The sequence below is a fragment of the Dasypus novemcinctus genome, chromosome 6 (genome assembly GCF_030445035.2).
Source record: "Dasypus novemcinctus isolate mDasNov1 chromosome 6, mDasNov1.1.hap2, whole genome shotgun sequence".
Lineage (NCBI taxonomy): Eukaryota > Metazoa > Chordata > Mammalia > Cingulata > Dasypodidae > Dasypus > Dasypus novemcinctus.
Window position 1 is genome coordinate 96,612,852 of NC_080678.1, and position 72,089 is coordinate 96,684,940.

At 43.3% G+C, this 72,089-nt stretch overlaps 3 long non-coding RNA genes across 3 annotated transcripts in view; all 3 read left to right on the plus strand.

The window, feature by feature from the left end:
* Positions 1-41,972: 41,972 nt before the first annotated feature.
* Positions 41,973-43,229, plus strand: LOC131278988 (uncharacterized). Its single transcript, XR_009186336.1, has 3 exons — positions 41,973-42,008; positions 43,022-43,101; positions 43,179-43,229. It is a non-coding gene; the product is annotated as an uncharacterized lncRNA (long non-coding RNA).
* Positions 43,230-43,618: 389 nt separating this feature from the next.
* Positions 43,619-51,971, plus strand: LOC131278891 (uncharacterized). The gene is made up of 3 exons (XR_011648951.1): positions 43,619-43,661; positions 43,780-43,840; positions 51,879-51,971. It is a non-coding gene; the product is annotated as an uncharacterized lncRNA (long non-coding RNA).
* Positions 51,972-72,046: 20,075 nt separating this feature from the next.
* LOC139439119 (uncharacterized) overlaps positions 72,047-72,089 on the plus strand; it is a 1,791-nt gene continuing 1,748 nt past the window's right edge. The window contains exon 1 of the long non-coding RNA XR_011648952.1: positions 72,047-72,089. This exon is cut by the window's right edge and continues 29 nt beyond it. This is a non-coding gene — a long non-coding RNA (uncharacterized lncRNA).

Below are 72,089 nucleotides of genomic sequence, written 5' to 3' on the forward strand. Positions count from 1 at the left end.
AGGCACACACTGGCAAAACTGAAGGGAGAAATAGATGTTTCTACCATCATAGTTGGAGATTTAATACACCACTCTCAGTATTGGATAGAACATCTGGACAGAGGATAAATAAAGAAACAGAGAACCTGAATAATATGATAAAGGAACAAGATAGAATAGACAGCCATAGAGCATTGTACCCCCAAACAGCAGAATGCACATTCATTCAAGAGCTAATGGATCTTTCTCCAAGATACACCATATGTTGGTCATAATACAAGACAATAAATTTAAAAAGATTGAAATTATATGAAACACTTTCTCTGATGATAATAGAATGAAGCTGGAAACCAATAAATATATAAACATAAATATATAAACAACAACTCTTAAATAATCAGTGAGTCAAAGAAGGAACTAGAAAAAGAGCAGCGACCTAATCTCAAACTAAGCCAAAGGAAAGAAATAGTAAAGATCAGAGCAGAAATAAATGTAATTGAGGACAAAAAAAAAAAAATAGAGAGAATCAATCAAACCAAACATTGGTTCTTTAAGAAGATTGACAAAATCAACAAACACTTAGCTGGACTGACAAAGAATAAAAGAGAGAAGGCACAAATAAATAAATGAGATGGGAGCATTACTACAGACCCTGCAGAAATAACTGAGATCATGGGAGAATACTATGAACAGCTGTAGGCAAAAAAACCTAGAAAATGTAGATGAGATGGACAAATTCCTAGAAACACATGAACCACCTACATTGACCCTAGAAGAAATAGAAGACCTCAACAAACTAATCACAAATGAAGAGATTGAAACAGACATCAAAAGCTTCCCAAAAATGAAAAGCCCAGGACCAAATGGCTTCACAGGTGAATTCTAGCAATCATTCAAAGATGATATAATATCAATCTTGCTCAAGTTCTTCCAAAATATTGAACAGAAGAGAATACTGCCAAACTCATTCTATGAAGCCAACATCATCCTAGTACCAAAACAGGTAAAAATTCTACAAAACAAGAAAATTATAGACCAATATCTTTAATGAATATGGTTACAAAAATCCTCAACCAAGTATTGCAAATCTAATAAAAAACACATTAAAAGAATTATACACTGTGGTCAAGTGGGTTTTACATCAGGTATGCAAGGGTGGTTCAACACAAGAAAATCAAATAGTATAATAAACCACTTTGATAAATTGAAGAAGAAAAATCACATGATCTCGATTGATGCAAAAAAAGCATTTGAGAAAATACAGCACGTATTCTTCATAAAAAATACTCCAAAAGATAGGAATAGAAGGAAACTTTTTCAATATGGTAAAATGCATTTACAAAAAACCTACAGTTAGCATTGTACTCAGTGGTGAAAGACTGAAAATTTTTCCACTGATATCCGGAACAAGACAAGGATGCCTAGTGTCACCATTGTTATTCAATATTGTGCTAGAAGTTCTATCTAGACCAATTAGGCTAGATAATGAAAAAGAAAGGCACTGAAATAGGAAAGGAAGAAATGAAACTTGCACTATTCACTGATGATATGATCCTCTATTTAGAATCTCCTGAAAAAAATCTACAACAAAGCTACTAGAATAGACGAATTCAGCAACATGGCAAGATACAAGATTAACACACAAAAATCAGCAGCACTTCTTTTTTTTTTAAGATTTATTTTATTTATTATTTCTCTCTCCTTCCCCACCCTGGTTGTCTGTTCTCTGTGTCCGTTTGCTGCATGTTCTTTTGTCCTCTTCTGTTGTTGTCAGCAGCATGGGAACCTGTGTCTCTTTTTGTTACATCATCTTCCTGAGTCAGCTCTCCATGTGTGTGGTCCCATTCCTGGGCAGGCTAAAATTTCTTTCACACTGGATGGCTCTCCTTACGGGGTGCACTCCTTGCACGTGGGGCTCCCCTATGTGGGGGACAACCCTGCATGGCGTGGCACTTCTTGAGGGCATCAGCACTGCACATGGGCCAGCTCCACATGTGTCAAGGATGCCCAGAGTTTGAACCACGGACCTCCCATGTGGTAGACAGATGCCCTATCCACTGGGCCAAGTCTGCTTCCCATATAGCATTTCTAAGCACTACTGATGTGCAATCTGAGTAGGAAATCAGAAAAAATCCCATTTATAATAGCAACTGAAACAATTTAATATTAGGAATAAACTTAACCAAGGTGTGTTAGTCAGCCAAAGAGGTGTTAAGGCAAAATACCCATAATCTGTTGACTTTTATAAAAGGTATTTATTTAGGGTTAAAAGTTTACAGTTACAGGGCCCTGAAGTGTCCAACTCAAGGTACCATAAGAGGTACTTTCTCACCCAAGTCGGTTGCCACATGTTGAAGCAAGGTGGCAGGCAGTCTCCACCTAGTTTCTCCTTAACTTTTCCTCTTATCACTCTGTGGGCCCAGCTTCTTCTAATCTCAGATGTTGACTGGCATAGGACTCATCTCTCAGGGCTTCTCAGCTGCTTTGGTCTTTTCACAAGGTCAGCTATAAACTATCAGGCAAATGGCTCATCTCTCCCCAGTGCTCAAGGATCACAACTGACAAAGCTCTCTGTTCTTCTGTGAGTCTTCTTGAGTGAGCATTGGTTTACACAGCCTACCAAGAGGGCTGGAACTCAACCCTGAGTCAAGCACCACTGACATGGTTGAATCAAAGCCCTAATCTTAACATAATTTAATGAAAGACATCCCAACTGAATCTAATACAATTGAAGGGTATCACATCCAGAGGAACAGATCAGTTTACAAATATAATCCATATCTTGTTTTGGAATACATAAATAATATCAAACTGCTGCTCAAGGACATCAAGGACCTGCATTCAGGAAACTACAAAGCATTCTAAAAGAAACCAAAGAAGACTTAAATAAATGGAAAGACATTCTCATGTTCATGGCCTAGAAGACTAAATATCTTTAAGATGTCAACTCTACCCAAACTGATTTAAAGATACAGTGTAATTCCAATAAAAATCCCAACAGCCTTTTTTTGAGAAATGGATAAACCAATTACCAAATTTATTTGAATGGGTGAGAGGCCCTGAATAACCAAAAATGCATTAAAAAAAGAACAAAGTTGGAGGATTCTCACTTCCTGACTTTAAAGCATATTACTTAGTGACAATGGTAAAAATATCATGGTGCTGGCATAAATGTGGACAGACTGACCATAGCAACTAAATCAAGAACTCAGAAATAGACCTTTACATATCTACGGTCAAGTGATTTTTGAAAAGACTGCTTTCCCAACTGGGCTAGAATGGTCTAAACAAATGGTGCTGGACAAACTGGATATCTATATTTAAAAGAAAGAAAGAGGACCCTTATCTCACACCTTATACAAAAATTAACTAAAAAGGAACCAAGGCACAACATATCAAAACTTATGGGATGCAGCAAAAGCTGTACTGAGAGGGAAATTCATAGCCATAAATTCATACATCAAAAAAGCAGAAAGAGCTAAAATTGAAGAAATAACTCACAATTGGAGGAATTAGTAAAAACAAACAAACATCAAATTAACCACAAATAAAGAGGAAAGAAATAACAAATATCAGAGCAGAACTAAATGAAATAGAAAATAAGAAAGCATTCAAAAAATAAACAAAACGAAGAACTGGTTCTTTGAGAAGATCAATAAAATTGACAAACCCTTAGCTAGACTAACAGAGGAAAAAAGAGAGAAGATGCAAATGTAAAAAATATGAAATGAGAAAGGGGATATCACCACTGACCTCACTGAAATAAAGACTATCATAGGACTCTGGCAGTCCACACCCCAGACTCACACCTCTTGAGTCTTCAGTGTCTCAGACTTTCCACCCCTGAATCCATCACGCCCTGGGGTCTACCTGGGGTCCTTGAGTGCCCTGGACCTTAACGTTTGCATTTTATCTTTATTGGTTCATATTGTTTTGTTTTTATTTTCACTTTATCTTATTTTTTACTCTTTTTGATGCCCTGATTGCTAATATTGCATTATCCCCTAGTCTTTTCTCCTTGCGTGTCCCCCAAAGTCCTTTTTTTTATACAGTTATTTAGGGTTTTTTTTCGTTGTTGTTTTAGATAGTGTTGCAATTGTGACACGTGTATACCTGTATCTCTCTTCCCCCTATCTGTTCCCCACCGTTTGCCCATCCTCTTTTTCTTTCTTCCTTTCTTCTTGTCTTTCTTTTTTCTTTATTATAATTAGTTTTTCTTTTTTGGTTTTCTCTTTCCCTCTTGTCCCTCATTTTCCACTTATTTTATTTTAATTCAAGTATACAATAGGTGCTACAGGGAACACCTCACATTTGCTGGGTTTTCCCATCCTCCACTGCCTCATTTCTGTGTGAACTGATTTAGGCTACCTACACTATCCCCCTTCCCCTGCATCTTGATATCCACTATCATCTACTGTCTCTCCTATATTCCACCCCCCACCTCCCGTTCTTTGATCCACAAAGTGTCTAACTCTTAATTTCTAATACCTTTGTTCTGTTTTCTGTCTGGTATCCACTCTTGAAACTATTACCTTTCTTTTCTTTTTCCCTCTCTCATGAAAACAATAGCTTTGTAGTTCATACCCTATTCCTCCCATATTCAGTCATCTACCTCATAAAAGGTACTCTACCTACAGCTATAACTCTACACAATCTACATGAATCTAACCTCTATCCTCCCAGATTTCATATTCTTGCTTTGTTAACATATATCACCAATACAATTCTACACTTTTTCCTTGCTTACACAATTGCCTTTCCCTGGCACTAATACTTTCCTTTAAAGTGAACTTAACCAGCAACAAGAAATTAGAATAAGAAGAACAAAGTGACAAAAAGAAGATATAACACTTACACAAAAATAACAGCTAATTAATCTCCAAGACTAGACAAAGAAGCTAAGGAACTGATTAAACCCATCAAGATAAAAGGATGACCAGAAAGCAACAAAAATTGATAAACCAAATCAGTAATCAGGAAAACATGGCTGAATCCAATCAACAAACTAAAAATCAGGAAGGGGAGCAGAACTTCGCACAAGCAATGAAAGATCTCACAACATTTATCACCAACAAATTTGATGAAGTAATGAAAGAGGTTAACAACATGAAGAAAACACTGGGAGGGGAAATTGCAGACATACGCAAAAACATAACAGACATGATGGGAATGAACACCACAGTTCAAGAAATCAAAAATACACTTGCAGCAAATATCAACAGACTAGAAGAGGCAGAGCAGAGAATTAGTGATGTGGAAGACAGTACATCAGAAATCAAACAGATAGTAGAAGGGGTCGATAAAAAGATAGAAAAAATCCAGCTAGGATTTAGGGACCTGAATGACAATGCAAAATGCTCAAATATACGTATTATAGGTATTCCAGAAGGAGAAGAGAAGGGAAAGGGGTCAGAAGGAGTGTTGCAGGAAATAATGGCTGAAAACTTCCCAAATCTACTGAAAGAGACAGACGTACATATCCAAGAAGCACAGCGCACTCCACTGGTCATAAACCCCAAAAGGCCCACCCCAAGACATATACTCGTCAAATTATCCAATGCTCAACACAAAGAGAAAATCCTAAAAGCAGCAAGAGAAAAGAAAACCATCACATACAAGGGAAGCTCCATAAGATTAAGTGCTGATTTCTCTTCTGAAACCATGGAGGCAAGGAGGCAGTGGTATGATATAGTCAAGGTACTAAAGGAAAAAAATTTCCAACCAAGAATACTCTATCCAGCTAAACTAGCATTCAAACATGATGGAGAGTTCAAAATATTTGCAGACAAACAGAAATTGAAAGAGTATACCAACAAGAAACCTCCCCTTCAAGAAATTCTAAAGGGAGTTCTGCAGGAAGAAAGGAAAAAACAGGAAAGGCAGAGTTGGAGGAGAGTATAAGACCAACAACAACAACAAAAAAGACAAAAAAATATATATACAAACAAAATATGACAAACACAAATCCAATCAAAATATAGCTAACACAAATAATTCCTTGATAGTAATAACACTGAATGTCAACGGATTAAACTCACCTATCAAAAGATTCAGACTGGGACATTGGATAAGGAAATATGACCCATCTGTATGCTGTCTACAAGAGACACATCTTAGACCCAGAGACGCATGGAGATTGAAAGTGAATGGCTGGAAAACAATCATACAAGCTAACAATAACCAAAAAAAGGCAGAAGTAGCTATATTAATATCAGACAAAATAGACTTTAAATGTGAAACAATTGTGAGAGACAAAGAAGGATACTACATTTTAGTGAAAGGGAAAATCTGTCAAGAAGATCAAACAATCATAAATATTTATGCTCCTAACAAGGGTGCCTCTAAATACATGAGGCAAATGCTGGAAAAACTAAGTGAAACAATAGATACATCTACAATTATAGTGGGGGATTTTAATACACCACTATCAACTCTGGACAGAACATCTCAAAAGAGAATCACTAAAGAAACAAAACATTTGAACAGTATATTAGAGGAGCTGGATCTAATAGATATATATAGATTGCTACACCCAAACACAACAGGATATACATTTTTCTCAAGCGCACATGGATCATTCTCCAAGATAGATCATATGCTAGGCCACAAAGAAAGGCTGAACAAATTCAGAAAGATTGAAATCATACAAAATATTATATCTGACCACAGTGGAGTCAAGCTGGAGATTTGCAAGGGACAGAAGCCCAGATTTCACACCACGATTTGGAAATTAAACAGCACACTCTTAGAAAAACATTGGGTCAAAGAGGAAATCTCAAAAGAAATCAATGACTACCTTGAAACAAATGATAATGATAACACAACATACCAAAATTTATGGGATGCAGCAAAAGCAGTACTGAGAGGGAAGTTTATAGCCATAAATTCATATATCAAAAAAGAAGAAAGAGCAAAAAGGGAAGAACTAACAGCACATTTGAAGGAATTAGAAAAACAACAATAAAGTAACCCAACAGGAAGAAGAAGGAAGGAAATAACAAAGATAAGAGCAGAACTAAATGAAATAGAAAATAAGAAAGCACTTGAACAGATAAACAAGACCAAGAGCTGGTTTTTTGAGAAGATTAACAAAATTGACAAACCTTTAGCGACACTAACAAAGAAAAAAAGAGAGAAGATGCAAATACACAAAATAAGAAATGAGAAAGGCGATATCACCACTGACCCCACAGAAATAAAGACTATCATAAGAGGATATTTTGAAAAACTATATTCCAACAAAAATGACAATCTAGAGGAAATGGACAAATTCCTAGAAACACATAAGCAGCCCATATTGACGAAAGAAGAAATTGATGATCTTAACAAACCAATCACAAGCAGAGAGATAGAATCAGTTATTAAAAATCTCCCAACTAAGAAGAGCCCAGGGCCAGATGGCTTCACAGGTGAATTCTACAAAACATTCCGGAAAGAACTGACACCAATCCTGCTGAAACTATTCCAAAAAATCAAAACAGAAAGAACATTACCTAACTCCTTCTATGATGCCAACATTACCCTAGTACCAAAGCCAAACAAAGACATCACAAGAAAGGAAAATTACAGACCAATTTCTCTAATGAACCTAGACGCAAAAATACTTAACAAAATACTTGCTAATCATATTCAACAACACATTAAATGAATTATACACCACGACCAAGTGGGATTCATCCCAGGTATGCAAGGATGGTTCAACATAAGAAAATCAATCAACGTAATACACCATATAAACAGATTGAAGGAAAAAAATCACATGATTATATCAATTGATGCAGAAAAAGCATTTGACAAAATACAGCACCCTTTCTTGATAAAAACACTCCAAAAGATTGGAATACAAGGAAATTTTTTGAACATGATAAAGAGTATATATGAAAAACCTAAAGCCAATATTGTGTACAATGGAGAAATTCTAGACTCCTTCCCTCTAAACTCAGGAACAAGACAAGGATGCCCACTGTCTCCACTCCTATTTAACATTGTCTTAGAAGTACTTGCTCGAGCACTGAGGCAAGAGCCAGAAATAAAAGGCATTCAAATTGGAAAGGAAGAAGTCAAAACGTCATTATTTGCAGATGACATGATCCTATACAGAGAAAACCCTGAGAGATCTACAACCAAGATTCTAGAACTCATAAATGAGTTTAGTAAAGTAGCAGGTTATAAGATCAATGCGCAAAAATCAGTAGCATTTCTGTACACCAATAATGAGCAAGACCAGGAGGAAATCAAGAAACAAATACCATTCACAATAGTAAATAAAAAAATCAAATAAATAGGAATAAATTTAACTAAAGAAGTAAAGAACTTATACACCGAGAACTATACAAGATTGTTCAAGGAAATCAAAGAAGACCTAAATAAATGGAAGACTATTCCTTGTTCATGGATAGGAAGACTGAACATTATTAAGATGTCTATCCTACCAAACTGATCTACACATTCAATGCAATCCCAATAAAAATCAACACAGCCTTCTTTAAGGAACTAGAAAAACTAACTATGAAATTTATTTGGAAAGGAAAGAGACCCCGAATAGCCAAAGACATACTGAAAAAGAAAAACGAAATTGGAGGAATCACACTACCTGACTTCAAAACATACTACAAAGCTATGGTGGTGAAAACAGCATGGTATTGGCATAAGGAGAGACACATAGACCAATGGAATCGAATTGAAAGCTCTGATATAGAACCTCACATATATAGCCACATAATATTCGATAAAGCCACCAAACCCTCTCAACTGGGAGAGAGTGGCCTATTCAACAAATGGTGTCTGGAGAACTGGATAGCCATATGTAGAGGAATGAAAGAGGATTACCATCTCACACCTTATACAAAGATCAACTCAAGATGGATCAAAGACCTAAATATAAGAGCCAAGACCATAAAACCCTTAGAAAGCAGTGTAGGGAAACATCTACAGGACCTTGTAATAGGTAATGGATTTATGAATATCTCACCAAAAGCATGAGCAGCAAAAGAACTGATAGATAAATGGGACTTCCTCAAAATTAAAGCCTTTTGCACCTCAAAGGAATTTGTCAAGAAAGTAAAAAGGGAGCCCACACAGTGGGAGAAAATATTTGGCAACCATATATCTGATAAGAAACTTATAACTTGCATATATAAAGAACTCCTATATCTTGAAAATAAAAAGATAAACAACCCATTTAAAGAATGGGAAAAAGACTTAAACAGACACTTCTCCAAAGAAGAAATACAAATGGCAAAAAAGCACATGAAAAAATGTTCCAAATCTCTAGCTATCAGGGAAATGCAAATCAAAACCACAATGAGATACCATCTTACACCCATAAGATTGGCAGCTATGAAAAAAACCGAAGAATACAAGTGTTGGAGAGGATGTGAAGAAAGGGGAACACTCATCCACTGCTGGTGGGAATGCAGAAGGATCCAACCATTCTGGAGGACAGTATGGTGGTTTCTCAAAAAACTAGCCATAGATTTGCCATATGACCCAGCAATACCACTGCTGGGTATATACCCAGCAGAACTGAAAACAAGGATGCAAACCGATATATGTACACCAATGTTCATAGCAGCATTGTTCACTATTGCCAAAAGTTGGAATCAACCCAAATGCCCATCAACAGATGAGTGGATCAATAAAATGTGGTATATACACACAATGGAATACTACTCAGCTGTAAGAACAAACACACTACAAACACACGTGATAACATGGATGAATCTTGAGAACCTTATGTTGAGTGAAGCAACCCAGACATTAAAGGACAAATACTACATGACCTCAATGATTTGAAATAACCAAGCTGCCCTAGATAGCAAGAGACTGAACGATAGGCTTACAGGAAATCGGAGGGTGGAGGAAGGATGTGAGCCGATGTCTGCAGGGGTGGAATTTAAGACGAGATGGTGGTAAGTATGAACACAAAGAAGAGATAAAAGGGGGGCAGGGGTTGCCTTTGGTTGGGGCTTTGCGGGTTTGAGGGAGGCTGGGGATGGGCGGATGGGTAACATTGCCCAAAAGTGGGGGGAGGGAGGGGTAGCATACGAACACAGGAGAGGGTCAGGTGTTGGTGGAAAGTAAAATGCCGAGAAAATCATATCAAAATATAATAAAGAGGGTTACCTGTTTAGAATGCTCGGAGGGGAGGGTCTGATGCAGGACGGGCTCCTGGGGAATGTCTAAATGCTCATTCTGCCAGAGTGGGTGACACCATGGGGTAGAAACCCAAGTAGTGAGAGTGGGGGTGGACCCACATCCTGGGGAGGACTAATGCCATCAAATAGAGGGAACTGTATCCCTCGAGAGAAAGGGTGGCTCCCAGGGCATTGGGGCAGTTGAGCAAGTTAGACCCTGAACACTATTCCATCTATATCTGGAAGTGGCTCCTTGGGAAACGGAGGCTGGCTGTCACTGTGGGCACCAAGGTGGAAGGGAAAATGGACGTTAAATGTGTGTAACCAAGGTAAATGGGGGGTAAGAGAGGAGTTTCGTGAGAGTACACAAGGATGGATATAAAACATGTAATATTACAGCATAACATATAGGAGATGACAGACTGATAATGTAAACCATAATGTAAAACATAGGATAACTAAGAATGTAAAAAACTGTGTATCCTAAAGTATGCACCACAATGTAAGCACAAATGTCACCTTGTTTGAAAGCTATTGTCTCAGACTCTGTACATTACGTTAAGTAAATATGATGTGAATAGGGTGTAAGAGTATCGCTGTGGAAGGGAAAGGTTTTGTGGTGGATGTATGGGAGTGCTGTATACTATATATATGCTTTGCTGTGGTCTAGGGCTCCTGTGAAGAGAAGCTCAATAATTGGGGGGGGGGGAGATAGGATGTAGAATTTTTTCCAAGTCAACACGTATTCTTTATATAACCTTTAAACCCATAGCTATATGCCATTTCCTAGTAAGGGACCCTGACATTATATTGGGCTTCAAATTTCAGGGAGTTCTGGACCACAGAGTGGTTCAACAAAGGCAATGGAGGAATTCTGGTATGGGATACCATTGACAGGGGATATATGGCTGACAGGGAGCTGTACAGAACATATGTCCAGGGTGCATGGCAAAGTTTGGATATACTCATAATGGCAACAATTAAAAACCACAGCAGGGGGGGGTACTGGGTTCCTGGCCAGTGGTGCTCTGTTGTGGTCCCTAGGGGAGCAGCAGCAGACTCCCAGGTGCAGCGGCGGGGACCGGGAGGGAGTGAGGGTTCAACAGTGAGCCCATAACGCTAATGACTATGCTTGGGAGCTGATAAGCCTAAAATAAGAACAAGGCCTAGAGCAGCATTGTGCCTGGGAATTTCCTCCTGTCAGCCTTCATGTTATTCAAATGTGGCCAGTCTCGAAGCCAAACTCAGCATGTAAATGCAATGCCTTCCCCCCAGCGTGGGACATGACACCCGGGGATGAGTCTCCCTGGCACCGAGGGACCACTATCAACTACCAACTGATGATGCAACTGGAAAATGACCTCATACAGAAGGTTCAACGCGGATCAGTGGAATATCCCTGTCTACATAAAATAACATGACTTTAAAATGCTGTTTGACCTAATGTAAGGGGGAAATGGAAAGGAGAAATGAGTTTATATGGCTACGAGTCTCTAAAAAAGAGTCTGGAGGCTGTCAGAAGGATTGCCCTTATGCACAACTGAGCAGAGTCAGAGAGACAGATAAAGCAGATACAACCCCCAGATATCGGTTCCTTCGAGGGCTAAAGAGTCCTATGGGAGTTATGGTCATGGCCGATGGGGTTAACTACCAGGTCAGATGGCCCCTCTTTGGAACTGGTGTTTATGTGTGACAAATCTGGACTCAGATGGGATCTCTCTTCATAAGACTTTCATGCTAATGTGCTGGAGGTACAGTTAGTGTCGGGGTTTAAGATATATTTAGGGGATTTGAATCTCTGGACTGACAATGTGATAGCCAGGTCCTGAGCCTCAACAGACTCCAGCACCTACAATCTGACTTATTGGGCTCACCACACTCAGCTAAGATGGAGTTGAAGAAGGACAACCACCACACCATGGAGCCTAGAGTGATTACAACTGAAAGTGGGAGGATTGCATCCAGCATCCAGGTGGAATCTGAGCCTCCTCTTGACATAGAGGTGCAATGGACACAACCAATCCAATGTCCACATAGAAAAGGTGGCATTGGATTGAGAAAAGTGGACATCATGGCTGATGGGTATGGGGAAAGGCAGGAAGAGATGAAAGGTGGAGGCGTCTTTGGGACATGGAGCTGCCCTGGATGGTGCTTCAGGGGCAATCACCGGACATTGTAAATCCTCACAGGGCCCACTGGATGGAATGGGGGAGAGTGTGGGCCATGGTGTGAACCATTGACCATGGGGTGCGGTGGTGCCCAGAGATATACTTGCCAAATGCAATGGCTGTGTCATGATGATGGGAGGGAGTGTTGCTGAGGGGGGGGAGAAGTGGGGTGGGGGAGGTAGGGTTCAATGGGACCTCATATATATATATTTTTTAATGTAATATTATTACAAAGTAAATAAAATAAAATAAAATAAAAAAAGACTATCATAAAAGGGTGTTTTGAAAAACTATATTCCAACAAGACAGACAATTTAGAGCAAATGGACAAATTCCTAGAAACACATAAGCAGCCTACATTGATGAAAGAAGAAATCATGACCTCAACAAACCAATCACAAGTAAAGAGAATCAGTCATTAAAAACTTCCCAACTAAGAAGAGCCCCGGGCCAGATGGCTACACAGGTGAATTCAACCACACATTCTGGAAAGGACTAACACCAATCTTCTTAAACTCTTCCAAAAAATTGAAATAGAAGGAACATTGCCTATCTCATTTTATGATGCCAACATTACCCTAATACCAAAGCTGAACAAAGACACCACAAGAAAAGAAAATTACAGACCAAAGTCTCTAATGAATCTAGATACAAAAATCCTCAATAAAATACTTGCTAATTGTATTCAAAAACACATTAAATGAATTATATACCACAAAAAACAGGTTTCATTCCTGGTATGCAAGGATAATTCAAAAGAAAATCAATTAATGTAATACACCACATAAACAGATTGAAGGGAAAAAAATCACATGATCATTATCTATAGATGCAGTAAAAGCATTTGACAAAACACAGCATGGTTTCTTGATAAAAACACTGCAAAAGATAGGAATAGAAGGACATTTTCTGAACATGAGAAAGAGTATATATAAAAAACCCACAGCTAATATCATTTACAATGGTGAAACCCTAAAATCTTTCCCTCTAAGATCAGGAATAAGACAAGGATGCCCACTATCACCCCTTCTATTTAACATTGTGTTAGAAGTACTTGCTCAAACACTGAGACAAGGACCAGACATAAAATGCACCCAGATTGAAAAGGAAGAAGTCAAAATTTCATTATTTGCAGATGACATGATCCTATACATAGAAAGCATTGAGAAGACTACAACAAAGCTTCTAGAACTTGCGGTCACCCCTCGGGCTGAAGTGTGGTTTGCTGGCCTGGCAGGGGAGCGGCCGCGGTAGGCCTAATTCCGCTGCCCCCATAATAGGGTGGTTGGTTGGGCCCACTGCCACCCCTGAAGGAAGCTCGGCATGGGCGCAGAGTGCCCTCGGGTCTCCCCTTCTTGGCAGCCAAGCTTCCGCGGCCACCCCTCCTCCCAGATGGTGCCACCCGATGCCTTGTGGGGCGGCACCCTTCTTCTTCCTTCTCCCTGTGCAGGCGCAGGGCAGAAAATTCCAGTCTGCCCTTTTCCCCTCCCCCGACAGCAGCAACAGCCAGGTGTGGGCGGAAAAATCCAGCCCGCCCTTTTCCCTTCCCCCGACAGCAGCAACAGCCAGGCGTGGGCGGGAAACTCAAGTCTGCCCTCCACCCCAGCAACAGCAGCCACCAATCCCTAAACCGTGCCCCTTCCCCCAGGAACAGCGACAGCCAATCCCTAACCACCACCCCTCCCCCGTCCAGTACCGCCCACTGACCTTTTGCCGGCAACCAATCAGAACAGGGCGTGGCTTCGACCAATCAGCCTTCCCCAGCCCCTATAAAACTGTTGCCTCTCCCTCAGTAAAGTGGACTTGCGTGTTTACCTTGTCTCCGCGGTAGTTCTTCTGCCGTGCGCCCTCCAGTCCTGAGAGCCCCCGACAAGGGCCTGGCCTCCCTTGTCCCCAGTTCGTCGCCTGCTTCTCCGGTCGACCCCTTCGTCGCCTGCTTCTCCAGGCGACCCCTTCGTTGCCGGCTTAGCCGGGCGACCCCTTCGTCGTCGGCTTCGCCGGGCGACCCCGTCAGCCGAACCGCGCAACCCCTTGTGAGACCGATCCCTCGTCTGCTGCCGGACCGACCCCTCGTCCCAGGTGGGACCGACCCCTCATCCCAAGCGGGACCAACCCCTCATCCAGAGCTGGACCGACCCCTCGTCCGCAGCCAGACCCCACCTCTACCGACCGAGCAAGCCGCCGCAAGAACTTATAAATGCCTTCAGAAAAGTCGCAGGGTATAAGATCAATGCACAAAAATCAGGAGCATTTTTGTACACTGATAATGAGCAATCTGAGGAGGAAATCAAGAAACAAATACCATTTACAATAGTAAATAAAAAAATCAAATACCTAGGAATAAATTTAGCTAAAGATGTAAAAGACTTATACACAGAAAACTACACAACACTGTTCAAGGAAATCAAAGAAGACCTAAATAAATGGAAGACTATTCCCTGTTCATGGATAGGAAGACTATAATATTATTAAGATATCTATGATACAAAAACTGATCTACACATTCAATGCATTCCCAATAAAAATCAACACAGCATTTTTTAATGAACTAGAAAAACTAACTATGAAATTTATTTGGAAAGGAAAGAGACCCTGAATAGTCAAAGACATACTGTAAAAGGAAAATTAAATTGGAGGAATCACATTACATGACTTCAAAACATGCCACAAAGCTACAGTAGTGAAAACACCATGGTATTGGCACAAAGATAGACATACAAACCAATAGAACTGAGCTGAGAGTTCTGATATAGATCCTCATATATACAGTCATCTGATATTCAACAAGGCCACCAAGCCCACACAGCTGGTAGAGAATGGCCTCTTCAACAAATGGTGCCTGGAGAATGGGTATCCATATGCAAAAGAAGGGAAGAGGATTACCATCTCACACCTTATACAAAAATCAATCCAAGATGGATCAAAGACCTAAATGTAAGAGCCAAGACTATTAATACCTTGGAAAACAATGTTGGGAAGCATCTACAGGACCTTGTAATAGGAAATGGCTTCATGAACTTCACACCCAAAGCATGAGCAGCAAAAGAACAAATAGATAAATGGGACTTCCTCCAAATTAAAGCTTTTGCATCTCAAAGAAATTTGTCAAGAAAGTGAAAAGAGAGCCTACATAATGGTAGAAAATATTTGGTAACCACATATTTGATAGGAGCCTTATATACTGCATGTATAAAGAACTCCTATATCTCAAAAATAAAAAGACAACCCATTTAAAAAATGGGAAAAAGATTTGAACAGATGCTTCTCCACAAAGAAACACAAATGCTTAAAAAGCACATGAAAAAATGCTCAAAATCACTAGTTATTAGGAAAATGCAAATCAAAACTACAATGTGATACCATCTTACTCCCATAAGACTGGCAGCTATCAAAAAAAACAAAAGACTACAAGTGCTGGAGAGAATGTGGAGGAATGGGAACATTCAACCACTGCTGGGGGAAATGGAGAAGGATCCAGCCATTTTGGAGGAGTTTGGCAGTTTCTCAAAAAGTTAGCTATAGATTTGCCCTATGACCCAGCAATTCCACTGGTAGGCATATACCCAGAAGAAGTGAAAATAAGGACACAAAAGGATATATGCACACCAATGTTCAAAGCAGCATTATTCACTATTGCTAAAAGTAATCAACCAAAATGCCCATCAACAGATGAATGGATAAATAAAATGTGGAATATACATGCAATGAGATATTAGTCATAAGGAGGAATACAGTACAAGAACATGTGATAACATGGATGAATCTTGAGGACCTTATGTTGAGTGAAGCAAGCCGGAAATTGAAGGAAAAATACTACATGAACTCTCTGATATGAAACAAGCAGACCAAGCTGTTTCAGAGAGCTAGAGACTGGAAGATAGGCTTAAAGGAATTTGCAGGGGAGGGGATGTTTGCAAGCTTATGCCTACATGGGTGAAGTCTATGAGAAGCTGGAGGCAAGTATTTATAGAGGGAAGGGATAAGATAGGGGTATAGGGATACATTTGGGTGGGGCTTTGTGGGCTTGAGGCAGACTAGGGTTGGGAGGATGGGTCAGATGGCCCAAGGAATTGGGGGGAGGATTGGAGGGAGCAGTTTAATATGGGAGATTATCAGGTAAATGTTTGAAGCTATAATGTTGAGAAAACTCTTCAGAAAATATAATAAGAATTACATGTTTAAGGTCCTTAAGGGGGATCTTCTGGTACAGGGGCAAGCTTCTAGGGAGCGTGTGGGTCTCATTTTGTCATAGTGTGTTATATCATTGGGTGGAGACCCATACAATGAGTGTAAAAGTGTACCCACATCCTGGGGAGACCTGATGTTCCCAAGTAGAGGGAATTGTGTCTCTTGAGAGAATTGGTGGCTCCCAATTAGTTAGGGCAGTCTACTATGCCAAGCCCTCAGCATTGTTGCAGTATCTGTAAATCTGGTCCCTCAAGTAGTGAAGATTAATTGTGACTGTGGGCCCTGAGGGGAGGGGGAGAGAGGTATAGAATAGAAGGAAGCAGGGCAACTGGGGGGCAATGGAAGTGCTCCACAAGATTATGCAATGATGGGTATAGGACATTTAACTTACACCAAAAGTGTATAAAAGTCTATAAACTAAAATGTAAACCATAATGTAAACCAAAATGGAACCAAGTTTGAAAGCTATATTTCAATATCTGTACATCAGCTGCAGCAAATATAACATGAACATGTAAAAAGATCATTGCTGGGGGAAGGGGAAAAGGGTTTGATGTTGGGTATATGGGAGTTCCCTATATTGTGTATGTGAGTTACTGTTATCTAAAACATTTTCTAAAAATTAGAAAAATAAAGGATATAGACACTGAGGAAGAAATGAAAGAAAGTGCCTTGCCACTGTACATACAGAGCAACACCTATTACAATAATAAAAGACAAAATGTTTGAAACAAAGTTTTATAATATTTTACATTTTAATACACCAATTCATTTTTACTTTAGTATTTCTAAATTATTATGTATTCTATTTCTAAGCTTTAAACCCATCACTGTATTTCAATTTCCTATTAATTGAATTTGGCAATATATTAGGTTTCATTGCTGAAGAAAATTTGGACCACAGAGAGATTCAACTATCGCAGTGGAGGAACACTGGTGTGGGATGTTATTGATGGGGGGCACATGAGTGAGGGGGAGTTCTCCAGGGCATGTATATAGGGGACATAAAAATGTTCTGATACATGTTGGATATTTTTATAGTAGTTACAGTTACAAACATCAACAGAAGGAGTGCTGAGTTCCTACCCAGGGGAGCTCTGTCACATTCCCCAATGGAACAGCAACAATCCCTCAAGTGCAACGGCAAAGACCAACAAGGAAGGATGGTCCAATAATGAGCCCTTTCTACTGATGACTATGCTTATGAACCTGTGTGCCTGAAATATGAACTGGCTTAGAGCTGCAGGGTACCTAAGAGTTACCTCATGAAAGCCTCGATGCTGTGTAAATGTGGCCACTCTCTAAGCCAAACACAGCATGTAAATGCATTACCTTCCCCCCAGTATGGGACATGACTCCTGGGAATGAGCCTCCCTGGCCCCAAGGGATTACAGACAATCACTAACTGCTGATGCAACTAGAAAGAGACCTTGAATAAAAGGGTCAACTCAGACCAGCAGAATATCTCAGCCTATATGTATGATCAAGTGTTAAAAATGACTTTTTGACCATGAATAAAAGTAGGAATTGGCAAACACAAATGAGTTTATATGGCTAAGAGTCTTCAAAAACGAGTTGGGAGGTCATCAGAAGGGTCACACTTATGCACACCTCAGCAGGACCCCAGAGAGAGCCAAAGTAGATGCAACCCTAGGTGCTGGTTCTGAAGGCTATGGAGATCCACAGGGTATATGGCCATGGCAGGTTGATCTGGAGTTCTGTTCCATGTCAGAGGGCCCTACTTTGGACTTTGTGCTCCTGCGTGTGATAGAGCTGGACTCAGATGTGACCTTCCTACATATGCCTCTTCTTTCACTTTTACTGAACCTGTGGTTGGTGCTAGGGATGGTGCATGCTTAGGGGTCTGGACTGCCCATGTGCCAGCTGGACCTTGAGCCTCAGTAGAGTTGGGACTGCTACTCTTTGGTTCTTTGGACTTAGCCAGGCCAGCTAACAGAGAGGTGAAGATGGTAAACTCCACACCAGGGAATCAAAAGTGCCAACAACTGCAAGCAGAGGAATTGCATTCATCATCCATGGAACCTAAGCACCCTTTTGATCTAGAGGTGGAATGGACATCACCATACCAGGGTCCACAGGATGGAGGAATAAAATATGGATTAGAGTGGGCTTACTGACATTTTACTATAAAACTATTGTGACTAGTAATAGAAGAACTTGGAGCATTGAGGTGGAGAATGTGACCACAGTAGTTGCTGAGGGCAGTGAGAGGGAAGAAAGGATGTGATGTGGGGGCATTTTGGGGACTTTGAGTTGTCCTAAATGATACTGCAGGATCAGATGCTGGACTTTATATATCCTCCCATAACCTACTGAATGTATGGGGGGAGAGTGTGAACTACACGTAAACTATTATGTATGTGGTGCAGCAGTGCTCCAAAATGTGTTCACCAAGTGCGATGAGTATGCCACAATGATGGAGGAGGTTGTTGGAGTGGGAGGAGTGGGGTGCGGGAGTTGGGGGTATATGGGAACCTCTTATATTTTTTAATGTAACTTTATTTTGTGTGATGTATATATCTTCAAAAATATACAATTTACAAAAATTATGGGGTGGGGGTGGGGAGTGGGCTATATGGGAACCTCATGTTTTTTAAAATATTTTTTAATGTAGTGTTCTTTGTAATCTATTAACTTTAATTTAAAAAGTGTAAAAATAAAACCAAATGGATCAAGAACCTAAATATAAAAGAGACAACTATAAAGCTCCTAGAAGAAAATGTTGAGAAACATCTTTAAGATCTTGTGGTAGGTAATACTTTCTTCATCTTATACCGAAAGCATGAACAATGAAAGAGAAAATTGATAAATGGGACCTCCTCAAAATTAAACACTTTGTCCTTATAGGACTTTGTCAAAAGGGTAAAAAGGCAGCTGAATCAATGGGAGTAAATATTTGGCAATCACATATCTGATAAGGGTTTAATATCCATGATATATAGAGATCATACAAGTCAACAATAAAAAGTCAAACTGCCTGATTAAAAAATGGGCAAAAGAATTCAAAAGACAATTGTCCAAAGAAGAAATACAAATGGTGAAGAAACACATGAAAAATGTTCAACATCACTAGCAATTAGGGAAATGCAAATCAAAACTATGAGATATTATTTCACACCTATTAGACTGGCCACTAGTAAAAGTTGGAAAACTGTAAGTGTTGGAAGTAGGAACACTTATTCACTGCTGGTTAGAATGTAGAATGGCACAGCCACTGTGGAGGACAGGTGGGCAATTTCTAAGGATGTCGAATATAGGCTTACCATGTGACCTGGAAATACCATTACTAGGTATATACCCAGAAGAACTGAGAGCAGTGTAATGAACAGACTTCTGCACACCCATGTTTATAGCATCATTATTCACGATTGTTAAAAGCTGGAAACAACCCAGGTATCCAGCAACTGATGCATGGGTAAACCAATTGTGGTGTATTCTCCCAATGGAATAGTATGCAACCATAAGAAGAAATGTGGAAACATGACAACATGGATGAACCTGGAGGACATTATGTTGAGTGAAGCAAGCCAGATACAAAAGAACAAATACTGTATGATTGTGCTATTATGAACTAAATATATAATGTAAAATTATAGAGTGACGCCTTCTCCCAGGGGCTCCAGGCACACTCTGCCTGCCCCTTCTCCCCCAGCAGCTGGGATCCTAGGCCCTCCCTTCAACAACACGTGCTCGCACCCGGAGCCCCTGCGGGCCGGCTTTGCGCTCCCTCCCTCAGCAAACACTTCAGCCCTGGATGAACCCCACGTTCCTCCGGGAAGCTGCGTGGAGGAGAAAGGCCCCAAAGGACCAGCGGGCCCCGCGGGGCGGCCCCACCACCGACTCCACGAGGCCTAGCGCCGCTGGCATCCGACTCCACGGTGTGGGCACGGCTGGTCCTGGGGCCCAAGGCTCCTGGTCTGATAAGGGCTGAGCGCGGGGCTCCCCTCCTCCGCGCACAGGGCACTTCCCCGCCCCCTGCAGCCAGAGCAGGTGGTGATCGCAGTGCTGAGCGCGCGGATGTGAAAGAAGAGCCCGTGCCCTGTCACTGCACCCCCAGCCCAGAGCCAGCTCCAGGCCAGTGGACTCAGAGGGACCCCGACCCCCCTCCCTGCCGTCTTGGACCGCGGCGTGGCCCCGCGGCCCTGTCAGCGCCTGGCCCTGGCCCGGGGGCGCTGAGCAGGCGGGTCCCCCCAGCTCTGCCTCCAAGGCAGGGGAGTCTCGGCTGGACCCCCGGGTCGGGGGCTGGGCCAGCCCGGGCGGGACTTTCTCTCCAGGAGAAAGGGCCCCTCAGGACAGACAGGGGCTTCCTGGGCCCCTCCCACTCCCCCAGCCGGCTTTCCTTCCCCACCGCTCCAGAGGCAGCCCCAAGGGAGAGTCCGGAGACCCTCGGAGCCTGTGGCTGGTCCCGCCTCCCCCACTGCCTGCTGCAGGCCCTCGGCGCTGGCCCCTCTTGCAGGGCCTCGGTTTCCCCCTGGAGCTGTTCAGGGGAGGACCGCCTCCTGCTGGGTGAGGAGAGGGAGGCGACCTCAGCCTGCGAGCACCCTCTGGGTTCCACTTGCGTTCCCCGCAGGATTGACAGTAACTGAGGACCAGAGAGATGCCTGAGCCCAGCCTCTGCCTCCAGGCTCTGCTCCCAGGCCGTGGGGAGAGCGGGTGGGGGGCGAGGGAGTGCCGGGTCCTCATCCGCAAACACCCAGACCCTTCTGGTAACATGCTATTAAGCAAATACGCAGCGATTTTGAGGGTCCTAGAGGCCCCCTGTGAGGGTCTGGGGGAAAGGGGCACCTCTTTAGCCCCCTCCCACCCCGCACAGATCCTGTGACTCCCCCTTGCAGTTGTGAACAGCCCTGCAGTGCTGCAGGTCATAAAGTGGCCACGTCAGCCTCATGGCTGTCATAATAACGGGCCCCGGGGCGGCGGAAGGGGGCGAGCAGGCAGTTGCGGCTGGTGCCCAGAGCCAGCCGCTGTCTTGCTTGGCGCTCTGCGCGGGTGCGTGGCGAGGTCGTGCGGGTCTAGGTTAGAGGCGCGGGCCAGCGGCCGCTGAGCACGCGCGGAGGCGGAGGTAGCGCCTGGAAGAGACTTTGGTGGACTTGCTGGGCCTGACTCCAGGCTTCCAGAGCGACCAGACGGATGGGGAGCCGCGCGCCCTGGGCGCCCGGGCCAGCGCCCTTATGGCTGCTGCTGCTGCTCCTGCAGCTGCAGGTGTTGAGCTTGGGGGGCAGACCCCATCACGTTCGGAGCGGGAGGGGCGCGTGGCTCCAGAATTCAGGGGATTTGGGAACGTGCCAGCCCTCCTTGGATCTCTATTTCGTCCTGGACAAGTAAGTTGCTGGGGGCGCCTGGTGCACTTGAGGGGGGGCGGGGGGGAGGGTTGTTGGAGCAGGTCCAGGCTCCACAGGAGGGTTCTGCCTGGGTCCAGGGCCTGGGGAGCCCCTGCTTTGTGGGCGCTGCGGGAGGCCCAGGGGTGAGTCGCAAGAGAGGTGGCTCTGGGAACGCCTCGTTTCCCGAGGCAGAAGGATGCTCCAGGCTTTTGTGTCCAGATACTTTTCCTTTGGAGGTTTCTACTGAGAAATAGACTAAGCTGCAAGGCAACCAAGATGTTCATCTGGGGTCCTGAATGGCAATTCGGGGAGCAGAGATTCAGGGAGCACCCCAAGTAGTGTTGTGTTGTGGCATTTCCAAGCAAGAGATTTCAAAGAAAAAGACGAGCACAAAATTTGACTCTGGTTGGAGGATGGTTGGGGTTATGTTAGGAGTTAGCTGAGTCCTTTCACTGCGCTTTGCTTTTTGGTGTGGGGATGTCCCTGAGGTTTTGAGGAGCCTGTGCCTGAGGCTTTGCAGACTCGAGTGGTTTGTGACACCTGAGACCTGCCTAAGAGTCACCTCTGTGTGGCCTCCTGACTCCATTTGAAATCTCTTGGCTGTCAAACTCTGTTTTCTTTGAGTTCTTTATAAGGAACGGAACATAAGCCACCACAATGTTTCTGAAGCTTCTGTCCCTCCTTTTAAGTGGCCTTCAAGTGGGCTGATCTTTAGTCTAGAAGACTTCTGTCTCTACAGGGTCCCAAAGAAGCAGGTTCGTGGCTTTCTTTGGGTATTTTAAGTGTCGCTGGTGCTTGGAAAATCCTTTGCTTTGCTTCTTCTGGTGGCTTTGCTTCCTTCTTCACAGTCACTTTCAGGAGCAGCTGGCGTGTCTGCTTGTGGCCTTGGCCCCTGGGCAGTGGCTCAGGTGCCTCCTGGCCCCTGTGAGGTTGTCCTTCCAAAGAAGGAAAGGGAGGTGCAGGGTCAGCCTTGGAGAGATTGTCTTGCTTCTACCTTCAGCTCCTCCTGTTGGGTTGACAGTGAACTTTGCATTCATTGAAGAGTAATGGAAGCGCAACCAATGGTAATTCTGCTGGAGCACTTTACGGTTTCACCGTGGTTGTCTTCTTTCATCCTCCAAACAGCCCTGGAATGGACAGGAGCAAAGGGGGGTGTCCATCCAATTCCGTGTGGGAGGGGTGAGGCCCTAGGGATGAGTGAGGGACCCAGGGTCAAGCGATGGAGGCAGATCTTGGAAGAGAATCCCTTCCTCTGCCTAGTGGGGGGACTTCTGACACACCCTGGACAGGTCTTGCCTGGTTGACATCCCCTTGGAGAGTGGTTCAGGTTTGAAGGACAGCTGGATCTGGAGGGGATGACAGCCTCTCTAGTTTAGTCTTTCTGGAAAGGGCAGTGAGGCCAGAGAGCCCCCCACTGCTGGGCAGCCATCCTACTGCTCTCCCAGGCTCTGCTGTTTGGCCCAGTGGGGGCACAGCCCAGCCAGGGTTGGAGGAGGAGCTCTGGCACCAGGGGTGTGTGAAATCACATTAACTGAGCACTTACTACATGCTGGACACTTTAGTCCCTGATAACTGAGGGAGTGTGTTCAATTCCCCTCTTTTAGGATGATGCAACTGAGGCTTGGAGGGGCTAAGTGGGTTGGTCAAGGCCACATAAACCTAGTATGCATTTATATTTCCTTACTGGCTAATGATGTAGATGCTCTTTTCATATGCTTATTTTTCATTTGTGCATCTTCTTTGGTATGTTCAAGCTTTTGCCTTTTGTTTGACTGAGTTTTTTATACTTCTCTTGTTGCATTGTAAAAATTTCTGTATATTTTAGACATTAAACCTTTATTAGTCTATGATTTGCCACTATTCTCCCATTTTGCAAAATATTTTCAGTTTTTTTAATACTGCCTTAATGAATTAGTTTTAATTGTCATGAAATGGAACTTACATACTGTTTCTTTTGTTGTTCATACTTTGGCATCATATCTATGACTCCATAGCCAAACAGTATATCATAAAGATTGTTTTCTTCAAGGAGCTTTGCATTTTTAGCCATTATAATTAGGACCTTCATCCAATTTGAGTCAATTTTTATATATGATATGAGGTAGGAGTCTACCCTCATTCCTTTGCAAGGGGATATCCAGGTTTTAATGATGTCATTTGTTAGAATCTAATCTTTCACATATGTGTGTTACTTACATTTTTGTACAAAATCAATTGTCCTTATATGTTTGGGCTTATTTCTGTACTTTCAATTTTATTCCAATGGTCCAACTATGCATTATCTTTAGGCCAGTTCCACACTGTTTTGATTACTGTAACTTTGTAGTGTATTTTGAAATTGGAAAACGGTATGCTTTCAACCTAATTCTTCTCTTTCAAAATTGTTTTGTTATCTGAGGCTCCTTGCAGTTCTATGTGAATTTGAGGATCAGCTTTTCCATTTCTGCAAAAATGGCTGCTGTAATTTGACAGTGATTGTGTTGGATCCATATATCATATTGGGCAGAATTGACATTTTGGCAATATTAACTCTTTCAATCCATGGACATGGGCTTTGTCATTCCACACATTTATGCCTTCTTTAATATCTTTCAATGGTCTTTTGTAATTTTCACTATAAAAGTTTATTACATTCTTGCTTAAATTTATTCCTAGATATTATTCATTTATATGCTGTCATAACTGGAATTGTTTTCCTATTTTTGTGTTTAGATTGTGCATTGTTAGTATATAGAAACATAATTGATTTTTAATGTGCTAAACATGTACCCAGTTGCTTTGCTGAATTTGTTAATTCTAGTAGTTTTCTTATGGATTCCCTTGGCTTTTCTAATTAAAAGACAACATCATTTGCAAAATAGATAGTTCTATTTCTTGATTCCAATTTGGATACAGTTTATTTCTTCTTCCTTCTTAATTGTTCTGGCTAGAACTTCTAGTACAATATTGAATATTGAATAGCATGATTAAAATGGGCATTCTTATCTTGTTTCTGATTTTAAGGGGAAAGCTTTCAGTTTTCATCATTGAGCAAGATGTTAGATGTGAGATTTTCTTTTTTCTTTTTTGTCTTTATATTTTTTAATGTTACATTCAAAAAATATGAGGCCCCATATAACCCCCACCCCCTCACCCCACTCCTCCCCACATAACAACAACCTCCTCTATCATCATGAGACATTCATTGCACTTGGTGAATACATCTCTGAGCACGACTGCACCTCATGGTCAATGATCCACACCATAGCCCACACTCTCTCACAGTCCACCCAGTGGGCCATGGGATGACAAACAATGTCTGGTAACTGTCCTTGCAGCACCACCCAGGACAACTCCAAGTACCGAAAATGCCCCCACATCACATCTCTTCCTCCCACTCCCTACCCCCAGCAGCCACCATGGCCACTTTCTCCACACCAATGCCACATTTTCTTTGATTACTAATTACAATAGTTCATGAATAGAATATCAGTAATTCCACTCTAATCCATACTCTATCCCTCCATCCTGTCGACCTTAGAATGGTTGTTTCCACTCCACATCTCTATCAAGAGGGCGCTTAGATTCCACATGCATGCTGGATGCAATTCTCCTGCTTTCAGTTGTAGGCACTCTTGTCTACTTGGTGTGGTGGTTTACCTTCTTCACCTCCTTGTTGGCTGAGTGGGTAAGTCCAATAAACCAGAGTGTAGGAGTTGCAAGTCTGTTGAGGCTCACAGCCTGGCTATCACATGGTCAGTCCAGAGATTCAGGTCCCCTGGGTATACATTAAACCCCAGCACCAACTACAGTTCCGGTAAAAGTAACAGGAGAGACTTGTGGACAAAGATCACATCTGAGTCCAGCTCCATCACACGGAAACACAAACTCCAAAGTAGGGCCAACTGACATGGCACTGAACTCCATCTGCCATGACCATAGAACCTGTGGGTGTCTGTAGCCCTCAGAAGAACCAGTACCTGGGATTGTATCTACTTTATCTGTCTCTGGGACTCTGCTGAGGTGTGCATAAGGGCAACACCTCTGATAACCTCCTGGCTCTTTTTGGAGACTCATAGCCATATAAACTCATTTGTCCTTTCCATTTCTCCCTTTTATTCAGATGAAAAAGCATTTTTAACTCCTGCTATTATATGTAGACTGAGATATTCTGCTGGCCTGAGTTGACCCTTTTATTTAAGGTCATTTTCTAGTAATTGACCTTTATCATAAAGAAAAAGTTCCCTTCTAATTCTCGAATTCTAAGTGTTTTTATCAAGAAAGGGTGCTGGTTTTTTTTCCAAGTGTGTTTTCTCCATCCATTTAGATGATCATGTGTTTTTGTTTCCTTCATTCTATTCATGGATTGATTTTCATATATTGAACCAGTCTTGAATTTTGGGATCTATACCACTTGGTCATGGGTACAATCTTTTGTCACATGCTGTTGGATTCAGTTTGCTAGCATTTTGTTAAGGTTTTTGGCATCAGTATTCACAAGGGAACTTGCTCTGTAATTTTCTTTCCATATCAACCTTTGGTATCCAGGTAATGATGGCCTTATAGAATAAATTATAAAGTGTTCCTTCTTTTTGAATGCTTTGGAAGGATCAGGGAAGGATTGGTGTTATTTTGTGCTTGAAGTATTGCTAGAATTAAATATTGAAATCATCTATTCAGACCTGGACTTTTGGTGGATGGTTCTGTTTATTCAGTGTCTTTATTTGTTATAGATTTGTAGAGATTTTCTCTTTTTTCTTGAGTCAGTTTAGGTAGTTGATGTGTTTTTAAGACTTTTTCTAATTGACCTTGGCCCTCTAATTTGTTGGTATAAAATTGTTTAGAGTATTCTTTTATAATTCTTTTTATTTCTATAAAGTCAGTAATGACATCACTATTTTATTTTGATTTTAGTTATTTGTATACTTTTTCTTGACACTGTAGGTAAAATACAGTCCTTATTGTCAAATTATCATAAACCCAAGTTTATTTGTGTTGATTGCCTCAAATGGTTTTCCATTCTCCATTTCATTAATCTGTGGTCTAATATAGAAATTATTTCCTTCCTTCTGGTAACACTGAATTTATTTTGCTCTCACTGGTTCATCAGGATGTGAAGTCAAGTTATTGATTTGAGATTTTTCTCTTCTTTTTCATGTAGGAATTCATAGCTATAAATTTCCTTTTCAGCACTGCATTCATTCTATCCCATGAATTTTGGTATGTTGGCTTTAAAAAATCTTTCTAAGTATTTTCTCTTTTTTTTCTTCCCTTTTAATTAAAAAAAAGTTACATTAAAGGAATATGAGGTCTCCATATATCCCCTACCCCCCTCACCCCACTCCTCCCACATCAACAACTTCTTTCATCATCGTGGCACATTCATTGCATTTGGTGAATACATTTTGCAGCCCTGCTGCACCACATGGATAATGGTTTACACTCTAGTTTACACTCTCCCCCAGTCCACCCCGTGGGCCATGGCAGGACATGCAATGTCCAACATCTGTCCCTGCAGTTCCACCCAGGACAACTCCAAGTCCTGAAAATGCCCCTGCATCAGATCTCTTCTTAATTTACTCTGTGATTTCTTTTTCAACCCACTGGTTTTGAAGAGTTTGTAGTTTCATTTCCACATATTTATAATTTTTCCAGTGATCCTTCTGGTATTGATTTCTAGCTTCATTCCATTGTGCTCCAAGAAGTTACTTTGTATGATTTTCATTTTTCAAAATTTACAAGTCTTATGCCCTAACATATGGTCTTCCTATGGAATGATCCATGTGCACTTGAAGGATGTATGTGTTCTGTGTCATTGGGTAAATTGCCCTATATGTGTCTCTTTGTTCTAAGTGGTATATGGTGCTATTTCAATTTTCTATTTCTATGCTGATTTTCTGTCTCAATGTTTTATCTACTATGGAAAATGGTGTGTTGAAACTATTATTATAGAACTGTCTATTTCTCCTTTCAGCTCTTTCTACTTTTTCTTCATGTATTTGGGCCCTGTTGTTATGTGCATATATGTTTTATAATTGTTACATCTTCTTTTTTAGTTGACTCTTTTATCAATATATAATAACCATCTTTGTTTCTTGTAAGAGTGTTTGCTTACCATATATTTTTTATGATATGGAAGTATTCAGATATCCATCTTAGCTCTCTTTGGGTTATAATTTGCTTGGGGCATTCTTTTTCATTTTTTCACTTTCAACCTATTTGTGTCTTTGGAATAAAAATGAGTCTCTTGTAAATGCATATAGTTGGATCATGCTTCTTTATTCTTTCTGCCAATCTCTACCTTTATATTTGAGAGTTTAATTCATTTACACTAAGGTATTTATTGAAAAGGCAAGACTTCTAACATTTTGCTACTTGCTTTTTGTATGTCTCATACATTTTTTGTCCCTCCTTTGCTCCATTGTTATCTACGTTTTTTGCTAAGGTGATCCTTTATCATGACCCATTTTGAATCACTTCTCATTTCCATTTGTGTAGATAATTTGGACATTTTTGTGATTAACATATGGATCACATTTGACATAATAGATCCTTTATAGTTTATTTTCAATAGTTTACACATAATCTTTTCCTATTTCTCTCCTTCCCTATGTTACTTTTATTGAAAGGTACTTCTTACATGTGTGCTCTATAATGTATCATTATGGTTGGCTTTATGCATTTGAACTTTAAGCCATATAATAAATAAAAGATGGTTTTACAAATGACACATGCAGTAATATTGACATTTACATTTAGCCATATATGTACCTAAACCACAGGTCTTTATTTTTCAAACAGCTTGGAGTTGATGTCTAGTGTTCTTTCCTTTCAATGGGAAGGAGTTCCTTTAACATCTTTATAAGGCATGTCTATTTGTAATGAACTTCCTCAGTTTGTGTTTATTTGGAAATATCACAGTTTCTCCCTCATATTTGAGGAGCACTTTTATAGATATATTAGTTTCGTTTGACAGTCATTTGTTTCTTTCAACTCTTTAAATATTTCATGCCATTGCCTTCTGTCTTCCATATATTTGAATTAACAACCAAATGTTAATCTTACTAAGCATCCCTTTTACAAGATGTATCACTTCATTCCTGCTGTTTTCAAGATTCTCTTTTTATCTCTGGGCTTTGCCATTTCCACTAAAATGTGTCTTAATGTAGATCTCTTTGAATTTATCTTTCATGAAGTTGATTGAGCTTTTTGGATTAGTTTATTTCTATCTTTGATCATATTTGTGACATTTTTGGCAATTATCTCTTTTAGCATTCTTTCTACCCCTTTTTCTCTTCTACCTCTGGGATTCCTATGACATATGAATTGGTACACTTGATATTGTCCTACCATTTCCTTATACTGTCTTCACTTTTTCATTCTTTTTTCTTTCTGCTTCTCAACTTGCATAATTTCAATGGTCTTATCTTTTCATTTGCTGATCCTTTCTTCTTGTTTCAGTCTGTTCATGCTATTGAATTTTCCTCATGTTAGAATAATTTTAGTTCAAGAATTTCTATTTGATTCCTCTTTATAATTTCTGTCTCATGATTGAAATAATAATTTTGTTAATACATTGTTTTCCTGGTTTCCTTTAGTTCATTTGTCCTGTTAAGAGAATTGGTCTATGATCTTTGATTAATAATCCAAGTGACTGGGTTCCTCTGTTAAAAGATTCTTTTGAATGCATTTTTCCTGCAAGTGAGTCATACTTTCCTCTCTCCTTGCATTTTTGTAATTTTTGGTTGAGAATTGGACATTTTGAGTTTTGAGTATTGTGGTCACTCTGCAGGCTAGCTATTGCCTTCCTCAGTCTGCCTGATCAAATACAAGACAAAAAAGTGATGGGGTAGAATAATAAGGAAAAAAAACATACCCCCACCCCTTCCAAAAATGTCTGCCACCCCTTAATTCTCTAAGTAGATGCCAGTGGAAAGCTGGAAGCTATTGTTGCCAGGAAAGCCAAAATCAAGGCTTGTGTCTCTGCAGGTCCTTCATGACCCATCCACCAGCAAATACACACAAAAAGAGAAATGAAACTGTGTTAGTCAGGGTTCTCGAGAGAAACAAAATCAATAGTAGATATCTGTCAATAGTATGCAATTTTATAAGAGTCTCTTACATCACCGTGGGGTTGCACACGTCCAGCTTCCAAAGGCAGGCTGCAATGCATGGCTCTGATGAACGTCCAATGAAGGTCCTTTATGAGTTTCTGGGAGATGTTGGCTGTCCAAAGACGAGATGGGAAATTCTCTCTGAGTGCTGAATCACTTCCCCTTTTAAGGCTTTCAACTGATTGGATAAAATGTCACTCATTGCTGACAGAACCTCCCTGACTGATGTAGATGTAATCAGCTATCTATGCAGTAAAGTCAGTGGTGACTAAAGTCCATAAATACCCTTTTACTACAGTTAGCCCAGTGCTTGCTTGACCAAACAACTGGGTACGATTACCAGGCTGAGTTGACACATTAGCCTAACCATCACAGATACCCACCAAATATAAAGATGCTTGGATCTTTACCTCCAGCAGATGCTGTTTGAGACCAGAACCCCCTTCTGCTGAGTGGGACCAGACTGAGCTTAGCATGTGTGCTTGTGTCTCAGGATTTCCCAAACTGACCTTGATCTCCAGCCAGACTTTGAAGGCTGATGTTTCCTCTGCCCACAGTGACTACAGCCAGCTACTCCTAGAATCTATGACATGTTTCCACAGCTGTGCCACCTCCACTGCCAGCACTGCAGGTCTCATGGTTTCTAGTCTTCATTACAAAAACTGAATTCTTGGCAGTCTTTCCTTATATCCTGAACTCCCATGGTTGTTCTGAATGTCCGATCTGGTTTTGGGGTTACACCCTAGTTAATTACACTCTCTTTTTCTAGCTTTTTTTTTTTGAGGTGGAGGGAAGATGCTTTAATACTTCCTGTTTTATCATTTTGCTCCTAATAGCTCTCATTTGGCTTCTTAAAAGAGGGGAGGAAGCCTAGGTATCCTTGAAGGGCAGGGGACAGGGTGAGCAACTCAAGTTGCCTATGGCCCAGATCAGACCCTAGGATTGATGATGCTCTACACGGTCCCTTCCTCAAACCCAGTCTATACATTTGCCAGTCCACGATGCTACTGGATTATGAAAATGGAGTGTATGCTGACCTTGCCAAAGAAATCGCCCTTGTATACACATTGCATATCCTTAGGCTGGCATGTGGCCAGAGGTGGGTGCAGAAGTCTTATCAGGACCACAGTGGACTTCTTAACCCCGGGGAACTAATGTGCCCTATTTCCTGAGCCCGGCGTGCATTCACATGGGGGTTGGAGAAGATGATGGGGAGGATATAGGTTGGTGGAGAATATGGTAATTGGCCACATTCCAAACCCACATTGAAAGCAGAGGCCATGACATTTTTGACAGTTTGAGTGGGGAAGTTGAGTTGTGGCCTGGACTGGGGTAAGTGTAAGGAGGAAGTGAAAGCCCCTGACTGAGTGTCTGACAACACTGTGGGTAAATGGCATTACCCTTACTTTGTAGAGAATGAGAGGAGGAGGCTCATGGACTGAAAGTGATCTGTTGACACTTCTAGAAGGAAGACATGGAGACAGAAACGAAACTCTGGAGTGTGCAACTCCAGGACCCAGTCCTAAACCAATGGCTGGGGTCCCTGGGAGCTGCTGATGTGGTCTTGGAGGCAAAAATAATCTGTTAGGGAAGAGGGTGTGGCTCAATCAGTTGGGCTCCCGTCTACCATATGGTGGTAGGCTTGTGAAAGCAGGCTCACCTGCACGCCATGGAGAGCCAACCCAGCAAGGTGATGCAACTAAAAGGGAGACAAGTAAAATCATAGAGGAGTGTGCAGCAAATGGACACAGAGAGCAGACAAAAAGCAAGCCACAAAGGGGGGGCAATAAATATAAATAAAGGTACAGACACACAGAAGAAAGCACAGTGAATGGATACAGAAAGCAGACAACAAACAAGCTGCAAGGGGCGGGGGGAATTAAAAAAAAATCTGTTAGCTGTGTGGAGGGTCTCTGGTTATCACTCCCATTCAGGGACATCCAGGATTTGGGGAACAGGTGTTTACACTGGATGGACTTGGAAAATGTGGGTGAGCCCCTACTGTGTGCCCACTTCCTTAACCAGGGCACCTCTGAGTTCTAGGGAAGCGACTCCATACTGAGGGAAAAGCCTGTGCAGAGGTCCAGAGAAAGCAGATGTCAGGTGGTCTGGGCAGGCCTGGAGCTTAAGGAAGGAAGGGGAGAAAGGAAGAGGAAGAGAGGAGCACAGGCCAGATGGCAAGGACCTGGGGCCATGAATAAGGCTTACTCTTCATCTCAAGGGCATTTGGGGGTCATTGAAAGGAGGCCTTCATCAGAGGTGTGATGGGTCAGACTTGTGTTTTCAAAAGAGCCTTTGGCATCCGTGCAGAGAATGAATATGAAGGAGGAAGGATGGAAGCAAGGACTGAAGTACAAAGGAGAAGTTAGCCCAGACTTCTGATCCCATGGCTCTGCCCCTGGAGTCATTTTTTCTTGATTTTGTCCCATCTCTGACCCTTTGTGCCAAGGCTGGCAGTGCCTGTACTCAAAAAATTCTCAAAATTCTTGTCAGTTTTGCATGCAGTTCAAGAGTGCCCATGCTACCAGATGAAAGGATTTCCCACATATCCTTACTGGATAATCGCATTTCCAAGCCTGACTTCTTCTGAGGTGGCTGGTTGGATCCATGAGTCATACACCTCATCTTTGCAAATTTCAGTTCAACCAAAGCCTCCCGTGGGACCGTGTTCTTGGGAGCTGCCTTCCTCATATCTCGGGGAGGGCCCTAATAGAGCTGTTTCCGTGCCTAATCAGAATATGTTGTCTTGATTGGCTGAGACCTTTCCAAACCATCAATAGCTGGTTCCTTTTGACTTGTTTTCCCTCCCTCAATTTGCTAAAAATAGCAAGGAGATACCAGGCAGCATTTTCCACACTTACCTTGGAAATTTCCTAGCTAAACATCCAAGAGCTCACTTACGAGTTTTGTCTTCCATCCAGCTTAGCTACACAATTTCACCAAGTTCATTGCTACATAATAAGGATTTGCCTTTCTTCCAGTCTCCAAGAACACATTCATCATTTCCTCCTAAGACCTCAGCAGAAGCACTTTTGATGTCCGTATTTCTACAAACATTATGTTCATTGCAATACAAGTATTCTCTAAGTTAATAAGAAACTTTCTCTACACCTTTCAGTTATTTCTGAACCCTCACCAGAAACATTTGTTTGCCAATTTCTCTTTTTTTTATTAGAAAAGTTGTAGGATTACAGAAAAATCATGCAAGAAAAAGGATTCAAATATACCACCCTATTAATACCTTACATTAGTGTTTTACATTTGTTACAATTCATGAAAGGATATTTTATAATTGTATTATTAACTGTAGTCCATAGTTTACAATTTGGTTCTCTGCCTGAGTTGTACAGTCCTAAGTTTTCTTTAAAAAATTTAATCTAGTAACATATATACAACGTGACATTTCCCCTTTAACTGCATTCATAATGTAATTCAGGGCTATGAATCAGTGTTGCTAATTACATTCACAATGCAGTGCAACCATTGCCACCATTCATTACCAAAACTTTAGGATCAAACCAAATAGAAATTGTATACAATTTACTTTTAATATACACTTTTCTACCAATCTTCTCTTCAAAGTAATCTAGGCTTTTTTTTTTTTTAAATCAAGGGCTTCACATTCTTCCAACCCTCACCCATTATCCAATTCTAGAGCCACTTCCATATGTTTAGATAATTTTAAAAGCACCCCACTCCCAGTACCAAAATCTGTCTTGGTTTGCTGACACTGTTGAGGCACACAATGAGTCAGCTTAGAACAGCCTTCTATTGGCTCATGGGTTTCGAAGTCCCACACTAAGGCCCGATCAAGGACACGCTCTTCCCACAGTCTCCAGTATTTGCTGAAGGCGTGCTGTAGTCCCTGAGGGTCCCTGACTGACTTTCTGCTCTGGGCTGTGAGCCAGGGCCCCACACTGCCATTCATCCTCAGTCTCCAGCCCTGCCTCCATCAGGCTGGATGGCAACACCTGGAGGAACGAGCCCGGTGCCTCAACCCTGTGAAGAAGGAAGGAATGTTCCCTCTCAGTTGCAGCTTTATCCTTCCAGGTTTCGACCAGAATGAGGCAGGCCCACTCCCGATTCTTTTTGCAGAAAAGGAAAGGCTCAGGTTGAGTGAGGAAAGCCTCGCCTGGGTCTCTGCTGGGTTGGCTATGCCTGTCCTCAGCCATCGGCCAAGATCCCTGCAGCTGGGATAGCCTCTGCCATTCCAGGGCCCACGCCGAAGCCACCTGGTGGGGGGATAACCCCACAGGCAAGGGAGGTGGGAAGGGATGTCCAGGGCTGCCCCCACCCCCCTCTGCTCTCTGTAGCACCCACAGTACCCACCCACACCCTTTGTCTGCCCATGACGTGGCTCTTTTATGGCAGTACACAGGCCTCAGAGCACATGCCAGGAGTCCCAACCTGGGTTTCAGGCCAGGCTCTGTGGGATGTGAGCCAGGCCAGCCCCTCTCCATGCTTGGGAATCTCAAGGTCATGATGTAAAATCCCTCGGTTCTTTCTTAACCAGCTCTCTGTGCAGCCTCCCCATGAGTGCCTTGGATTTGGACTGTCCTGTTGCTTCTTCATCTCTGGGGTTTGCAGCCAAATTTGGGGGGGATTTAACTGAAGGAAGGCCAAAGTATTTCAGCTGGTAAATTTCTTCTTGGACCTGGAGTAGATGATTGAGAAGCAGCTTCTGATAGGCTGATGACAGATCTAGAACCTGTCCTAAATTCTCTTCCAAAAGGGGAGAGGTCCTGCCTGTCCTGTTCCTCTCCTGGGGTTCTCCGAGGGTCCTTTCAGCTCCCTTTGGCCTGTGACATGCACTTGGTCCATCTTTTCTTTGAGACTTCACACAGCTTGCCTCAGGGAGCTGCAGCCTGGACCCCCCAGTTCAAACCAGGCATGAGCCTGTGTCACAGCAGAGATCTAGCCAATGGCCTGAGGCAGTGAGCCTGGAATCTTCCAACAAAATTCTTTCAACCCATGAAATAGGCTGCCACACAGCTTCCCTACAGCCTTGGCTGTGACTTGTAACCCCTTTCTCAGCATCCTTGAGATCCTGGTGTACTGCTGGATTAAGTCAGTTTCCAGGAACTGACCTTAGGAAGGTAGCAGATGCACAAGGATGAACAGAGCCAGGCAAGGCAGCAGTTAATCTGTGCTCTCCCTTTCAGAGGGCCATCCAGGTTCTCTTTTTTTCACCTTCTCAGGACCCCTCACAAGGTGACAAGGAGGCACCTGTGGGGGATGTGCAGGTGTGGAATAAAGGGCATTCCAGCGTAAAGGCTGGATGGGATGCCTGGTCCCACCTGCAGCCTCCTGTCCTTTCCTCTGGCACTCATGCCATCCACCACTTCCTGCTGGGAGTTGTCATCTCACTGCCCAAGAAGCATCAGCCTGCTCCAGACAGTCCTAGTAGCCAAATGTTGGGGCCTCTCCCCAAGATGCTTGAGACCTAGTGGCTCACTGGATGCCCCTGCAGGCCAATGGCCCCATGTGGCTTTTGTGGTCTGACCTCAGTATATTCAGGCAGTGGGAAGATCAGGAGGAAGGTACAGGCTTGATGCTGAAACATATTTTTCCACCCTGTCTTGTTTGCTGCTGGTTTCAGGATTCACAGCTCAGAGAGTGGTTAGTGACCTCACAGGTCATCAGGCTCAATCTCCACCTGGGGATAGAACTGCACTGGTAATCTACCTCCACTCACACATGTCCAGTGCCCAAGGACACATTCTTTACAGAGACACTGCGAAGATAACTCTGAATTTTAGGTCATGTTTCCTTGCATGGACCAACATTTTCATACCCTGCAGGAATGGCCCGATCAAAACTGAAAATTAACCTCCCATCTCCTGACCTCCAGTCCTACCTTCCAGAAGCAGCCACTTGCAAAACCTCTTCTTTTGTGAGCATGTTGCACATTATTCTGATAACATGGTTGTACTGAGTACAGTTTCTTATTAAAGTTTACATATTATCTCTTGAACTCTTCCATTTTCCTAACAGAGTTAAATAATTTCAGACTAAGTATTTATTGCTTACTTTGCCATTACAATATAAATATTGTTTATAGCTGAGCTATTTATTATGCTGTTTAGTTTTTAATGATTTGTTATGTTTATTTTTACCTTGTTACTTCAGGGATCTTTTAGTTTCCCATGTTTTCTGATTATGTAGAAGCTTCCCTCTTACATAACTAGCTTCCCAATTTTTTCACAGATATTCTCTTAATTCTCTGAGACTATAAATTGCAGAATTTTTACATTTTATCCCGCTCACTAATTCTTCTGATTTTTTCTGGTTGTTGCTGTAGGTACTGATATTTTGGTCACAAATTATAAGAGCTGAGGTGTTCCTCGAGTGTCTGACCATCTTTGTCCATTCTCATCTAAAAGGGGGGCACAAAAACACTATTGCAGCTCATTGTGCCAGAAGCTTTTTGCTATTCCACACTGTGTCCTTCTCCAGTCTTTGGGTATCCTGTGACTTATTCTACTGGCCATAAGCCCTTGCTTTCTTTCTGTAGTCTAGACCCTCCTTCAAAATCATCTCAAACTGGGAACTTTCCTAGATGGTGTGTGTGAGTTGATGACTCTTGCTTCCTATAAATATTCTTGTAATTGTAATTCTTTTGAAGGCCCTTTTCAGTCAGGGCAAGAAGAGAAGAGTAGAGAGAAGTGTTAGCATTAGCTAGGAAAAGGACGGGCCTTGTACTTTTTCCTGTGGGCTGCGAAGGGTAAAGTCTGTACTGTGGGTGCCTTTTCAGAAGCTAGAGCTTTGCAGTCCAGAAGTTGCCCGATGCTAGAGAGGACCCAGAGTGCCTGCACCTTCTGCAAAGGGCAGAGCAGGTGCTTTGTGATTGGAGATGGGTTCTTATCCATGCTAGCCCCAGAAAGTGTGGCCAACGACTTGACCTGCCTGACCCTCAGTTATCCCATGTCTGAAATGATAGTAACACTGGGTCATCAGGTTGTCCTGGAATTGGAAGTCATGCATAAAAAGTGCCTGGGATATAAATACCCCATAAATGATAGCCGTGATATCTTTAGAACCATTTGTCCTTAGTTTCCTCATTGTCTGCTGGCAGTTTTACTTATTTAATTTTTTAAAAAGATAAATAGATCACACAACTCTTACATTAAAAAACGTAAGTTCCCATATACCCCACTCCCCACCCCCCACCCCCGCTCCTCCCACATCAACATCCTCTTTTATCAGTAAGGCACATTCATTGCATTTGGTGAATACACCTTGGAGCACTGCCCTGCTGACCGTTTTAGACACAGCCTAGAGGAGGCAGTAAAGAGGGAGGGGAGGAGAAGATTGCTCTTGGGTATATAGCAATGTCTGTAAACAGGACATTGATAATTGTTTTAGTTTCCTCATTGCTAAAGCAAATACCATACAGTGGGTTGGATTACACAAAAAGCCAGCTAACAGGGAGGTGAAGAAAGTCAACCACCACACCAGGGAGCCAAGAGTGCTTACAACTGCAAACAGGAGAACTGTATCCATCATCCAAGTGGAAGCTAAGCCCCTTCTTGATACAAAGGTGGAGTGGACATAACCATCCCAGAGTCCACAGGATGGAGGAGTGGAGTATGGATTAGAGCAGACTTGCTGATGCTCTATTCTGGAATTGTGATTAGTGATGGAAGTAAATGTGGCATTGAGGTGGAGAAAGTGGCCATGGTGACTGCTGGGGGTGGGGAGTGGGAAGAAGAGATGTGATGTGGGAGCATTTTCAGGACTTGGAGCTCTCCTGGGTGATACTGCGGGGACAGTTACTGGACATTGTATGTCCTCCCATGGCCCACTGGGTGGACTGAGGGAGAGTATGAACTTAAATGTGGACCATTGACCATGTGGTGCAGCAGTGCTCAGAGATGTGTTCACCGAGAGCAGTGAGTGTACCATGATGTTGGAGGCTGTTGTTGTAGGAGGAGTGGGGTAAGGGGGGTGCGGGGTATATGCAGACCTCATATTTTTTTAATGTAACATTGAAAAATAAAGACAAAAATTTATTGGCTGAGAGAGATCCAAGCCAAGATGATGCTTTCTTCCCGAAGACTGGCCTCCCAGGGCAGTCTGTTTAGGTCTTTGGTCCTGAGCCCCTATGTCATGATGCAATGCACATGGCAGCCTCTCCTGGTCTCCCCCTTCTCTTCTAGGCTCTGTTGACTTTTACCTTCCAGCTGCTCCCTTTGTGGCTTTTTCTCTGTGTCCTTACCTAAAGGTCTTCAGTAACAGGATTAGGACCCATTCTGGACCACATACTATCTGAGGCAACCTCATCAAAGTCCTTATCCTCAAGGGTTCATACCCAGAGTAATGGATTTAGTTTCAGAACATGTTTTTTATGGATACAGAGCTCCAAACTGCCCAATGGTACATTAATTGCTGGAAGGGAAAGGAAGGGCCTCCCTGTGGGTTGGTCCCTCTGATGCATGGCATAGGGGAGACTTGAATGGTCACAAATCCAGGGAGAGAGCCAGCAGGGAATAAGGAGGCCTGGGGCCAGCCTTGCCCCCATAACTTACCTCTGCAGGCCCTCAGACTGCAGGCCTGCATGGAACCCAGGCACCTGCCACTTCCCTCCATAACCTGAGTCATGCCCAGCTCCACAAAGCTGTACACAACAGATCTATGGACATGCAAAGACCTTGAACCCAGGGGAGATACGTAGATATGAGCGGCTTCCCACCTGGCCAGAAGGGGCTCTGAGCCTCAGCCTCCTCCAACCACCTCACTTCTTCCAGGCACTGAACACAACCTGGAGAAGCTTCTCCATTTACTCAGAGGGAGAAAGAGCCTGAAAGTGTGGGTGGGAGGGCCTGTGGCTTTCCCTGCTGGTCAGCACCTGATGGGCTCAGCCAGCCAATCCATCACCCCCATTCCTGGCCCTCTCGGCCTCTCCAGGGTCCACACCTCTGTCTGCCTGGGGCTGACTCGGCTTCAGCACTGGAAGGTCCCAGTCCAGGAAGCTCCTCTGACCTGGGCAAATGGGCTGGGGGCACTCCCCTGCCCTGCTCACCAGATGCACTGTGGGGCCTGAGGGCTGCTGCTCTCCAAGGCTGTGTCTGGGAGGGAGGCACCTGTTAGAGAGGCAGCTGGAATTGGGGCACAGGTAGAAACTCTGCTTGCCTGACAGGGCACCTCGTCCCCCTGACCCATGCCCTCTTGTCCTCAGGTCAACCTTTGTGGGGAAAAGCTGGAAGAGCATTTACAACTTTGTTGCCAACATCATGAATAAATTAAAGAAGTAAGGCTTCTCTGAGCTGCGGGCCCCTTGGGCTGTGGGAGCTCGGCCCCGGCCAGGCAGAGCACACATCCCTTGGAGCCTCCAGGGGCCTGCACGTCCCTCGGGTGGGAGCCCTGAGGCCAGGGCTCTGAACCAGAGCAGAGGACAGATGGACAGATGCCAGTGGATGCCCCCTGTGGTGGCCGAGGGGTGGTGCCAAGGGGGGGGCAGCTCAGTAAAGTCCATCCACGGCCAGGACAGGGAGGTGGTGACCAGCTCCCCAGAGGGGCTAATTGTTGGAGGAGGGGTGATGGGGGAGGGGAGATGGGGAGGGGAAGGAGGGACAGAGCTACAAGAATATCACAGTAGAAGGGAGACACCTCAGAGATGCGAGTGCAGGTCTCGATGCCACTGCAGGTGTGTGTAGGTGTGTGCAGGTGTGCACATGTGTGTGCAGGTAGGCGCATCTTCTGGGGTGTTGGGCTCCAGGAGTGGGCAGAATGCCATCCTGGCACCCGCTCTTGCGTGAAGCCTCCAAGTCCTTCACTCAAGTTGTCGGCACTGCCTGGTGGGGAGTGCGCCCAGACGTGAGATGTGGTGGGGAGGGGGTGGCTGGGCAGGGGCCCAGCCTGGCTGCCTGGGCGTGTGGCTTCCAGCTGTGAGCGGCCTCTCATGAGTGGGTGCTTCCTCACAGCCCGAAAATGCGGATTGCCTTCATCACGTTTGACTCTCAGGGCTACGTGTCCATGGACCTCACGTCAGACGAGTAAGACCCCCCGATGCCCTCAGCAGACCCGGAGGCCCCGCAGGGCAGTGAGGAATGAGCCCCAGCATCAGGCTGGCCCTCACCCAGGACCCAGGTTCCTTGGGGACGCCTGGCACCTGGCACTGTCTCCCCCAGTGTTCTCTCCTCACCCCTTCCCCTGTCTCCCTTCTGTCCTGAGCACCCCCTGGCAGCACCTCCCTTCATCAGAGTCTCTGAAGAGTCCAGGGACCCAGGGGGGCTGGTGGAGACTCGTGCATGTCCTGTCCCAGCCCTGCCTGTGCTGTGAGCCCAGCCCTGTGCCTGTTCGTCCCCCTCTAGATTTGGGGGGGCAGGGTCCGAACCAGGCGGGACAATGGGGGCAGTCAGGGTGCTGGAGCAAAGGGTCCGGGGAAGTCAGAGTGGGTCAAAAGAGGAGCCCAAGGGCAGGGTCCCGCAGGCATGGGGTAGGCACAGCTAGGGACACACGGTGGCCTGGATGGGGTCACAAAGCCTGGGGGTGGGGCTGGCAATGTGCCTGGTGGCCGCAGGGTCCAGGCACATGGGGACGCCAGAGCTGGGGCTCCATCCCGAGTGGGGAGCCCAAAGGAGCCTTGGGTACATGTCAGCCTATGGGTGGCACCTGGGGTTGGAGCAGAGCACGCTGCCTGCAACTTGGAGGGAAGGCAGGGCAGCAGGAGTAGCAGGAGGCAGCACCTGAGGGGGGGTGCCGGGGGGGCCAGTCCTCCCCATGGTGCTCCAGGAGGAGCTGCAAGGGCTGATGCTCTGGGCAGCATGAGAGCGTGGAGGGGGAGTGGGTGTCATGTGAGTTTGGAGGTGGGAGGAAGCAAGTCTTGGAAGGCCCCTGGTTGGGGCCGTGGTGTCCAAGGGGAGCTGGCCTGGGGTAGGAAGGCCCCCCCAGGCAGGAGGCTGCAGGAGCTGTGCAGGGGGTACACGTGCAGGGAGCCCTGAGTCCTCAAGCAGCAGCCCTGGGGGTGTGTGGCCTGCAGCAGAGCTGGGGCAGCCTGGGTCTGGTGCTCCCACAGGTGCTCCCTGCTGGAGCTAAGGAGGGGTGGGGCAGAGGGGCGGGGTAGGGCCTGAAGTGTCCCTGGACTTGGGAGCAGAGGGAGCCCGACCCCCTGGGGTGTGTGTGGAGAGCATGGGGCCGCGGGCGGCAGGTGCAGGGTCCTGGAGGGTCTGCTGTGGGGGCAGAGGCCAGAGCATAGGGACTGGGTGGCCCCAGCTGGGCTGTCAGGAGAGTGAGATCGGGGAGGGGGGTCCTAGGGCAAGAGGCACCTGCAGGAGGAGGGGCTTGCCCAGGGAGGTGGAGCCTGCACACCAGCCTCCAGGGGTCCCAGCCCACCTCCTGGGCTGGGTGGGCCTGTGAGGCCACCCCCTCTGCCCCCCCCCTGCCCACAGCCCACCCTCCTACCAGCTTTCGGCCTTTCTCCCCCAGCAGCCCAGGAACCCTCTTAGGCCTATTTGCTGCTTCCTCTAGCACTGACACAAGCATCTAGTGGCACTGAGCTCCCCCCCAGGGGGCTGCTGAACAGGGGAGGGGGAGGGCAGTGGAGAAGCAGGACAAGCTTCCCCAAACACAGCCTCCAGTGGGCCACCTGCCGGGGGTCCCCCAGGAGTTCCACAGAAACACTGGTCCCTCCTGAGTGCTGCCTCGCAGCTGCACGTGCAGGGATGCCCCTGCTGTGGAGTGGACGGTCAGAGGCAGGGTCCCTTGGACTGGCGACTGGGTGCTGTGGGTCAGGGATGCACCCAGCAAGCCAGATCGAGCCCATGGGGACAGCGGAGCCCTGTCTGCATGTGAGATGCACCCGCGTCCTTGCACGTCCATGCAGAGCCACTGTGGGAGGGCCACGCCCACCTCACTGCCTTCTCCATGTTGCGTTTCAGAGAATATCTTCAACAAGGTCTTCGGAGACTCATGCATGAGCGTAATCTGGTGTCATCTTCCTACATGAATGAAGGACTAGAGAAGGTACAGCTGCTGGAGCCTGGGGAGTTCATCCCTCTGTATCACGTTCTTGGAGGGCTCCTTGTTCATCTAACCCCCTTGTCCAACATTTCCTTCTTTTGTTGCAGGCAAATATGATGATGAGAAAATCCAGCTCTCGAGGTAAGCCCCCTCCTGCCCTCCATGTTCTCAGGGGTCGAGGGCCAAGCCGGGCTTGGGCATCAGTGCATTCGCATCCCGATCCCTCCCCCATGTTCTAGCTCTGAGCTGGAGGAAGTTCCTTATGGTCTCTGAGTTAGAATCCTCCTCTGTACAAGGAGGCTAGGATAATACCCACCTTGCCTTTATGAGAACTAAGGTATCTGCCTGCACCTTTGGTTTTGAGAGGCTGCAAATGCGTCCAGGTGAGGCCACTTCCCTCTCTGACCTGCAGTTGGGGAAAAAAAAGGAAGCAGACGAGGGCCCCACGCAGACATAGGGTTTGATTTATGGGACGTCTTCTCGATTGCCACCCTTTGTTGCCTGCTGCGCCCTCTGAGCTGCACTGTGGCTTTCGGCTCTTCTTCCTTCCACCCTGTGCCTTCCTCCCTGATGGTGTTGGGTGCTGTCCACAGACCAGTACTGACGTCCTTCCAGGCTTCTCAGGGGGCTGCACTGGGGTTTGCAGAGCCCTTGGCTGGGCGCATGGTCCCCCATCCAGGGCCTTGGCCAGGGGCCCTGGGGCCCAGGACACTGGCAAGAACCCCCAGGCCAGCCCAGATCACGGATCCCTTACCCTAAACCTGCTGCCCACCCATTACAGCAGGTCAGCCTGTGGTCTCCCTGCTGTTCTGGAGTCTTGCACCTGTCAGGTGCACGAGATGGGTTTCCCTTCCTGGCACAGGTGGTACCATCTGGTGGGGGGGTGGGGCAGCCAGGCAGGAGGGGCCCTTAGGTGGGCTCGGTCTCCTGTCTGCCAGGTGGGTCCTGGGCTCAGGCCCTTCTCTGCTGAAAGCCTGCAGAGTAGGGTGGCTGGCACATGCATCCCAGTGAGCTGCCCATGCCTTGCCTGTGAGGACTTGGTGTGGGGCACTGGGCCGTGTCCCAGCATGGGCAGCCCTGAAGTTCTGCCACCGTGGCTCCCTTGTGCACCCCAGGTGCCCTTCCCACCTGACCCCACTTTGCTTGTCCTCCAGGTAGGAAGGTCACCAGAGTGGTCTATGCTCTGACGGCTGCAAAAATACCTGAAGGGGCAGACTGGCTAGCTGCGGAGGAAGTGAGTCCAATCCATCATTACAGCCATTATGCTGCACTGATTCTGGGAAATTCTACTCAACACCTTCTTTCTCTTAGGCTCGAAAGGCTCGGAAGATGGGAGCGATCGTTTCTGCCATTGGTGCAAACAAGTTTGAGCAAAAACAGGTAAGTGAGAACAGGTAATGCAGGGGCCGCCCTTGAGCCTGGTTTGGGGCAGGTGTCAGAGGCTGCTTTCCCTGGGTAGCTTAAGGATGCCATCCTAACCCCCCGCAATTACTTGGGTCTACCCCGTCCACTTTAAAGGGTGGAGTTGGTGGGCTCAGTTGCACCCCAGCTGAGGGTGGAGGCTGCCCCCATGAGTTCTGCTGCAGATGAAGGATCTACTTCCAGGGAAACACTGCCCAGACCCTGACGTGTTGGCCAGGCACTGTCCCATTTGTGGAACCAGTTGCTCCTTCCATGCCCTGGCTGTGCGCCCCAACCACCTCCTCTCCCTCGTAGCTGGAAGGAATTGCACATTCCAAGGACCATGTTTTTGGGGTCCCTGATCTGAACTCCCTGTCAAGCATCATTTCCCAGGTGAGTGGGAACTGGACGTGAGAAGCCCGATGGGTGTGAGAAGCTGAAAGTGAGGAGGGGCTTGTCGAGAATCTCCCCAGAGCTCACATACTGCCCTTCTGCCCACTGTGGATTCTAGGTAATTGAGAAGAGCTGTATCAAAATTAAATCTCTGGAGCCTACCAGTGTCTGCATGGGAGGTAAGGGCTGAGGTGTCACTGGTGTAGACAGAGGTATGTGTGTGCATGTGTATGTACATCCATGTGTGTATGTGGATATGCTTGTGTGTATGTTTGTGAATATATATGGGTGTGAATGTTTGTATGTGTGGGCCTTTTCATGAGTGTATATATGTGCATGTGGGTGTTGGCATGTGTTTGTGTGTGTGTATGTACATGTGTTGTGGTGGTTGAGGCTGTATAGACCCCATAAAAGCATGTTCTTAAAGCTATTCCATTCTTGTCGGTGTGAACCTAATGTATGTCGGGCCTTTCCCTTTTGAGGAGGTTACTTCAATTACGGCATAGCCCAGGGTTGCTCTCTGTCCTATTACTGGAGTTGTTTAAAGTAAATGAAATTCAGAAGAAGAGAGAGACAGCAACAGAAGCAAGACACTGGAAATAAGGACACCCAGAAGAGAAGGGAGAGATCAGCAGATGCACCATGTGCCATGCGACATACATTGGAGTCCAGGATCATCAGCAGGTGGTCTTCAGGAAGAAGACTTCAGAACTGTAATCTGAAAGCAAATAAATCCCCACTCAAAAACCCAACCCATTTCTGGTATGTTGCTTTTGGCAGCCTAGCAAACTGTAACAGATTTTGGTAATAAGAAAGTGGGTAACTGCTATTGCAAATACCAAAAATGTTTAAAAAGCTGTTAGATGGGACAACCAGCAAAATGGCAACAGAATAAGGAGCTCCTGGAGTCAGTTTGTGCTACAGGGCTGTTAGTAACCCCCCAGAGCTGTCTAAGTCACCTGTTTGGGGCTTCCAGGAGACCAGATAAATATCCTGCAACATCAGGAGCTATTCTGTGTCTAGAACTGGAAGTTCCACTTCCAAAAACCAGGAAGAGATGTTTGGGCACCAAATTCAACTACTAATTAGAAAATTCAGCAGGTTCAAATATAATCCTAAGAACTGCTGAAGTTTGAGCCAGTCCAAGTTTGAAAGAGGCCAGTAGCCACCATTTTGACTCCATCCCCCAGGATGAGGGTAAGCCAGGTTGACTGAAAATTACAGTGAAGGTAGGGACCAGCTTCTTTCACCAAGATCATCCTGCAGTCCTAGCCTATGCTTCAGCCCCACCTCTAGCAGAGAGGAAGCTGTCAGGCCCTGCACCAGCCTCTCTGAGTAACTGTGGGTTTATTTGGTTGGCACAGACCAAATAGTTAGAAGTCTACCAGGTCATCTGTCATCATTTTGGGCCTGCATGGCATAGATTGCTGCCCACACCTGCAGCTTGATCTCCTCCCCAGGCTGGGAAGAAAGGGGCGTGAAGCTTCATCAGTCTCTCTGGGCAACTGCAGTCTAGGACTGTATGACTTGAATTATTATACAAGGGTGCAGCTCTGTCCCTACCCCTGGCAAAGGAGAAAACTGGGAGAAGCATCATCAGTCCCTGGGGCAATGAGGGTAGCTTGACCCTCCACAGCTTACAGCACCAATGACATCCTTGGCTTGTACTAAATGACAAACAAGGGAGAAAATACAAGAGCCCTAAAGAGAGAAACTGCACCCAGAATAAATACATTTAGTAGCCACATGCCAAGCAGCAACAAAAATTCCAATCCACACCAAGAAACAGGAAGATATGGCCCAGTTAAAGGAACAAGACAAGCCTCCACATTACATAAAGGAGTTAAGACATCTAATCATAGATATTGAAACAAACCTCAATAAATTCAATGAGATGGCTAAGGAGAGTAGGGATGCTAAAAAGACATTGGATGAGCACAAAGAAGAATTTGAAAGCATACATAGAACAATAGCAGACTTATGGGAATGAAAGGTGCAATAAATGAAATTTAAAATACACTGGAATTATATAATAGCAGATTTGAAGATGCGGAAGGAAGGATTGGTCAGCTTGAAGAAATGAACTCTGAAAGCAAACACAGAAAAGAACAGATGAAGAAAAGAATGGAAAAAATTGAACATGGTCTTGGGGAACTAAATAACAGCAAGAGAAGTGCAAACATTCATGTCATGGGTGTCCCAGAAGGAGAAGAGAAGGAAAGGGGGCATAAGGAATATTTGAAGAAATACTGGTAGGAAATTTCCCAACCCTATTGAAGAATATAGATATCCATGTCCAAGGAGCGCAAAGTACTCCCAACTGAATAAATCCAAATAGACCAACTGTGAGGCACATACTAATCAGAATGTCAAATGCCAAAGTCGAAGGGAGAATTCTGAGAATAGCAAGAGAAAAGCAATGCATAACATGTAAAGGATACCCAAGAAGACTAAGTGCCAATTTCTCATTAGAAACCACAGAGGCAGGAAGACAGTGGTATGATATATTTAAGATACTGCAAGAGGAAAATTTTCCAGCCAAGAATCTTATATCCAGCAAGATTGTCTTTCAGAAATGAGGGAAAGTTTAGAACATTCACAGATAAACAGAGACTGAGAGAGTTTGTAACCAAGAAATCAGCTTTGCAGGAAATACTAAAGGGAGTGCAGGAGCCTGAAAAGAAAAGACAGGAGAGAGAGGCTTAAGAGAGATTCTACAAATGAAGAACATATTAGTAAAAGTAAGTAAAAGTGCAAAAAGAATAGTGAAAATAAAACAGAAAAGATAAAACCTAAATATTTAGAAATAAACTTAACAATGTAAAGCATTTTTATTCAGAAACCTGCAACTCATTGTTAAAAGAAAAAAAAAAAAAAAAGACCTAAATAACTGGAAGAACATTCCATGCTCACAGATTGGAAACCTAAATATCATTAAAGATACCAATTCTACTCAAACTAATAAACAGATTCAATGCAAACCTGATAAAAATTCTATCAGCCTTTAAAAAATAAATGGAAAACACACTTATCAAATTTATTTGGAATGGTAAGGGGTCTTTAATAGCCAGAAACATCTTAAAAGGAAAAGTGAAGTTGGTGGACTCTCACTTCCAGTCTTTAATTCATATTACCTAGCTACAGTGGTAAAATAGCATGGTCCTGGCATAAAGACAGACACATAGACCGATGGATCCAGACTGATGGTTCAAAAGTAAGACCCTCACATCTATGGTCTAGTGACTTTTGACAAGCCTGTCAAACACCTCCAACTCGAGCAGAACAGTCCATTCAACAAATGGTGCTGAGAGAACTAGATTTTCATAGTCAAAAGAAGGAAAGAGGACACCCCTATATCTCACACTTTCTACAAAAATTAACTCAAAATTGATAAAAAATCTAAATGTAAAAGCAGGAGCCATAAAGTTTCTAGAAGAAAATGTAGTAAAATATTTTTAAGACCTGGTGGTAGGTGGTGGAGTCTTAAAGGAGATAAGAGGAGGACTGAGGTATACCACTGATGTTTAATGTATGTAAAAGTTTTAATTAACCTTACTGTAAAAGTGTGGAACTGTATAGAGTTGAAGGTACCACATTATAGTGAGTAACAGCTGGTTTATAAATGGGAATGTGGCTGAAAAGGGTAGTCTAGGAATGTAAATGCCAATTGACAGAAAGCTAGAGAATTAACTAGGGACTAAATAACACAGTAAAACCAGAGGTGGATGGGAATTGTGGTTGATGGTACAGATGCAAGAGTTCTATGTGAACTACAGCAGAAGTACATCACTATTGCAGGTTGGTGGGAATGTGATGAAGCATGGGAAAACAATTGGAGTGACCTATGTGCTGTGGTTAACAGCAGTGATGTAATATACATGCATCTATGTTAAAGATGTACTGTGTTGATACTGTTTGAGTATGGAAAAAGTGTGCAAAATATATGCTATGGACCTAGTAATGATCGATGATATTGTCTGATAATCTGTAACAAATGTTCCACCATGGTGTGATGTGTTGACAGAGGGATGCTGTATAAGCATTCTGTACATGTACATGATTGTTTTGTAAGTTTGTAACTTCTATCATAAAAATACATTAAAAACATAATAGCAGGGTAGTATGGGGGAAAAATATACCAAATAAAAGATAAGGACTATGGTTAGGAGTAAGATTTTGAAGAAATTCTTTCATAATTTGTAACAGATGTCTCACAACAATGCAAAATGTTGGTGGTGAGTTGATGTATGAGATCTCTGTATGATGTTATGCATGTTTGCTTTGTAAGTTCCCAACTTTTCTATACACATATTATTTATGTGTGTTCATGTATAAATGATATAAACATAAAAAATAATAATAGGGTGGGTTAGGGAAAAATAAACCAAATGTAAGATTCTTTGGTTAGTAATATTTTAAGGATGCTCTTTAATCATTAGTAAAAAATGCTCCACAACAATGTAAGGTATTGGTGATAGGGTGAGGTATGAGAGCCCTGTATGAGGTTTATATGTTTCTTACACACTATTTCTTTATCTATGTTTATGCATGAGTGATATAATTCAATAATGTTAAAAAATACAAAGAAAAAAAAGCTGTTAAATGGGATAAAAATGTAGAGGTGGAAGAATTGGGTGGTGCTTGAGAGAAAAGGCCCAGAGTACTTTGAAGAGATTGTTGGTAGAAACACAGATGCTAAAGGAACTTCCGATGAGGCCTTAGTCAGAGATGATGAGTGTGTCGTTGCAAACTGGAAGAAAGGCGATCCTTGTTTTAAAGTGGCAGAGAATTTGGCAAAGTTGAGTCCTGATATCATATGGAAGATGATAGAATTTGGAAATGGCAAGCTTGGAAATGTAGCTGAGGAGATTTGAGACTAAATGTAGAAAATGCAGCCTGGCTTCTCCTTGAAGCTCATAGTAAAATGTGAGAGGAAAGGGATAAGTGAGGACTGAACTGATGGGCACAAAGAGAGCAGATATTGATGACTTGGTAAATTCTGAGGTTCTGGAAAGTGAGTCCCCAGAGAATAGTGCCCCATGTGAAAATATCCCTGAACAGGAAGCTGGTCATCAGTGTGCATCAGGACTGGGAATGCAACCATCCAGGGAGGATCTCCAGAAGGTCCTTTGTCTTATGGCCTGGACCCCAGTGTTCTACCTGTGAAACCAACAAGTTTTTTGCAAAATCTGTATGAATGGAGCCATTACTGGTTTGGTCTATAAAGAACAGAAATGGGGTAGATTGATGGAAAAATGACTTCAAAGGCACAACCATGGCAGCCGAGGTCTGCACTGTAGACAGTATTCAGCCAAGAGAGCAGACCAGCCCTGCCATGTAGAAGGTGTGAGTACACCCAGGAGCCTGAAGGTCAGCCGTGCTATGTGGAGGTGTGAGAACGCCTGGGAGCTTGGAGGTCAGCCCTGCCATGTGGAGGTGTGAGTACATACAGGAGCTTGGAGCTCAGCCCTGCCATGTGGAAGGTGTGAGTACACAGAGAACTTGGAGTTCAGCCCTGCCATGTGGAAGGTGCAAGTACACCCGGGAGCCTGGAGGTTAGCCCTGCCATGTGGAAGGTGTGAGTACACCTGGGAGCTTGGAGGTCAGCCCTGCCATGTGGAAGGTGTGAGTACAATGAGAGCTTGGAGTTCAGCCCTGCCATGTGGAAGGTGTGAGTACAATGAGAGCTTGGAGTTCAGCCCTGCCATGTGGAAGGTGCGAGTACACCTGGGAGCTTGGAGGTCAGCCCTGCCATGTGGAAGGTGTGAGTACACCTGGGAACTTGGAGGTCAGCCCTGCTATGTGAAGGTGTGAGTACGCCCAGGAGCTTGGAGGCAGCAACCTTTTGTCTTGTTGGAAGAGTGCCACCACCCGAGATTTCTCAGATGCCTTGGGGATGATGGAGAGACTGTTTGCCACCCAGATGCTTGACAAGTTGGGGCTGAGAGCTGGCTGTCACCTCAATATTTGACGATGCTGGAGCCTTCACCCCATTGTTTGGGGTGGGCAGGGATCCTGTCAAACACCCGGAAAGGGTGGGGCTTCTGATGTATTAGGGCCTGAGGTCACACTGTTGTTCCATAATGACTCTCAGACCTGGCAATCTCATGGGTCTGCCCTGAAGGGTTTTGGAATTGTTTGGGACCCGTGACCCCTGTTTTCCTTCCAATTTCTCCCTATGGCAGTGGGAATGTTTGCCCTATGACTATCCCTTCTGTGTCTCTTGAAAGCAGGTAACTTGTTCTCTGAGTCCCCAGGTCCACAGCCAGAGGAATTGTGCCCCAGGACAGATGACAGCTGTAACTGATTTTGATAAGAAGTTTACTTAATATTGTTACTGAAATGAATTAAGGCTTCTGGGATGTTGTGATATAATTAATGTATTTCAATATGGCAAGAACATGTCTTTTTGGAGTTCACGGGGTGGAGTGTGATGGTTTGAACCTGTGTAGACCCGAGAAAAGTACATTCTTAAAGCTGATCCATTCCCGTGGGTGTGGACCTATAGTAAGTAGGGCCTTTTAATGAGGTTCCTTCAGTTAAGGCCTGGCCCAGGGTGGGTCTTAATCCTCTTATTGGAGTCCCTTATAAGATAATGAAATCCACACAAAGAGAGAAAGCCATGGAAGGAAGAAGCTGGAAGCAACACAGCCTGGAAGAGGAGGGAGACCAGCAGATGCCACCAAGGACCTTGCGGTGTGACAGAGGAGGCTAGGGTCACTGGCAGCTGGTCTTCAGGGGGAAGGTACCATCTTGATGGTGCCTTGATTTGGACCTTTCCAAGGCTCAGAACCGTGAACTTGTATGCTGATAAATCCCCACTGTAAAAGCCAACCCATTTCTGGTATGTTGCTTTTGGCAGCCTAGTGGACCAGAACAATTGTGTGTGTGCAGGCATGCTTTTGTGCACAGATACGAGTATAAGAGGAGCATGAACCTGTATGTGTGTATGCATGCATGTTTGTGTGTATGTGTTTCAGACTCCATATGTGTGTGCATGTGGATACCATCATGTGTGTACATGCGTGTGTATGTGTGTGTTTGGGTTGTGTATGTGTGCATATGTGTGCATGCACACATATCCATTTATGTTTGTGTGTTCATGGGCATGTGTGAGAATCATGTTTGTGTATGTATCTGTCTATGTGCATGCAGTGTGTGTGTGTATTTGCAATGTATGCATGTGTACATGTGAGCATGAATATGTGTGTTTGGATGTGTGGTGTGTGCACATATGCATGTGTATGTGCCTTTGTTTATATTTGGGTGTCTATATGTGTGTGCATGTGTTTGTGTGTGTGTGAATGTGTGTGGTGTGTGAGTGTGTTTGAAGTGTGCAGGAAGTTGCTCATTTGTGAGTGGCTCTGTGAGGGTGCTTGTGGGTATCTGTGTGCAAGTACATTTGTCCCCTCTCAAAAAAAAATGTTTACAAACAAGAAGAAAGGAAAAGCATATTTAGAGCACCCTCGACACAGCACCAGCTGGTGGAGCACAGGAACAAATGAGATGCACATTACACAGAAGCAATTAGCCATCATCCCCACCGCACAAAACTGAGTGGCCATTTGAAACCTGCAAGTCACAGCTTCAGAGGATGGGGAACCTGACATGCGTGGCTCAGGCATGGAGGAAAGACATGGCCAAGCCCGACATCCAGCATGCCCCAGCTCAGCGCAGTGGGAGAAGGGCCTCCCAGCCTGGCAGGGGCACCTGCTGATCGGCCGGCAGCTGCCTCCTCCCCGAGGTGGAATCCTGAGTCCCGCCCCCACCTGGGACCTGGGCAGGAGCCCTTTCCCTGGCCATGGCCGTGGGCCCCTGCTGAGCGCGGCCAGTGGGGACCTGCTTGGCAGTGACTTTTGGTGCTGAGTCTGCGAGTGGGAGGCCCTCCCTGCCTGGGCTGAGCTCTGCTCTCACCTGTAAAGCAAGGGGTGACTGCCCACTGCCAGCATCCCATGGCTTTAGGGAGCCCCTTGGGATTTCAGGGGCAGAGCTCACCCTAAGGAGAGGCCTGGCAGGGCACAGTCAGGGTTTCTAAGAATCAGTGGTGAGAAGAGGCTGCTTGGAGGTGGTGTTCCCCAGAGGTGGTGTCCCCACAGCTGCTTCCTTGCCTGAGTCCCCTTGGGTGTTCGTTCTGGGGCAGCCTGTCCTGAAAGGAAGAGCTGAGGGAACACAGCTCTGAGTGCATCCTCACAAGCCTGTTCCACGTTGTCCTTGCAGAAAGCCCTGATATCAAGGTGCATGGAAGAGGCTTTGCGAATGCCCTGAATAAGAAGGACATTATTTGCAGATTCAAGTTCAGCAGAACCAAGTTCAAAGGTAAGTACCTGCCCAGATGCGTCTGAGTCCCGAGTGACCCCACAGCATGTGTTGCTTCTGAGACACCCAGCCTTGCCTGTCCTTGCTGGCCTCTTTCAGTGGATGTAGTAGGGTCAGAGGCAGTGTGCCATGCAGGGTCAGATGGGCTGGGGGCCTGGCCCCCTCCCACCCTGACCAGAAACAGACCCCAGGCACCTGGAGCAGGGCTGAGCTCTGCCTCACAGGGCATCGTCCCCAGGGCCAAGACAGAGACTGCAGGAGGCTCTGGGGGCATGGGCAGCCAGCCTGGGCCCTGCACCCTTCCTGGGCCACTGGCCCCTGCAGGGAAGGTGGCTCATCCTGAGCTGAGATGAGGAGCCCCAGCCAGGCATGTGCTCCAGAGTCTGAGGCCCAGTCCCCAAGGCCTTGGCTCCTGAGCCTGTTTTCTTTCCTATAACATGGGCCATGGTCATGGTAAGATCTCGTAGTAGAGGGGTAGGTGCCCTCGAGGGCGTAATAATTGTGTGAAAATGTAAGAAGCAGCCTATTACTTGGCAGGACTGAGGTGCCAGGCATGTGGCCAAGGGTGAGCAGCCTTAGGAAGCAGAGGGCCTGGCAGGCAGCCCCCAGGGAGCTGGGGTTGGGTGGGCCTTCCCCAGAGCCTGGGCTGCTGGGCGGCCCTCAGCACCCTCTGCCTGCCAGCTCCTCGCTGCCTCCGGTTGTTATGGTTGCATTTTCCTGGGTCAGTGCCTTGCCTGGCCACCTGGTAGACCCAGCACTGCTCCCTTCTCCAGCACTGGTGGGCATCTGCTCCTCTAGGTGGGCAGAGCACGGGGAGGACCTTGGCGCTGGCTCTCCACCCAGCACGTGGGTGATGTGCCCAGGGAGTGCTGTTCCCCTTTACCTGCCCTTCCCCAGGGGGGGTGGGCCCGAGCCCCCCAGTGCTGATGGCCAAAACCATGGAGGGTGCTTTCTAGTTCACCTAGAAGAGAGTTCCTGGTACAGGTGGAGCGCATCTGATGGCCCCGGAAATGCTTCCGGGTCCTTCCAAAGAGGGCTGGGGGTTCCTGTGCTCCCTTGGGGATCCCTGGTGTCCCCTCCGAGGCAGTGCTGGGCACCGGGTACCCGGTCACACCACGTGGGCAGAGCCAGGGCACGTGGCACGTCATGAGCAGCTCTGATGTGCTGAGAAGAATTTGTCTTGTTCCTTCCAATCACGTTTTCCTCTTATTAAAACACCTGGGAAAACTTTTGGAAAACTGAGAAATGAGAAGAAAAAATTAATAGCCAGTGTGGCCCCCTGTTCCACGAGATCTGTCTTTAGCGTGTTGTTTTCATGACAGCGGGAAGGCCTATGAATTCAGGTGATGAGCTCATTCTGGGCGGCCCCTCCCTCCTGATCTGACCGCCTTGCCCCTCACACAGCTGTCTTGGCCATGAGCCATCTTGGCTGTGACTTGGCAGCACCTGCAGTGCCCTGCACTTCCTGCCCCTGAATGGACATGCTGTGGTCATCCACTCCCTGGGGCTCTGTTTTCCAGTGAATCCCAACCTTCCCACATTGCCTCAGCACCTACTTTGGAGATGAGTTTCCAGATCTGTCCAGATCACCAGTTTCTTGGCTCCTCTGACAATTGAGATGGGCCAACATGCCCGTCCCCATGGAAATGAACCGTTTTGTTGAGAAGAGCCCTGATCCGTGGTGGAAAAGAGAAAAACAATCACAACTGTTAGAGATTCTTAATTATAAGATTGATGTGGCCACAGGGAAGTAGAGGAAAGAATAGAGAATAGAACATTACCCTTATCCCAAACCCAAGTAACTATTGTTTCCATTTTCAAATGCAGCATAGTGAAATTTATTTTCCTAAAATATATGGAAGAAAAACAGACTGAACTGGAATCGAAGAAACTGTAATCCCCTACAGATATTTCTTCATGAGACCTATTCCTTAAATTAATGAAGTGGTTAGGGCCATAACTGAGGGTTCTGTTTCACTTTTGATCCATGTGTTTTAAAAATTAAGTTACTCAGGAAATAACACCTGGATGCCAGTCCCATCAAAATTAGTGAGCATTTCTAAACTGATAACAAACTTAGTTTTTTTTAAACAATTCAATTTTATTGAATCATATTAATAAAGCATAAAGCCTTCCAAAGGATATAATCAATGGTATTCATTATAATCACATAATTGTGCCATTCATCACTTCAATCATTTTTGGAGCATTTTCATCATTCCAATAACAGCAATAATAATAATAGTAAACAAACAACAAACAAACCAAACTCAACACATTTCAATCTATGCTTCACCTGCCATACACATAGCTGTTCCGCTCCTTCTGTCTAGTATATTTGCATTTATAGTGTAGCATGCATTATCACACATATTCATATTTTACCTGAGGTTTCACTGTTCTACAATCCCATGTTACATTTTTTAGCTTTCTTTCTAGTAATAAACATTACGATAAACATACCCTTTCAACCACTGTCATAGCCATATAATAGCTCTGCTAGTTAAAAATACCATGATGTGTTCTCACCTGTTCCACATTTTCTGTCTTTAGCATGTACTATTTTCACAATAGTACGTGCTAAAGACATTTATTTCCAAAGATTTACAAACAACCTTTTTACTAATTCTGTACAAATTAACCCTCAGCTCTCTATTCTCTAACCTCATTCTATTTTCTGGTGACCTATATTTTAATTATTAACTCCATGAGTTTACATAATACATTTTGTTCATAATAGTGCAGCCATACAGTATTTGTCCTTTTGTGTCTGGTTTACTTCACTCATCATAATGTCCTCCAGGTTCATCCATGTTGTCACATGCTTTATGACTTCATTTCTTAAAGCTGCTTAATATTCCATCATGTGTACACACCACAATTTGTTAATCCATTCATCAGTTGATGGACACCAGTGTTGTTTCCAACTTTTGGCCATCATGAATAATGCTATGAACATCCGTCTGTTCTTGTCACTGCTCTCAGTTCTTCTGGGTATACACCCAGTAGAGGTATTGCCAGGTCACATGGCAAATCTATATTTGACTTCTTTAGAAACTGCCAAACAGTCCTCCACAGTGGCTATACCATTCTACATCTCCACCAACAGTGAATAAGCATTCCTATCTCTCCGCATCCTCTCCAACTCTTTCAATTTTCAGACTTTTTAATAACAGCCAGTGTAACAGGTATGAAATGATATTTCATTGTAGTTTTGATTTACATTACCTTAATCACTAGTGCTGTATAACATTTTTTCATGTTTCTTTGCCATTTTTATTTCTTCTTTGGACAATTGTCTTTTCAAGTCTTTTGTCCATTTTTTCATTGGGTAGTTCTCCTTTCTATTGCTGAGTTATATGATCTCTTTATATAGCATGTATATTAAACTTTTATCAGATATGTGATTGCCAACTATTTTCTACCATTGAGTCAGCTGCCTTTTTACCCTTTGGACAAAATCCTTTGAGGTACAAAGGTGTTTAATTTTGAGGAGGTCCCATTTATCTTTATTTTCTTTTGTTGGTCATGCTTTTGGTGTAAAGTTTATGAAAATACAGCCTATCACAATATCTTGTAGATGCCTTCCTACATTTTCTTCTTTCTTTCTTTCTTTCTTTATTTATTAATTTTAACAATGGGACATCATTAACTTTATTGACAAGATTTTCTTACAGCTTCATTGAGACATAATTCTCATTCCATAAATTTAAATGTTAAAAAAGGTACAATTCAGCGATTTTTAGTCCATTCACAGATTTGTGCATCCATCACCACTATGAAATTCCACAACAATTTATTTTGGGAGTTTTATAGTTCTCGCTTTTGTATTTAGGTCCTTGATCTGTTTTGATTTAATTTTTTAAAATAAGGTGTGAGATAGAGATCCTCTTTCTTTCTTTTGGATATGGATATCCAGTTCTTCCAGCACCATTTATTAAAGAGACTGTTCTGGCTCAGCTGGGAGGACTTGAGTGCTTGTCATAAGCCCCTTGCCTGTAGATGTGAGGATCTATTTCTGAGTTCTTGATTCATTGGTCAATCTGTCTTTATGCCAGTAACATGTTGTTTTTAGCAATGTAGCTAAGTGTATGCTTAAAGTCAGGAAGTGAGAGTTCTCCAATTTTGCTCTTCTTTTTAAAGACAGTTTTGGTTAAGGAGGGCCCCTTACTCCTCCAAATAAATTTGATAATTGGCTTTTCCATTTCTGGAAGATAAAAAGGGTGCCAGGATTTTTAATGTAGTGTTGAATCTGTAAATCAGTTTGGGTAGAATTGACATCCTAACGATATTTAGTCTTTCAATCCAGGAACACAGAGTGTCCTTACATTTATTGAAGTCTTCTTTGGTTTCTTTTAGCAATATACTAGTCTTTTGAATATAGGTCCTTTATGTCCTTGGTTAAGTTTATTCCCAAATATTTGATTCTTTTAATTGCAAATATGGAATTTGTTTTCTCATTTCCTCCTCAGATTCCACATCAGTAGTGTATAGAAATGCTATTGACTTTTGGGTATTAATCTTGTGTCCTGCCACTTTGCTGAACTTGTGTTTTAGTTCTAATAGCTGTGTTGTGGAATTTTCAGGAATTTCTAGAAATAGGATCATATCATCAGCAAATAGTGCAAGTTTTACTTCTTCCTTTCCTCTTTGGGTGCCTTTTATTTTTTTATCTAGCCTAATTGTTCTAGATAGAACTTCTAGCACAATGTTGAATAACAGTGATGACAGTGGGCATCCTTGTCTTGTTGGTGATCTCAGCAGGAAAGCTTTCAATCTTTCATCGTTGAATACAATGCTAACTAGTTTTTTCACTTATGTGTTTTACCATTTTGAGAAAGCTTTCTTCTATTCCTATCATTTGGAGCATTTTCTATCAAGAAAATGTGCTATATTTTGTCAAATGTCTTTTCTGCATCATTCAAAGGGATCGTGTAATTTTTCTTCTTCAATTTATCAATGTGGTTTATTACACTAATTTTCTTGTGTTGACTCACCCTTTCATACCTGGGATAAAACCCACTTGATCATGGCATATAATCTTATTTTTTAAAATAAAGATTTATTTATTTGTTTGTTTGTTTATTTATTTTTAACTTGCTCCCAGATGGCTCCCTTGTCTGTCTGCTCATTGTGCTTGCTGTGTCTGCTCATCTTCTCCAGGAGGCACCAGGAACTGAACCCAGGATGTCCCACGTGGGAAGCAAGTGCCCAAAGCCCTGAGACACATCCACTCCCTGCTGGCTGTGGTGTCTGCTCATTGTGGTGGTTGAGACTTCTGCTGATTATGGTGTCTGCTGATTGTGGCAGTCGGCTTGCTGTGGCAGTCTGCTTGTTGCAGTGGTTGCAGTGTCTGCTTGTTACAGCGGTTGCGTCTGCTCTTGCGGTGCCTGCTTGTTGCAGCATCAGCTCTCTGTGGTGTCTTCTTTAGGAAGCACTGGAAATCAAACCCAATTTGTTTAGTTCCTCATTGATTTCTCTTAACATTATTTTGTAGTTCTCTGCATGTAATTCCTGTACTTCTTTGGTTAAATTGATTCCTAGGTATTAGAATCTTTTTCTTGCTATTGTAAATGGAATTTCCCCCTGATTTCCTCTTCAGATTATTTAATATTAGTGTACAGAAACTATTGATTTTTGCATGTTGATCTTATATCCTGCTACTTTGCTGAACTCATTTAATTTTTCAAGTAACTTTGTCATAGACATTTCAGAATTTTCTAAATATAGTATCATGTCATCACAAATAGTGAGGGTTTTACTTCCTCTTTCCCTTTTGGATGTCTTTTTTTTTTATTTCTCTTGTCTAATGACTTTGGCTAGAACTCTGGCACAATGTTGAATAACAATGGTGACAGTGGGCATCCTTGTCTTATTCTTGATCTTGGAGGGAAAGCTTTCAAACTTTCCCAGTTAAGTACAGTGTTGACTGTGAGTTTTTCATATATGCCTTTTGAGGGATTTTCCTTTTACTCTTAACTTTCAAAGTGTTTTTTTAATCCAGAAAGGATACTGGATTTGTCGAATGCCTTTTCTGCATTAATTGAGATGATCATGTGTTTTTTTTCCTTTCAATTTGTTAATGTGTATTACATTGATTGATTTCTTATGTTGAACCGCCCTTGCATACTAGTAATAAATCCCACTTGGTCATGATCTATAAGTCTTTTATATGTTAGGTTCTATTGGCAAGTATTTTGGTCAGAACTTTTTGCATCTATATTGATTAGAGATTGGTCTGTAATTTTCATTTCTTGCAGATTCTTTAACTGGTTTTGGTATTGGGATGATGCTGACTTCATAAAATATGTTGAGGAATTTTCCCTTCTCTTCATATTTTTTGGAAGAATTTAAACAGGATTGGTGTTAATTCTTCTCAAAATGCTTGGTAGAATTCACCTGTGAAGTTATCTAGTCCTGGACTTTTCTTTGTTAGGAGTTTTTTGATGACTGATTCAATATCTTCAAATGTGATTTAAGTTCTTGTATTTCTTGTAGCTTGTTGTAGCTGTGTAGGTTGTTTGTACGTTTCTAGGAATTTGTCCATTTCATCGAGGTTGTCTAGTTTGTTCGCATACTATATTCTTTTATACTCCTTTTTATTTCTGCAGGGTCATAGCTACATCCCTTTCCTTTCTGGATTTGTTTATTTGCATCTTTTCTCTTCTTTGTTAGTCTAGCTAATTGTTTGTCAGTTTTATTGATCTCAAATAACCAGCTTTTCATTTTGTTGATTTTCTCTATTTTTTTAATTCTCAATTTCATTTATTTCTGCTCTAATCTTTATTATTCCTTTCCTTCTGTTTGCTTTGGGAGTGGTTTGATGTTCTTTTTCTAGTTTCTCCAGTACAGCCTGTTCTGATTTTTACTCTTTCTTCTTTTTAATATGGGTGTTTAGGGCTATAAATTTCCCCTCTCCAGACTGTCTTCAATGTAACGCATAACTTTTGATAAGTTGTGTTCTCATTTTCCTTTGTCTCAATATGCTTACTGACTTCACTTGCAATTTCTTCATTTTTTTAAAGGACTCCCCTTCTTCTTTGCCCCCCTGTCTGCTCTCTGTGTCCACTGGCATCCTCGGTAGCACCTGGAAACTGCGTCTCTTTTTTGTTATGTCATTTTACTGCGTCAACTCTCCTTGTATGCGGTGCCACTCCTGGGTGGGCTGTGCTTTTTTCATGCAGGGTGGCTCTCCTTGTGCATGGGGCACCCCCATGTAGGGCCGCCCTGCATGGCATGGCACTCCTTGTGTGCAGCAGCTCTGTGCATGGGCCAGCTCACCGCATGTGTCAGGAGGTCCTGGGTATCGAACCCTGGACACTCCCATATGGTAGCCAAACACTTTATCGGTTGAGCCATGTCTGCTTCCCTCAATTTCTTCTTTGTCTCATTGAATATTTAGGAGTGTGTTGCTTAGCTTCCACACATTTGTGAATTTCCTGAGTTCCTGTCTATTATTGATTTGAGGTTTCATTCCATTATGATCTGAGAAGGTGCTTTGTATAATTTCAGTCTCTTTGTATTTTTTGAGAAATGTATTGTGATCTACCATGTGGTCTATCCTGGAGAAAGATCCACGTGCCCTTGGGAAGAATTATAACCCACTGCGTTTGGGTGCAACATTCTGCATATGTCTGTTAGGCCTAACTCATATTGTTCAAGTTCTCTGTTTCTTTGTTGGTCTTCTAATTGTTCTATCTAATGATATGATTAGTGTGCCAAAGTCTCCAACTGTTATGGTAGAGGTGTCTATTTCTCCCTTCGGTTTTGTCAGAGTTTGCCTCATGTATTTTGGGGCACCCTGGCTAGGTGCATAGACATTTATGACTGTTATTTCTTCCTGGTGGATGGTCCTTATATTAATATATAATGGTCTTCTCTGTCTCTTATAACTTTTTTTTGCAATTAAAGTCAGTTTTGTCCAATATAGCTACCTCTGCTCTTTTTTGGGTTACTGTTTGTGTGAAGCATCTTTTTCCAACCTTTCACTTTCAGCTGGTTTGTATCCCTGGGTCTAAGGTGAAGCTCTAGTAAGCAACATATGGATGTTTCTTTTTAAAAAATCCATTCTGTCAGCCTATATCTTTTGACTGGGGAGTTTAATCCATTCACATTCAATAATACTACTGTACGTACATTATTTACTTATACCATTTTATTCTTTGGTTTTCATGTATCAAAGATTTGTTTTCATCTTTTTACTCTTTTGGTTATCCTTTCTGCTATTCCTTCTATCCTGTTTTCCAAACCTCTCTCTCCTGTCTTTTTCTTTCAGGCTGTAAATCTTCCTTTAATATTTTCTGCAAAGGTGGATCCTTTTTGTTTTTTTAATGAATTCTCTTAGTTTCTATTTGTTTGTGAATGTTTTAAACTCGCCTTCATATTTGAGGGACAATTATGCTGCATAAAGGATTCTCAGCTGGCAGTTTTTCTCTTTCAGTGTTCTAATTGTATCATATCATACTGCTGTCTTCTTGCCTCCATGGTTTCTGATGAGAAATCTGCACTAGGTCTTATTGGGTGTTCCTTGTATGTGATGATTTGCTTCTCCCTTGTTGCTCTCAGAATTTTCTCTGTATCTTTGACATTTGGCATTCTGAGTAGTATGACTCTTGGAGTGGGTCTATTCAGATTTATTCTGATTGAGATACACTGAGCTTCTTGGACATGTAAGTTCATTTCTTTTGTGTGAGTTGGGAAATTTTCAGCTCTTATATCCTCAAATATTCTTTCAGCCCCTTTTCCCTTCTTTTCTCCTTCTGGAATTCCCTTGACACATATGTTGTTGCATTTCATGTTATCATCCAACTCCGAGCCCCTGCTCTATTTTTCCATTCTTTTCTTTCTTTCTTCTTTTTTCTCTTCAATTTCAGCTTTCTGTCTTCTATTTGACTTATTCTTTCTCCAGTCATTTTGAATCTACTCTTGTATGCCTCTAATGTGGTTTTGATCTTACCAATTTTGCCTTTCATTCCCATGAGCTTTGTTACATTTCTGTTCAGGTTTTTAAATTCTTCTTTGTGTTAGCTCAGTATCTTCTATTGTAATATTATTTTTATTTTTAAAGAAGTTTGGATTACATAAATGTCACATAAAAATTATAGGGAATTCCCATATGTCCCATCCTCTCCCCCTTCCACATTTTCCCAACTTAACATCTTTCATTAGTGTGGTACATTTGTTACAATTGAAGAACACATACTGAAGCATTGCTACTACCCATGGATTATATTTACATTATAGTTTACCCTCTGCCCTGCTCAATCTTATAGGTTATGACAAAATATATAATTGCCTATACCAATCACTGCAGTGTCATGCAGAACAATTCCAATGTCCTGAAAATACCAGCTATTGCACTTATTTTCCCTCTCTGTCCCTTCAGAAACTCTGGTGGCCACTGATTAGTGTTTTCTTGATATTCTTTATCTCTTTGGACGCCTTGTCTTTCAAGTCATTAATTTGATTTTGGAAATTTGTGTTCATCACATTGATTAATTGTCTCAAATCTTGTGTCTCTTCTGGAGTTTTGATATATTCCTTTTCTTGGGTCATTTCTAACATTTTCTTACTATGGCTTGTAATTTTTCATATCCAGGTATCTGATTAGGGTGGTGAGTTTACTCAGATGAAAAATTTTTTCCTCTTTCATAGGGCTTTAGTGGCAAGAGGCTATGTGTTACTGCTATTCTTTGATTTTTGGTTCAATCTGTTCTGAGTCTCTGGGATTTTCTTGGTTAGTTTATCCAATTTGGCTATGAACCCAGTAATGGGGAGCAGACCTGCTTTCTAGGGCTTTGTGGAGGGAGATTGTAAAGGCCAGAAAAAGCCTCTTTTTCTTATTTAATTTTAATTTTCTCAAATGCAAATCCTTGGTCACCCAGCAGATGGCAATCTTTGGTAACCCTTTTTCAATGTCCAGTTGAAGTGTGTTGCTGCAACATGGACTGGATCATTGTGACAAAGTTTCCTTTCTGGAGGCTAATAGCTTTGTAATTGACACTTTCTCAGGGGCAGTTCTCCAAACTTTGCTGGCAGCCCCCTCTCATTTCCCAGGTGGGAAGTAATTTCTCTCCCCTTTGTGACCTACAATACCAGTCCTGGTCAGTAGAGAGGGAGATTGAGAGAGTTGGATCTCTTTAATCTCTTGCTAGCTCTTAAGACAAACAATGGCGTGGCCCCATCTGGCTTGGAAGGGCCCATGGGACACAGCAGAGGCAACTTGTGGGTCAAAAACTGGGTCAGCTTTAGGCTGTATCCTTCTCTCTCCCTTTTTCTGGGGAGGTAGGTCCCTAGGGCCCCATTTGTAGCCATCAATCCAGAGGCCTGAGAATTCAAAAGTTTTTATATTGTGGGGGAAGGTGCTGGCATTTGCAGCTATGGCTTTTAATGCATAATTTTGTAGACACAATTCTTTTCCTTTGCCTCTCTCTCTTCTGAGCAGTGTCCAGCCATCCCCTGGTGTCCTAAACCCTAGAAAATTATTTTCCCAAGCTGTTTATGTCTGCCGTCTAGATATTTTTTAAGGAAAGAAGAGAGGCCGGTGTGTTTTTAGTCTGCCATCTTTCTGGAAGTTCTAATGTATTTTTAAAAATATTATTTATTATAATTGTTATAATTATTTATTTATCAGTTGTATTGGTGTATATAATTCATACATGAACACACATAAACAGTAAGTGTGTAGTAAAAGTTGTGAACTTACAAAACAAACATGTATGACATTATACAGAGTCCCATATATCACCCCACCCCATATATCACCCCACCCCACATCTTGCATTTCTCTGAAATATTTGTTACAAATTATGAGAGTATCATCAAAATATTACTACTAACCATAGTCCATATCTTATATTTGGTGTATTTCCCCCGAAACCCACCCTATTATTATTATTATTTTAATTTGATAAGCTGCTTTTGTCTGTTATTTTTATTTTATTTTTATTCCCCCTTATGGCTTTTTTGCATACTGTCTGCTCTCTGTGTCCTTATGCTGCACATTCTTCTGTGTTTGTATGTATTTATTTTTTTATTTCCCCTCCCCCCTTGTGGATTGCTTGCTGTCTGCTCTCTGTGTCCATTTGCTGCACGTTCTTCTGTTTTTGTCTTCCTTTATTTTTTTGTTGTGTCATCTTGCTGAGTCAGCTCTCCACACTGCTTGGGGGCTGGGTGGTGCTCCGCAGCATGCAGGCGAGACTGCCTTCACAAGGAGGCCCCAGGACGCTAACCCAGGGCCTCCCATATGGTAGATGGGAGCACAACTATTGCGCCACAGCCACTTCCCCCTATGATTATTTTTTAATATATATTTTTTTACAGGAGTTGTGCACCTATAAAACAATCATGCGTATGTGTAAAATTGCCATACAACAGCCCTTCACCCTTCACCAACACACCACACCGTAGTGAAACATTTGTTACAGGTTATGAGATAATATCATTAGACCATTACCACCAACTATGGTCCATAGTGTACATTTGGCACACTTTTTCCATATTCCTTCATTATCAACATAGTAATCTTTGGCATAGATGCAAGAATATTACATTATTCCTGCTAACCACAGTCCATAGGTCACACCAGTTATATTTATTCATGCTTCTCCACATTTCCACTACCCTGTAATAGTGATGTACATCTGTTCTTGCTCACAGAAGGACACTCTTTCATCTGTACCATCGACCACAATTCTCTTCCACCTCTGGGTTCACTGTGTTATTTAGTCCCTAGATTAAGCTCTAGCTTTCTTTCAATTGACATTTACATCCCGGGATTACCCTTTCCAGCCACATTCATAAACCAGCTGTTATTCACTATAATATGTCACCATCAACTCTGTCCATTTCCATGCTTTAATGGTCAAGTTAATTAAAAATTCTACATACGTTAAGCATCAATACTCCTTCTCAGACCTCCTCGTAACTCCTGATAACCTATCCACTAGGGTTTAACTCCATGAATTTATTCTTCATATTTCATTCATATTAATGAGACCATGCAAGATTTGTCGGTTTGTGTCTGGCTTACTTCACTTAGCATAATGTCTTCAAGATTCATCCATATTATCATTGGTGTCCCAATTTCATTTCTTCTTAATGCAGCATAGTATTCCATCATATGTATATACCACATTTTTTTTGTTTTTTTTATTGACTTTGTAATAATATTACATTAAAAATATATATGTGAGGTCCCATTCAACCCCACCCCCCCACCCCCCCTCTCCCCCCCCCAACAACACTCGTTCCCATCATCATGACACATCCATTGGATTTGGTAAGTACATCTTTGGGCACCTCTGCACCTCATAGACAATGGTTCACATCATGGCCCATACTCTCCTCCATTCCATCCAGAGGGCCCTGTGAGGATTTACAATGTCCGGTGATTACCTCTGAAGCACCATCCAGGGCAGCTCCATGTCCCAAAGACGCCTCCACCTCTCATCTCTTCCTGCCTTTCCCCATACCCATCGTCCCCCATGTCCACTTTTCCCAATCCAATGCCACCTCTTCTATGTGGACATTGGATTGGTTGTGTCCATTGCACCTCTATGTCAAGAGGAGGCTCAGATTCCACATGGATGCTGGATGCAATCCTTCCATTTTCAGTTGTAATCACTCTAGGCTCCATGGTGTGGTGGTTGTCCTTCTTCAACTCCATCGTAGCTGAGTGTGGTAAGTCCAATAGATCAGATTGTAGGTGCTGGAGTCTGTTGAGGCTCAGGACCTGGCTATCACATTGTCAGTCCAGAGATTCAAATCCCCTAAATATATCTTAAACCCCAACATTAACTGCACCTCCAGCACATTAGCATGAAAGTCTTATGAAGGGAGATCCCATCTGAGTCCAGATTCATCACACATAAACACCATTTACAAAGAGGGGCCATCTGCCCTGGTAGTTAACCCCATCGGCCATGACCATAACTCCCATGGGTCTCTTTAGCCCTCAAAGGAACCAATATCTGGGGGTTGTATCTGCTTTATCTGTCTCTCTGACTCTGCTCAGTTGTGCATGAGGGCAATCCTTCTGCCAGCCTCCAGACTCTTTTTTAGAAACTCGTAGCCATATAAACTCATTTCTCCTTTCCATTTCCCCCTTACTTTAGGTCAAACAGCATTTTAAAGTCATGTATACCACATTTTGTTTGCCATATACCACATTTTGTTTGCCATTCATTGGCTGTTGGAAACTTGGGTTGTTTCCATCCTTTGGCAATTGTGAATAATGCTGCTATGAACATCGGTGTGCCACGTGTTCTTCTGTTTGTGTCACAGACTTCAGTTCTTCTGGATATATTCGTAGTAAAGGAATTACTGGATCATATGGTGGTTCTATATGTAACTTCCTGAGGAAGAGCCAAACCGTCTTCCACAGAGGCTGCACCATTTACAACCCCACCCACAGTGAAGGAGTGTTCCTATTTCTCCACATCTTCTGCAGGACTTGTTTTGTTTTGATTTTTAAATTATGGCAATTTTATGTGGTGTAAGATGAGATCTCATTGTCGTTTTGATTTACATTTCTCTAGTAGCTAGTGATATGGAACACTTTTTCATGTGCTTTTTGGCCATTTGTATTTCCTCTTTGTAGAAAATTCCATTTAAATCTTTTGCCCATTGTTAAGTTGGATTGCTTTGTTTTTTTATTGTTGTTGTATGCTCTCTTTTATATAGAATGGAAATCAAGCCCTTATCGGACACGTGGTTTCCAAATATTTTCTCCCATTTAGTGGATGCCTTTTCACCTTCTTGAAGTCCTTTGCATCACAGATGTGTTTGAGTTTGAGGAGGTCCCATATATCCATATTTTCTTTTGTGGCTCATGCTTTTGGTATAAGGTTTAAGCATCTACCACCTACCACCAGGTCTTGAAGATGTTTTCCTACATATTCTTTTAGGAGCTTTACGGTTCTTGCATTTATATTTAGGTCTTTAATCCATTTTGAGTTAATTTTTGTATAAGGCATGAGATAAGGGTCCCTTTTCTTTCTTTTGGCTATGGATATCTAATTCTCCCAGCACCATTTGTTAAATAGACTACTCTGCCCAGCTGGGTGGGTTGGACAGGCTTGCCAAAAATTACTTGACCATAGATATGAGGGTCTACTTCTGAACCATCAGTTTGGATTCACTGGTATATGTGTCTGTCTTTAGGCCAGTATCATGCTATTATTATTTTTTTAACCATTGTAGCTATGTAATGTGATTTAAAATCTGGAAGAGAGAGTCCTCCAGCTTTGCTTTTCCTTTTCGAGATGTTTCTGCCTAATCGGAATACGATTACCCTTTCAAATAAAGTCAATAATTGTGTTTTCCATATGTTTAAAAATGCTGGTGAAATTTGTATTGGGATTGCATTGACTCTGTATATCAAATTGGTAGAATTGATGTCTTAATGATATTTAGTCTTCCAATCTATGAGCTTGGAATATTCTACCATTTATTTAGGTCTTTTTAAAAATTTCTTTTAACAATGCATTGTAGTTTTTTTAATGCAAGGGCTCTACATCCTTGGTTAAAATTATTCTTAAATATCTGATTCTTTTAGTCACTAATGTAAATGAAATTTTTTTTCCTGACTTCCTCCTCAGATTGCACATTATTTGCGTATAAAAACATCACTGATGTTTTTGTGTATTGCGGGTTGCTTATTGGTATAGTATGCTGATTAATTTTCTTGTGCTGAACCACCCTTGCATCCCTGGTATATAACCCACTTTATCATGATGAATAAATTTTTAAATATGTTGTTGGACCCAATTAGCATGTATTTTTTTGAGGATTTCTGTACCTGTATTCATTAGGGAAATGGGTCTGCAATTAAAAAAAATTTTGTAATATCTTCATCTGGCTTTGGTATTAGGGTGATATTGGCTTCATAGAATGAGTTTGGTAGCGTTCCTTCTTATTCCATTCTTTGGAAAGAGCTTGAGTAAGATTGGTATTAATCATCTTTGAATGCTTGGTAGAACTCACCTGTGAAACCATCTGGTCCTGGGCTTGTCATTTTGGGAGTTGTTTGGTGACTATTTCAACCTCTTTCCCTGTGATTGGTTTGTCAAGGTCTTCTATATCTTCGAGGGTCAGTGTAGGTTGTTCATACATTCCTAGGAATTTTTCCATTTCATCTACATTGTCTAGTTTTTTTGGTTTACAGTTCATCGTATCCTCTTACCATATGTTTTATTGCTGTGGGATCAGAAGTAATGGCACCATTTTCATTTTTTATTTCATTTATTTGCATCTTCACTCTTTTTTTTTCCTTTGTCAGTCTAGCTAAGGGTTTGTTGATTTTGTTAATCTTCTCAAAGAACCAATTTTGAGTTTTGTTAATTTTCTCTATTGCTTTTTGTTCTCCATTTCATTTATTTCTCTTCTGATTTTTGTTATTCATTCCTTCTACTTGCTTTGGGATTAGTTTGCTGTTGTTTTTTTCTTCTTGATTTTAGCTCTTTCTTCTTTTTTAGTAAAAGCATTGAGTACCATCAATTTCTCTTTCAACACTGCCTTCACTGCTTCTCATAAGTTCTGATATGTTGTGCTCTTGTTTTCTTTTGTTTTGAGGTATTTATTGATTTCTATTGAAATTTCTTCTTTGACCCACTGATTATATAAGAGCGTGTTGTTTAATTTCCATATATTTGTGAATGTTCCCTTTTTCCACCTCTTGCTGATTTTCAGCTTTATTCCATTAAGATCAGAGAAGGTGCTTTGTATAATTTCTATCTTATTGAATGTATTGAGATCTGCTTTTGCAGAGTTAAAATGGCAGCTACTGGCTGCTTTCCAACTTGAACAGGTTCAAACTTTAACTATTCTTAGGGTTATATTTTAGCCAGCTGTGTTTACTAATCACTACCTGAATTCAGGGGCCAACCATCTCTTCCTCCCCCATTTTTGGTAAATGGAGCTTCCAACTCCAGCCATGGACTAGCCCTTGAGGCAGCTTCTCCACCAGTGGAGAATGGACACTGGCCTCCATAGTGTAGAGTGTTCTACTCATGAATCTTCTCTGCAGATGGTAGGTCTCCTCCTTCCATTCTTTCAAGGATGTTGCAGGATGCTCATCTGCTCTCCTAGGGCCCCCAAGCAGGTGCTTTAGATAGTTCTGGGTGATCACCAACTGCCTTGTAGAATGAGCTAACTCTCAGAGCACCCTTCTGTGCTGCCATCTTGCACATCCCTCTGCTGCCATCTTGCACCTCCTCTCTCTAATGTATTTTTTTCTAATTTTTCATACTTTATTCCCTGTATGAATAGGTTAACAAAGTAGAATTTCCCCAAGCGCTGTTTTATAGATAATGTGAAAAAGAAGCACACAAAACAAAACATTCAGTTTCACAGATAGTTACATTTAATGATCACTTTAAATGCAATTTCAACTCTCATTTTAAGCTAAGTGCAATAATAATTTAATACAAGATAGTTAAATACATACACAACCTGTATATCCTGAACTACAAGTGGTTTCCATGGCCACATATGCTTTTAGGCAAATACACATTTCCACAATGAACAAGTACTAACAAATATGTTAATAAAACACTACCCCAAATGCTTATCCTGCCATCAGCTTTTTAAGCAATGCCATTCATGCTACTGAAAGCATTTCTTTTTAGAAGCTTTAAACTGACTTGGGAAACTCAGTTCTAAAACTTGACAAACAGAATGTGTAAACCCCAAAGATTTTAAATAAAAAAGCCTACCAACACTGAGGCATTTACATGAAACTTAGTTTCTCAAAAAAAAAAAAAAAAACACTCATGCTATCTGAAGAAAATTAAAACAAATGACCACTTAAGACATTTAAGCAATCTTTAAAAATGCTGTAGTTTCCTATATCATCATCTACTTAAAAGAAACACAAACCAGTTCACTTCATTAGTAATATCAGAGTTTTGTCTAGAAACTTAAGAAAACATAAAATACATGTCTCAGCTATCACAGGATCAAAGGTGCCATTTACTTGTCACATATAAAACAGCTACAATATAGCCTACAGTGACAAAAAAGGACACCTAACACATCATCTAGTCAAAAGTCAGAAGGAATTACATGAATTGCAAGGAACTTTAACTTATATATGGTCATTAAAACCCAATGGCAATATAAAGACAGGCAATTAAAGACTCAAAAACTCTAAAATTGAAGACAGGAAAATAAAGGCTGAAACCTGTATGTTTTTCCAGCTTTCATTTTAATGGTTAGATATCCGGACCTTACTATAGGAAATATGCAGTTATTATATATAGTTGACCCAGAAGATAAGGAAGCTTCAAGAAGTACAAAAAGCATCAAGACCCATAGTTTGTGTCATCAAATGCTTTTCTAGCTTGTTTCAATTCTTCATTCATAGTAAGTCTTTAACCCTAGCAAACTTCCTTGGGTCCTTTCGAATCAAGAAGATGATATCTTCAACTTGTACTCGACCTTGTCTTCCAATTCACATTGCCTTGTGAGTCATTTCAGTGATGAACTCTATGACAAGGTCTTCAAGAATATCCACTGACTCAGTATAAGGATTCTGGTCATCCCCAAATCCACACATCATACACTGTAGTTCCTTAGAAAAAAGTCTCTTTCTATTACCCTGTCCACCTTCTGCACCTCCTCCAATTTCTTCATTTTCTTCCTCAAATGAGGGGTCTTCCTCTTCATCTTTCTATTTTTAATTTCATCCATTGTGTCTTTAATTCCCATAAGCTCTGTTACTTTTTTTTGCAGTCTCAAATTGGTCTTTATGCTCACTCAGTGACTTCTTAATACTCTTTATCCTTTTAATCATATTTTCTTTCAATTCTTTGAAGTGATTTAGGAGAGTTGCATGATTATCATTCATTAATTTTCTTAAATCCTGCATATCTTCAGGATATTTGGTCTGTTCCTTTGGCTGGGCCATCTCTTCCTGCTTCCTAATATGGCTTGTAAATTTTTGCTGATGTCTAGGCATCTGAATATGTCAATCAATTTGCTCTGATAGTCAATTTTTCTGTTGCCTGTTTCCTGCCCCCCCTCCCCCCAGCTCTTCTTTGATACTTGGTTCACCTTATTCTGAGTCTTTAAAATTACCCAGCTTAAGTTATCAAAACCGGGCCAGGGATTCACTAATGGTGTGCAGATTTTCTCCCAGGAGTTGGGGTTAAGAGAGTCCTTAAAGCAGTTTTTGCCCATGCAATTTCCAGACCATCCAGCACATGGTGTTTCTTGGAAAACCTTTCCGTGGAAGTGTTTCTTTCGACCTCTACTTTCCTGTGTGGTGCAGTCAGAGCTGAAACTCACAGCAGGCTTTGCTGGCTGAATTCATGGAAGAGAAGCCTTCTGACGCCCCTTCCCTTTTCCCTTGAAACAGCTGACAGGGAGGAGGACGTCTGTTCCCCTCCCACTGGGCTGCAGTGAGCCAGGGCTTTTACCCCAGCTTAATATCTTGGGATGGGGGAGGGGAGCCCTTCCCAGCCATGCTGGGCATTTGATAGCCAAGGTTTGTTGTTTTGGGTTCTTCATCTCTCTGTCCCTTGCCCTCCTGGGAGTTGCATAGCACTGTCCTGGTCTGTTGACTCCGAAAGCAGGTCCCTAGGACAGCTTTTGGCGCTTTCTCCATTGTTTTTGTGAGAGAGTTGAGCCCTGCCTGCCTACTCCAATGCCATCTTCCTGGAACTCAACTAACCTAGTTGAAATGAAAACATTCCACAAGAGCCACCCCTGTGAGGGGGCTGGCCTGCCACCTCCAGGGTCCTTCTGCTGGAGAGGGCAGTGATCCCAGAAGCTCTGAGCACAGCCCTCGTGGGCTGCAGGTGACAGCAGACATGGCCTCCATCCTGCAGAGAGACAGTGGATGCCGCTGCTCACCCTCCTCCCCGAGCGCAGCTGGGCCTGGGCCTTGGGAAGCTGAGGTCCTGCTCCTCCAGCCTGGGGGATGACCATTAGGCTGAGCCCCGCTCAGAGGGTGGCTTTGCAGTGCCCTTCACCCCAGTTCAGGGGCCAGTGAGCATGCGGGCTGTGGGCTGAGAGGTGCCCCCACAGCTGTGGGCCAGCACTCAGCCTCCTGTGCCCCAGTCCCAAACCCCACAGAAACCGAAGGCTAAAGGAAAGCCAAAGCATCCAAAATCCCCTCCCATGTCAGGCTTCCCCATTGCAGGATAGGGCGCCCTAGCCACTCAGTCCTCTGCTCGCAAAGCTCATGGCCCGCTCGTGCCTCTTTGCTTCCCCCACATCCAGCCACCAAAAGTCCTGCTGCCTTCAAGTCCACACCACCCCGAGATCTGTCAGGCCCTGGCACACTTGTTGTCCTTGGATAAAGCCCACGCTGCCCGTACTGCTCGCTCCCTTCCTCCCTGCACAAGCGCGAGTAGTTCTGACCTCAGGACATTGACACAGGCCCCTCCACAGCCTGGAAGATTCCTCCCTCAGACCTCTCCCTGGTGGCTTCCTCACCTGTTGGGGCTCAGAGCAAGCATTGCCTCCTTGGAGAGGCCTGATTTTTAGTGAAGTTTCAACAACATACAATCGTTGTGAGAATCGTAGAATGAACTTGAAATACTCATCACCTGCTGTCAGTAATGGCACACCCATGCCAAGCTGGTGATGTCAGTATCCCCACTGCCGCTTATTTGAAGCAAATCCCGGACATCACGTCAGTTCATCTGCAAATATCGTAATGTCTCTAAATGAGAAATTGTACCTGTAAAAGATGATCCAGGCCACCCGTTCTGAGTAGATGTCCCTTCACTTCCATGCTCTGTGCCTTCCCCGTTTTTGTTGTCATGAACTTCACACTCCCTGACATTTATTTTGTTCATGATTATATTTTATGGGTTTGCCTCCCCATCCAGTCACGAGAATGTTCCTGCCTTGAGAACATCTCTCTGCCTGCCTTGTTTCTTTTAAATACCATCGGCTGCCCAGTGCCTGGGGCAAGGCCAGAGATCCCACAATTTCTCTGAGTAGACGATGGCTGAAGGAGAGGCTGGCCACCTGCCAGGGTCCACTTGTCTGGCCGAGGGCAGCAGGAGGTGGTGGATAGATGGACGTGCACTGACCTTCTGCTGTGGGTTTTCTCTTTTAGATAAAGCAGCAAGCTCTTCTGGAGACAATGTTATAACTTGT